The sequence below is a fragment of the Apus apus genome, chromosome 11 (genome assembly GCF_020740795.1).
Source record: "Apus apus isolate bApuApu2 chromosome 11, bApuApu2.pri.cur, whole genome shotgun sequence".
NCBI classification, from domain to species: domain Eukaryota; kingdom Metazoa; phylum Chordata; class Aves; order Apodiformes; family Apodidae; genus Apus; species Apus apus.
The window spans coordinates 6,494,529-6,555,476 of record NC_067292.1 but is presented as its reverse complement, the minus strand read 5'-3'; the positions used below and the strand labels follow the sequence as shown (position 1 = coordinate 6,555,476).

General features: G+C 39.4%; 1 protein-coding gene across 1 annotated transcript; it reads left to right on the top strand.

The window, feature by feature from the left end:
- Window positions 1–335: 335 nt before the first annotated feature.
- On the top strand, window positions 336–51,648 carry VAT1L (vesicle amine transport 1 like). Its single transcript, XM_051629593.1, has 9 exons — window positions 336–669; window positions 7,231–7,360; window positions 11,843–12,058; window positions 20,826–20,968; window positions 22,823–22,926; window positions 24,162–24,217; window positions 25,638–25,832; window positions 47,615–47,698; window positions 48,618–51,648. The coding sequence occupies exons 1-9, from the start codon at window positions 440–442 to the stop codon at window positions 48,714–48,716; spliced, it is 1,257 nt and encodes a 418-aa protein (XP_051485553.1). The 5' UTR covers window positions 336–439; the 3' UTR covers window positions 48,717–51,648.
- Window positions 51,649–60,948: the final 9,300 nt, after the last annotated feature.

Here is a 60,948-nt window from a genome sequence, read left to right as displayed (position 1 = left end):
GCTGGCGGGCCCAGCCCGTGAGGAGCTGGCTCGGGGGGTCGGGCGGGCCGCGCCCCGCCTCGGCAGCCCCTCAGACAGGAGCGAACGCGGGGCCTCCCGAGGCCGCCTCAGGCGAACCCCTGCCCCGCCCGGCCGCGAGGTGCGATTTTCGGCGCGGCGGCCTCGGGCGCGCCCCTCACGACGCCAGCGGCGCCTGCCGCCTCCTCCGACGGCCGGGCGAGCAGGGCAGGCGCGGGGGGCGAGCGCGGGGGGGGGGCGCGGCGGGGCCGCCTCCCGCCGTGGCGGCGGAGGGAGCTGCGCCGCTAGTCGGTGCATTGCGGCGGGCGGGGGGGCCGGGCCGGGCCGTGCCGCTCCTCGCAGCGCCCGCGGCCATTCCAGACGGCGGCACCGCGCCTGGCACAGGAGCAGCCGGCGGGAGCCCCGCCGCCGCAGCCCCGCCATGGCCAAGGAGGGAGCGCAGCGAGCGGAGGAGACCGAGCAGATGATCGAGAAGGACGGCGGCAAGGATGCCGCCGAGGGCAGCGCAGCCGGCAGCCTGCGGGCCGGGGACACGAAGGAGATGAGAGCCGTGGTGCTGTCCGCCTTCGGGGGGCTCAACAAGCTCCGCGTGTCCAAGAAAGCCATGCCGGAGCCGCAGGAGGGGGAGCTGAAGATCCGCGTCAAAGCCTGGTCCAGTATCGCCTTTCGCCCTGTTCTTTCCTCCGGGGCGGCTGAGGGTCCGCAGCCCGCGGGGGGCGGGCGGGATGAGGGCCCCCTCGGGCGGGCAGGGGCTGGGGGCTCAGCGAGACACACCCGCGTCGCGCCCCCCGCCGCTCCCTGGGCGAGCGGCTTTGCCCGGCAGCGGGGTCTGCCTGCTCTCGGAGGGGGCTGGGTCGGCGGGCCGGGGTGCGGGTGTGATCCCGCAGCCTCCCCTCCCGCTGCCCGGGGCGGGTGGCTGTTGCGCCAACTTCCCTCACTTGTGGCTTCCCCCCCTCGGCCGGGAACCCCGCTCCGAGCAGCCTCTGCCCCGCTGCCCAGGCACCGTCTGTTCCCGGGCTGCGCCTGGGAAGCCTCCCCCGGGGCCACAGCTGAGCTCCGAGTCGCTGGGTACACGGCGGGCATGGAGTAACGCCGGGGGTTTGTGTGCTGTCAGCAGCAGCTATGAAGGGGAAAACAAATAGTCGTTGATTTCTCACGGTACCGACAGGGAGAAATGGGGGAAAAAAACTGGCCAACTGTGTTCAGGTTCGTTGTGTTTTCTTTCTGAGAAATGTGGATTCCAGAATGTGTGTGTTGCTCAGCGCCTGTCTCTTTCCCGTCTGGTCCTGGCTGTTATTTTTTTTCCTGGGAATCACTTACTTCAGTCATCACAATTTTTCTTCGGAGCTGGTGTGACAGTGTAGCTGGGGCTGAGGGTAACTCACCTGTGTTTAGTTGCTGTGCCTGGTTGACAAGTAACTAGCAATCTGGCAGCATCCTGAAACAAGCTTTCCTAGAAGGCTAATTTTTTTCCCCCGGAAGATTGGAGCAGACTGTTCTTCCTAGATAGCTCATTCTCAGTGCACATGTTCCTTCAAAAGAACAGGATTATTTTTTTAAGTGACAGAAGCAACATTAGAATTTTATTACACAACTTGAGATGTGTACCAAAGACCAAAATAATTTTGCCTAGGCAGGGATTTATCTGTTGTCCTCCTCTGCTGTGTGAGAACATGCTGCTTCCTGAAGATAATTCCAAGGTGAAAGCCAAGTTGTTTATTTTAGAAGTAACTGCTTTACAATAATACTGGTCTAGGCCAGTGAGCTTGTTTAGAACAATGTATCCAGTGGCTGTGCCTCAGATCTTTGAACATCTTGGCAGGTTCATGTAACTGAATGTCTGGGCCTGTGCACACTCTGGGCTTTCCATCCTGTACTTAGAAGGTTCATGGGTTTGTGACCTGTGAGAGTATTTTCCCCCACCTGAAGGTGTTGCCTGTGCAAAATGCTGATATCCATCGATATGAATGAGGGCTAATAAATGAAGGACTGAGAGATTTTGCATTCTCACTTGCTGCTTTTTTATTTCTTTTTTTCTCCTACTAGTCGCAATGGGAAATACAAGAGATTCCATGGTAGGTGAACAGAAGAAATAATGGTAGCATAGTAGCTGCTGGGTAGCTCATTTAGCCATCAAGCAAGGTTGTAATTCCATTTGAGAATAGGCTGTATTGTTTTCGGAGTGACGCTTTTGTTCTGTCATTTTGTTTTGTTTTGTTTTTCCCCCCAGCAATTGAATTAACAAAAGTTTAACATGCAAACCCTAAAATGTTCTGAGCATGTGGACATCTTTAAACTAAGCCTGGGCAGTTTACAGCGCTCTCCAGTGCCCATATGAATTCCACTTTCATCAAAGCAGTAGATGCGTGTGTATCAGAAATAGCAAGTTACCTGCAAAGGAACACTTAGCTGTCAAATAGGAAAATCAAGCTCTCCTACTCCTACAGTTGCTTTCCAGTCTTACATTATCATTAGTGAGCTGTGCAGGTTCCATGCCTGCTATTTGACATCAGTAGACCCGTTCAGCTGCTTCCGTTCCTGCCAGGTTGCACAATACTATGTGTGTTTTCGAAGCTTCCCTTTCATGCCAGAGGAGCCTGAAGGCTGCACAGCCTCTGCTTGTCATTTCTGGCTGGAAATGGCCATGGGGCTGAAATCAGATCAGGTCACCCAAGTGTGCTTCCAAACACGGCAAAATCAATTTGCTGGTCTTCTTGACTCGACTCAGTAAATACAGAAGATTGATCAGGATGATGATGGACTTGTCGTCTAGTCTGGGAGACTGAGTGAGAAAAATTTGTTGGCTTTGGGCAGTGCAATGTGCACATGTTAATACATGCCAGAGATGGGCTGCTCTGATAAGACACATTGGTAACAAATAATGGTTTTAGTTGAATCAGTTTTTTAGTTGACCATCGTCGAGGATTATTATTTTTCTCCATCAGCTTGTGGAGAAAAAGTCTTTATTTTAAGAAGAATGCATGTATGCATGATAAATAGTACATATCAGTAAAAAGTGCAAGTTCTACCTAGTCTCTGCTTTCACTGTGGGACAAACCATTTGAATCACATATATACACCAGTTAAATCATATGTATACATTTTGTAGTATGGTACTATAAATGGAAGAGATGGAGGATATGTTGCCATTAAAACTAAGCCAGATGAATAATGCTTTTGAAGATCTGGAATATCAATGATCCAATTGAAAATGTGTCAGCTGAGATGAGTCATGTGTTAGCCTCGTTCAGTGACTAAGAAATGGAGCAGCCATCGATGTCCAAGCTGAGTCACAGCTTCTGCACATTTCCTCAAATACTTTTTGATTGATAACAACAGAGTGGTTAAAATTGCTTTATTGTTTGTATTGTAATTTGCAATCTGCAGAATACTAGTATACGTATTGCTTGAAAGATTAGACAAGTAGATAGTAATTGATACAACAAGATTAGGCATTAAACAAACCAAAGCAGTATTTCAGATACAATTTGTGAATCAGGAATGCTGTCCAGTAATTACCTCCTGTTTTTACCCGTTTTCTTTGTTATAATTATTTCTTCCTTGTGACAGTATACGTGTGTCATGAGAAATGAGGGAGAAGTGACCCTTCTGATTGTGAGATAAGTGCCTTAAAAAACTGGTTGCAAATAAAAGAAACCCGGAGTATAGCAGAGTAGCGGACAGTGTATCGATTTTTTGTCCTTAAAAGCAGTCTTGTTCATATGCTGTGGGTCTTTCTGGATAAAAAGCATGAGATCTGACCATCTGAAACCTTTTCACTTTTTTTGGATTTTTTTTTAAGATTGTCAGGCAATTTTCTGGCCAAGCATAGGAGAAGGATTTTAAGAATGTAAAACTCACTGGGCCCCTTATTTGCTCTGTTGTATTTCATTCACTTCAGTAGTTAATTTCAGTGGAGTCTTACAGTGAAATAAGACAGATCAAAATTGGCACCTCTGCAAACTGAAGTGTGATTGGTCCACACGATTTGATATTTTGCAGTGGAAGATGTTGGGCATCCTTGAGTGCATGGGACAGAGCAAGGAGAACCAAGTTGACCATTGCTGGTCTGACAGTGAAAGAAGTCTGGAATACAGCTTACTATCTGCAGGACTTTCCATACTTTAAAAAAAAAAATAAAAATGCAGTAAACCCAAACCACAAATATAGAAAATAATATTCATGATCCTCAAAACTGATGTTAAGGCGGAGCATTGCAGACTTAGAAAGTCAGATTCAAAGACACTTCTATGTTTGATAAACTCTTCTTTCAGAGATGCACAAATAATTGAGTCTATGTAGGTCACACTGATATCCCTGCTCTTTCACAGAAAGGGCCTTGCAGAACCTCTGTGTCAATGTGTTGATCTTGGTAATTCATATCCTTCCCTATCTTCATTTGCATCCAGCTCTTGATTTAGGATTAAAAACACATGACTGAAAGAAATTGTGTACTTTATGTCACTGGATCACTTTGCATTTACATGTCTCCCTCTGCATATGCCCTTACTTAAAGTTTAGGAGTCACTTTCTTTGGCTACACCCCAGTGCAGGCTATGCTGGTTTGCACAGATACAAGAAATAAGTTGTGTTTATTCTCCAAAACCATCATTCTTCAGGAGACATAATTTCTTGTGATGTTCTGGGCAGCCAAACTTTCCTTTTCCTTTGCCTGCAGTAGGTTGAATCTCAATTAAGGACTTGATGAGGTTGGGAGTCTTGAAGGTAGTTACTAATACTACTTTTCAAATTAAAAAAATAATAATATGGTTTTATCATATAATGTAATTGTGCTTTCAGTTCTATTTGTGTTGATAAAGATTGTTTGTATTTGGCAGGTAAAATAAAACAACTTCTTTCTGTTCTTATTTGAAAGTGGAGAAAAAGGGAGACAAATGCATGTATGCAAGTACAGCAATGTGACAAGCAATATGACATATAGGAGATTAAAGATCAAATGAATGAAGAAGAATCTCTGGCAAGTGACTGGAAATTATTAGAAATGCTGATAAACACTCTGTTCCAGCTAGTAATTAAAATGATAAAAACACGTGACTTGAGTATTATGTACCTTGTGTAGTTTGTTCTCCTTATCACACCTGTTCTTGTATCAAGTCTTGTAAGCTCATTGGAATAGAGATGAACTTCCTATTTTATGTAATACTTCTGCCTTTGTTGAGAATAAAGACAGAGGAAAGAGAAATTGAACAAGAACAGAAAGGAATTGTCAGTATTATGTTGTTAGATGCAAAACCGAGTATATGTCCTTTCAAGAATTGTCTGACAAGTTATTTTGTAAGAATGTTTCTAGAAAGAGCTGCAATAATGTATTTGTAGTTGCTGTCACTATCAAATAGCTGTGGTCTTTGCCATGTCCATCTGTCTACTTGTTGCCTGCTTGTGACCTCACAGTGTTTATTCCTACCCAGATTTCTGCCTCATGGTTCTGCTTCTGGCTGCTCCGTCTTGGAGCAACATAGAAAAAGTTGACTTTTTCATGCTCACAGTGTGGAAAGATGTATTCAAGCAATCACTGAAGTTAATGTACATGGACAATGGTTGTCACCAATGTATGTTGTGGGATTTTGGTTTTGTGGTGGTTTGGCTTTTATCCTTCCCCCCCCCCCCAACCAATGACTGCCTTGCAGGCATTTGGTTATTTGGAGTTCCTCTTTCATTATCAATGTTACAGCGGTGATGAAGGATGCAGTCTTACCCACTGCACAATAAATCACCTTTCCAAAATAGTTTCAAAGTTCCCAACTAAAGTGTGCCAACACCTTCCTAACCTCCATATGGTTAATGTTATGAACTTTCTAAATGAGCATGTTAAGGTTTTGTTTGGTTACTTAGGTTTTTATTTTTAATTTTTCTCCTGAGTTTGTCAGGCTAGATTGTCAAAGTCATGTTTTTAAAAAATATTCTGTACTCTTGCTTTGAGAGAGCTATTACTGTGGGTTCAGATTCCTCTTAAATCCTCCACCATAATTACAAATATTTACATTTGGTGGAATTTCACTTCCTCCCCCCCCCCCCCCCCTTCAGTGACCTACATTTCATGAATGCTGTCTTGTGTTCCTGCTTAGGCTGTGTGTCTACTCTGTCTGTTCTGTTTGTTGGGTCTGTTCCATCTGTTTGTGTCTTGATTGGCGTCTGACTAAAGCTCCGTCTTACAAGTATTTGTGCACATCAGTAATTTTGTATCCATGCAGTTGCTGGTATCAAATGCATAAGTGGAGGGGAGTTAGTATGTAGCAATTTCACTTAAAAATAAATACAGGGATGTGTTTTAGAAAAATGGATTAATGATGAAGATTGTTTTAGCTAGTTAGGAGTTTCAGAAGTTTTAACTATGGCAATTTTGCTAGTAATCAGTATATGCAGGTAGTAGATAAGCTGCACCTCTTTTGGTTGGTGTTTTCTGGTTGTTTGGTTTTTTGGGGTTTGTTTTGTTTTGTTTTTTGTGGCTGCCTAGAAAACCACAAAATTTTATTTGATAAAGTTGGATAGCATATAAAAGACAAAGCAAAGATGCTTCAAAATTTCTGCAAAACTAAGACTACTGGAGAAGATTTGTATTTTTTCTGAGCAGCAGCCCTGTGGTCTCCAAAGACCTAAATAACCTCTGCAAAACTATACAAAAGTGATCCAGGAGGAACAGTTTTAACACTACAGCCTATCTGATAGTTAGAAAGCTCATGTCAAAGTCTGAACTCCTGCCTAGGATGTACACAGTTCATTCCTGGAGTCACATCAGAGGTTAGGACAGTTCCAGCAAGTTGCTCTTGATCCAAAACATCTATAATGTGTGAGGTTTGGGGTTTTCTTCTTAAATTGAACTGGGTTTACTTGCCAACTAGTAATGAATTAATAGAAATCATAATGTTTCACTATACTGAATTTTTAAGTGCCCATTGTGGATTTCTAAACAGTCTTGTAAGCTTTGGGACTAACAACAGATGTGGTTGCCCTGCATGTGTACCCTTCTGTGGGAGGCTAGTCCAGCTCAGTGTAAAAGGGGTCGGTTCCACGCATGATGGATGCTGGGTCCCTCTTGTGCTATGGAGCCCAGCTTTTTAATGCTGCCCTGGAGTTCTCTAGCTTTCCCATCACTCAGGTCAAGTTTTCCTACTCTGCTTTTATCTATGGTAATAGTATTCATTTATTTATTTATTTATTTATTTATTTATTTATTTATTTCCTGTTTTACAGTGGCTTGAACTTTATTGATTTGATGGTGCGACAGGGGAACATTGACAACCCTCCCAAGACACCACTTGTTCCTGGGTTTGAATGCTCTGGAATTGTAGAAGCTCTCGGAGATAGTGTGAAAGGATTTGAGGTAATATTTTCTTTATTTTCAGAGCAAGAGTAAATAATCACCAGTTCACCGAGTATGTTGTCCCTAATCGCTTCTAGTCTGCCAGTGACAGCAACATTCACCACCCTGTTGAGATCTGAAAGGGCAATTTTTCTCTGCTGCTTCCCAAGCATGACAATGTCCTCTTGAATTAGTTTCTAAAGCCAGCACTGTCATCTCCTTGAAAGTCTTCCTGAAAAGTCACTTGTGCCATGTGCATATCCTGATGGCTAAATAGGAACTTAAAAGCATGACTGATTTGCTTTGGGAAAGTAAAAGAAATTGATCAGGTTTCTTTTCTAGGCCGTTTTTACTGTCATCATTGCTCTGTTCCTCGAAGCCCAGAAACTGCTAATTCTGGTTTCAGCTTTTGATTCTGAGTTAATGAGACCCACGTCTACAATAAGCATTACTTCTTACAACCATGTGCAGTCATGAGACGCAGATAAAATTGGGACCCTGATTCTGGGACCTTACTTATCCTGATGACTCAGGAAAAGGTTCCACTTCACCTGACAGAATAGTGATAAATGACAAATAGTTAAAGTGTATAATAAAGCTTTCATAACTGATTGGCATTATGTACAATTTGGTCTTGCTTATTACAAATAAACAGCATTCTATCCTGCCTCCTATTCCATTATCTATGTTACACATCTATATTCCCCCCAATCTTTCACTTTATTTCCTTAGTAGCTAGAAAAAAATTGAAATAAAACCTGAGTTAACGCGTGTCAATCTCAGCTATTTGCCAAGTCAGTCAAATCCTCAAGTAATTGTATTTTCTGAATTATTATTGTATCTTGTTCTTAAGAAGGCTATTACTTAGAATATTTTTATTGAAAGGTTAAATTTTTGCTCTTCTAGAAGAGCTGTAAAATTTCTCAGTCAAGTGGAGACAATGACAAATATAGTTTCTAGTAGGGTCTCAGTGATGAGCTCTGCTTAGGACATTTCTCTGTCTTCCCTCTCCTGCCCCATCTCTGCCTTGAAGCAAGTCATAATCTTCCAGTGTCTCTACTGCTTCAGTTGTTCTGGTCTAGCGTCTTTGTTTTATAGTTACACCCCATTCTATGAAAGGGCTGTAGAAAGACTCTGCTCTAGATCAGCATTATCAGTGTAAAAGTTTTTGCTTAAAGAACATCATGAAGCTACAACTTATAGTGCTTTTTGAATAACATTGCACCTGACTGAATATACTGAGTCTCTTTTGAAGTTACATCTTTGTTCTGTCTATAGAATATGTCTGTGCTCTGGTGTACTCCCCGAGACTGAAAGAAGCCATAGCATTTTGGTTTTTTGCATATAACCTGCATAGCCACGGTAGCATTTGAGTGCTCTAGAAGAAGAGCTAACACTCAGAATAACTGCTGTGCACAGGTATGAGGTCATCATGAGGAGGATGTACCATGAGGGAGATGCAAGGAGGTTCTTTCAGTTTCTTTATGGATTTCTTGCAGAGAATAGGAGCACACAGATGCTTGTTGTCTCCCTGACATACACTATTATCCCTAGAATCATAGAATCATAGAATCATAGAATCATAGAATCATAGGGGTTGGAAGGGACCTCGAAAGATCATCTAGTCCAACCCCCCTGCCAGAGCAGGGTCACCTAGAGTACATCACACAGGAATGCGTCCAGGCGGGTCTTGAATGTCTCCAGTGAAGAAGACTCCACAACCTGTCTGGGCAGCCTGTTCCAGTGCTCTGTCACTCTCACAGTAAAAAATTTTTTTCTGATATTCACCTTAAACCTCCTATGCTCCAATTTGTATCCATTACTCCTTGTCCTATCACTGGTCATCACTGAAAAAAGCTTAACTCCATCTTCTTGACACTCACCCTTTACGTATTTGTAAACATTGATGAGGTCACCCCCCAGTCTCCTTTTCTCCAAACTAAAGAGACCCAGCTCTCTCAGCCTTTCCTCATAAGGGAGATGTTCCACTCCCTTAATCATCTTTGTGGCTCTGCGTTGGACTCTTTCCAGCAGTTCCCTGTCCTTCCTGAACTGAGGGGCCCAGAACTGGACACAAGACTCCAGATGCGGCCTCACCAATGCAGAATAGAGTGGGAGGAGAACCCCTGTCCACAGTGAAGGCAGGAATGACAAAGATTGCACCCTACATCTTCTGGCCTTCTTTCCCTTTCTAGATCTCTTCCAGTTCAAGTCACATTGAAGTTGTGGGCATCTCATGCTCTGGAAAAATATCTTATTGGCCCTTAGTCTGGTACTACCTGAGATACTGCCAGCCATTCTTTGTGTTCATTTGCTGTGATTGCATTCTTGTATGACAAATGACAGCACTGAACAGCAGTTCATTTTGACAGCAAAGTGTAAGACCATACTTTACTCAGAAGGAAAGCCTTTTTATGGAATCGTGGTATAATGCCTGTTCCTTCTCCCATTACAAAAAAAAGCTGATTTCTACTGAGCTCAAATGTATCAAGCCTGATTTCTCTTTAGTTGTGGGGAGGATTCTCAGGAGCTAAGGCCTTACCTGACATAACGACTAGGTTCTGTGTGGTGTTTGTGGTAAAATCTGGTATTTATTATTACTAAGTAATCCATTTGGGATCACCAAGAAGTACTTCTCTGCATTGTTTTGGTAATAATTTATTTTGATTTGCAAGGATGTAGTAGGACATCTTAGCATCTTCACCAAGGACTTCTAGAAGACTAGATTTTAGATGCTTCTTTAACAGGATCAGGGATCCACAGAGTGGTTACCAGTGAGGTATTGTTAATTTTAATGTTTTTCAAAAGGAGGAGGAATTTAGGTGAAATTGGAATGACAGTTCTGTTTCAGCATCCTCATTCTAAAAGAGTCAAACCCTTCAGATCTGTCAGCAGCACCTTTAGCGTTTAGCAAACCCACAATATCCCAAAGCCAAAGTGATGACAAGTACTTAGGAGACCAAAATGTTCTTGTGCTATAAATGTTTTCCTGAAAGGAAAAGCATTGTGCTTTACTCCATTGCTATAGAATATAAATGAAATAGTCCAAGAATAACCTGTAGTATTTCTAAAGCATTAGTGGGTATTAGTAGAATGTAAGGTAGAGAATATCAGGCAGATAAGCAGAGGTGTTTGAGAGGGACAGCTGCTCTTAGTTTTAGTTAAAACACGAAGGTCTGAAGTTCAATGCTATTCCTGCCTTAATTAGTTATACTGTAGGTCCGTTGAAGAGCTCCTTCCACGGTTAAGGATGTTGGTTTTGTTGCTGTATTATAGAAAGGCAAAGAGATCCAAAACATGGTGAAAGATGCATATGGGCTGAGTGTGTAAGAGTCATGCATATGAAGCTTTTAAAATACATTGGCCAGATGTTTGCTCATTGTCACTCTCCCTAGTAGCTCCACCAGACCAATTTCTACTTTTATGTGAGCGTTGCTTTCCAAGTCTGGTTGTACCCCTGCAGGAACCCCTCAGCTCCAGTTGTCTTGTTATTATTCTTGTCCATCTGTGGGGAGTCACTATCTCCACTTTAGAAACCTGAAGCTACAATGAAGGGTCGTTATACAAACATGAATTTGATGTGCCTGGCCTTCTGAAATGTTCCTAGGAACAGCCAACTGTATCTGATATTAACATAAAATGTTTAAATCTCTATAGTAAATACTCTTTCACTACTATATATTTTTCAAAGAAATTTTGTACAGAAAATTTGCATTCAAAGATGACAGTTCATTGCTCCTTTAGATCTTCTCAGATTCACTTTGTAGGCTTAATAGTGCCTCAGAATCCAGAGGTGTATTTTTGGTGTTTAAGGTGTCTTATTTGAAGGTGCAGGATCAGCTTTTGCTCCAATGCATGGTTGTAGAGATGACAATCATGGAAATTTATTAGTAGAAACAGTTATTAAGATAACAAAAATAGAGAGTGGATACAGATAGTGTTATCTTCTAAATGAGAGCTTTCCAAACTCTTTAATGGTCTATGTACACCAGAGTACAAGGCCTCCTGTTCTCAGTCCACAGAGAGGAAAAGGAGCTCTAAATTATTGTAAAGACTGAGAAAGCAAAGTGAAAAATATCTTAGGTGTAGTTTTGTTTATTCTGTGCATCTCACTGATACATTTTTCCTGTGAGCAAATTTCCTCGTTACTAGTAAGAATGCTGTTTTCATTGCTTACAGGCCCACTTGTTATTTAGGAGCTCTGCTAGCAAAAGATGGTCTGTATTAGTGGTCATGTAAGACTGCTTCATTGGAGAAGCAGTGTAGCAAAAAAGAAGAGGTGGCTTTTTGTTAAATCCAGCTTTTTAAATAAATACAATTTAAAAATGTCAGAAGCCCAAAGCTGGGCAGTTAAAGCACTATTTTGCCAAAGATGTGGAACACTGTTATCTTCACAGTCCATGACACACAGCTTCAACAGAAGAGCTGCAGGTTTTACAAGTTGCTCTCTAGAATCTCAATTGCAGCCATATCCTCAATGCTGTTTTCTTCCCTTTTTTGTAGATTGGAGACAGAGTCATGGCTTTTGTAAGCTACAATGCGTGGGCTGAAGTAGTGTGTACCCCAGTAGAATTTGTCTACAAGATCCCAGATGACATGAGTTTTTCTGAAGCTGCTGCATTTCCCATGAACTTTGTAACTGCCTACATGATGCTCTTTGAAGTTGCTAACCTAAGAGAAGGCATGTCTGTGCTGGTTCACTCAGCAGGAGGTGGAGTGGTAAGTTGGAACATTTTTTACCTTCCTGTCACCAAGTGACTGAAGCAGTCTGCATCTCGATTTCTGAAATGAACCAGAAACCATTGGACAATCTCTAAGCTTGTGCAAAATATAAGATGCTGACAGGGGAGTTTGTTTACATTTGAAATTATGCCATCATTTTCCATAAGACAGATTTTATGAGCTGAGAACAGCCTTTCATATTAGAGTACCTGTTCTGTTTTCCTGTTATGCCTATTTATGCTAAACTACTATTCTGTTGTCTACTGAGGACTGGTCGGCAGCCCAAAAAACCTTATCCCTAGTTCTGTGCCCTTAGACCTTCTCTCAGGTTTTCATTTAAAAGAAGGCTGTAATCAAAGGAATAAATTCATGAGTTCACTGTACCAAGTATTTTTAGCTAACGATAATCCTACTTGCAGTAAATGGTCCTCTTGGAATACTTCTTTAAATGAATGGAATTTATAATCGTATTATGCTTTGGCACAGTACAACCTCCAGCGTTATGGCTGACTTTATTATTCTTTAATATGAAATCTTTTCATGTGGAATTTAGGACTGCTAAAGCAACATGATGCCACACATCCAGGGAGAGTGTATATTCTACAGGAATCAAAGGCTCAGCTTTAGCTGGAGGGCCATTTGCCCAGCTGACAGCATACATACCCAGGCTGAGCATACAGAATTAGCAAAACACCCACAAGCAATCCCTGCACATATGCATGTATCTAGAGAAAATGAACTTCCAATTAAGATAAGTGTCCTTGTTAAATTTCTTTCTTTCTTTCTCTTTTCCTCTTTCTAACCTCACTGTCTTCTGCTATTTCTTCCGCCTCTTCCTGAAGCACTATTAATGCTCTACCAACTCTCACATAGTCTTCTTCACTAGTGCCCAGCGTCTGTGCTGGACTGTTCCTGTAAGGAGTCCTGGTTGGCTGCCAGGAGAACAAGGAGAAACTAGATCCATCACCTGCTAAGCAATTAGAGTTTCCAAGGGAAAGACCAGAGATACAGGAAGAACAGCCAAGTTGGAGTCTCTCTCTCCAGATAGAGATGCTTGACAGAGACTGGCTCTCAGCTCTCAACCTGGACAGTGAAGTAGGCTAGAGAAATTATAGGGGCCTTCTAGGAGAACATGGTACAGGTTCACAGTTGCATTGCTTGATTCAGTCAGACTTGAAGGAGAACTGATACCTTGCAAAGCATCCTGCTATCATTGCTTGAGCTGCTACTGACCAAGATCTAACCAGAGCAAGGGTTGTCATACACTCTTTTTCAGGCTGCTGCTTGGCAAGACACTTAACACTTCTGCTTAAACTGTTATATTAAGTAGCAGGGCATATAGATAATTAACAAATGATATAAATGTGTAATATAAATGGAATTTAAATGCTTAAAGCTGTGGAAATACTTAGGTGTACTTCTGAACTGGTTGCTAAAATAAGGAGAAAGTCAGCTAACACTGAATTTCAAAAACTTCCCGTTATCCATACATCGAAATTATGCTCAGAAATATGAGTTTGCAAGAACACATGACTTACTGTAGGACATATATTGGCCTGTCTTAACTGTAAAATGCTGTAATTACTGTTTGAAATTACTGTAAGACAATGCTAGAGTAGGTCCCTTCACAAATGTACTCCCATGTTTTTTTTCAAATGAAGAAAAGTGAAGAAAATACACTGAGAAAACTGAGCAGTAGCATGTACCCTGCTGGGACTGATCTGCTGTATGAACAATTACTTCTTTAAAATAAAGACTGGTTAAGTCAGTGCATTCAGTGCAAGTCACAGCAGAGGCTTGTATGAGATTATGAAGTTGCTCCCAAAATTACTAATGTGAACTTGTAAACTGTATCCCACATTGGTTAATTAGTACAGATACAGGACTGTTGTATTTAAAAAAATAATAAAAAACCCCAACAAAACCAAAGCAAAAAACCTTAGGCTTTTCTCTTCTAGCTTCAATAAACCCAGTCTATATCTCTGTGGTATCTACCTGGAAAATGAATGATTTCAGGGATTCTAGATTTGTGAGAGGCAGCCATTATGTCTATTTGCTTATTTGTTTGCTCTTTATGTACTTCCTATTATGAATATCTAGAGCACAGAGCTTTGGTCACTTACCAAGATTGTGTAAACTCTTCAATTTCATCACTTAACCCTTCAGACACAAGACAGAATTATTAGCTAATTCTTTAGCATTTCAGTCTTACAGATGCTAAAATTAAGCTGCCTTCCATGTGGGAGCATCAGTTGCTATCCTGAAGCTATGATCTAACCTTCCCTTTTAGGCTCAGCACCAGAGGAAGTGCAAGCAGAGCAAGTTACAGATGCAGCTCTCATGTTTGAATTTGAAGGGTAAATCTGACTTGGCAACAGATTTAGGTCATCCTGGCAGGATTGGTTACTGCTTGGCAGGAGCCCTCTTTTTTATTGTGCTTCTTCTGCATAAATTGCAAATATTTGAGGATGTGTTCCAAACTGAATCGCTGAAGTGGTGATATTTTATCTGACAAAGAAATGGCACTCCTTAGTAAATCTAGTCACCCACTATTGCAGGCAGCATACAGGAACCCTCTCAAGAGAATTATAAAACTTTTTAAAAAACAAACAACTGTGTGTTTATCATTTCAAATTCTCTCTGCTTTGTCTCTTGGTGAGAAACCTTTCTCAATTTCCAGCTGATGTTGTCCATTAATTAAAATTAGTTGTTCTTTCCTCTCGAGGCATTTCTTTCAGAGCGTTTTGGTAGGATGGATGTGTGTTTATGGCTAGAACAAGCTCCGAATAAAATCTCTCCTTAGCCTGTATTTTTCAGGCTGAAAGCAGGTTTGCTAGTTCACGCCCCTTTTTGGTGAGGTCAGATGTCTGTTTTGTTTGGTCATCCATCCTACAGACACTGATCCAGGTAGATACATACATATTTCCTGGACTCTGAGCTGGCTGGCAGGAAAGCAGCAGTAAGCTGGTATGAAAGCCAGAGCCTTTTAAAGTAGCTTTCACAGTATCCTTGATCCTTTCAAACATTGTATGGGTAGACTGAATTTAGGTCTATCTGTACTTAGCAGGTAGGAGCACATTAAATAGCACTCCTGTGTTTAAGTCAGTCCTTATTGAATGTGAATAATTAGAATTTACTCTGGTCTTCTGATGATCCTGGCCAGCATGCTAGACAATATTTACTACTTCGCTGAAATCTTTACCATTTTCCTATTAGCAGATCGTAGTTGTTCTGCACTTGATGAATACACCCCAAGTGCTTTCCTCGTATTTCATTTCCAGCAGCCAAGGAAGGGAATAAATCAGCTCACACAGAGATCTGTGTAACGAAGTGTAGGCTGTTTGAAGTACCCAAGCTGTCTCAGTTAAATCGGGACAGGGGATCTCGAGGCTGAGCTGCCCTGTGCTGCTGAACATCTCTGAAGCAAGGGATGTGCTCCCTCAGCAGCTTGGGAGAGTCCCCGTGCCTCAGTCTGTTTCCAGACACTGCTTCCGAGCTAATCTGTTAGTCAAACATAAAAGCCTGGGCAGTCATACACAAACAGCACTTTTCCTGACCAAAGCAGGCTGCAGCCTCTGAAGGCCTTTCTTTTTGCCTCTGGAAGCCTGGCACTTCCCAGAGGACTTGTCCTTTCCCTGAAACCCCTGCTGTGTCATGTCACACATGGGCAGTGCTTAACACTTCCTTGGCTGCTCTGCTTTTCCAGATGGAGCTGGTATTCTCCAGGTGAGGATCGTGGCTGGGGTCTGTTGCTGCAGCTCCACTGAAGTGAAGTGGATTTAAACCAAATAGAGATTCAGCCCTCATTTTTGGATGCACCTCAGCTGCATGATTTTGCAAGGGGGTAGGAAAAAACCCACCCTGGTAGCTGTTGCAGAAAATAAGATGTTTTGAGGGTAAAAGAGATAATTATCTCATGGTGTGTTTTTCTTCCTTTCCCTGTACTCCCAAAACTTATTTGTGGTGCACTGAGTGTAGTAGGTGCTGCCTTCTAGTTGCTCAAGAATTGCATTTTAGTTTGTCCACTCTGCAATGTTCACCTTAGTGCTTGGTTTCCAATTTCCCCTGCTACATTTGGAAAAATGACACCTTTAGGAGATGGAGTGTTGTGTATATGACTTCTCACGCCAGAGGAGTTTTCCTTGGTGCCAGGAGATTAGTAGATGTCTTCTCTTTCAGTTTTATTCCTATGTTTGTGTTGTGTACCACCTTCAGATACAGTTATGTGGCATCAAAGCACTTTGGAAATATGGATTCTCCTCACGTTCAGTTCCAGACAGGTTTCTTGTGCAAGATTAAGTCTGATTTTGGTTGTTGTGGTTGTTTTTTTTTTTTTTTAAATGCTGTAGCACCTCTGGGCTGCAAATATATCACAGAAAAGGTAATTTCTTACTGATGCTATTGGTTCTAATAGATGCAGTTTTACAGGGTGGTATCTTTTAGACCATTTGTTCTCTCCTATAAATCTGGGCTCAGCTTACATAATAGCATAAAAAGATGATTTTCTGAAAGTATACTGATCTATAACTGCTGGAATTCAGCATGCACATCACACTCAGGTCTAGCATATGCCAATAGGTCAGGCCCTTTCAGAAATCCACTGACTTGTACCCATTATTCATATTTCATCCAGCAAAACTGATAAGTATTAATAAGCTAATTAGAATAAGTTTTCTTCTCTTGTGCTTTCTATATTGACATTTAAATGTCAATTTTTTTTATTTTTTTTTTTTAACTTGCAAATTGTTTAAATGCAGAGAGCAGGCTGTTCCACTTTTACTTGCTAAAAATCTAACTTTCTGTTTTTATGTGATGATCTTGGTATGAGATGTTTCCAATCCTACAGGTTTAAAGTTGTGTTTTAAAACAAGGGAACGTAAAGAATATAAATCTTTTACTGGATCTAAAACTGCTATAAGCATAACCACTTGTAATAAATTCTGTAATAATCCTATACGTTGATTAGGTTCAACACATTGTTTTTAAAAATTGACAGGATGCCTTGAAAAAGGGACCCATCAAACAGACTTTGGAGCTAAAGACACAGGACTGCTATGTGAAATCCAGTATTAGGAGACATGCTTCATTTCCACAGAATGTTCTAATCCATTTTATTAATTCCTTCCCTCTGGGGAGAGGGCTTCCACAACTTCCCTGGGCAACCTGTTCCAGCACCTTACTATATCCCCATGGTGAAAAATTTCTTCCGGATGTCTAACTTAAATCTCCCCTCATTCAGTTTAAAATCATTACCCCTTGTCCTATCACTACCCCCTATGGTAAAAAGCCCCTCCCTGGCTTTCCTGTAGCCCCTTCAGGCACTGGAAGGTGCTATAAGGTCTCTCCAGAGCCTTTTCTTCTCCAGGCTGAACAGCCACAACTCTCTCAGCCTGTCTTTATAACCGAGGTGCTTCAGCCCATTGATCATCTTCGTGGCCCTTCTTTGGACCTTCTCCAACAGCTCCATGTCTTTCCTGTGCTGAGGACAGCAGAACTGTACACAGTATTCCAGGTGAGGTCTGACCAGAGCAGAGTAGAGGGGCAGAATCCTCTTCCTGGCCTTGCTGGCCACACTTCTTTTGATGCAGCCCAGGATGCAGTTGCTCTCTGGGCTCCAGCGCACACTGGCGGCTCATGTCGAGCTTCTCATCTACTACCACCCCCACATCCTTCTCCTCGGGAGATTGTGATCTGGTTTTGTCCAGGCAGAAGGAGGCAGAATAAAAGGGTGAGAGTGTGCAGTGGGAAAGGAGCCAGCGTGGATACCTCACCTGCCCCTTCACAGAAACCCTTTGTGCTTACTTCATTTGTGAACTATGAACATTCCAAACACCGGGGCCTCACATACTTGCAATTAAAATGTATAGCACTCTAAACACTAGCTACTAATCCAGAGGTAGCCAGATGACTTGGGGGATTAGAAAAGAGACTTAAGAGTGACTTGCATAGCCACAGTGCTGTTTTGCAGCTTAATCAAATTCCACAAAAATTAGTGAAATGTTTGGGTTCATAGGTTGAGTTCAGTTCTCTTGTTTGGGTGTGGAAAGCATGAAAGATCCTATATCAACCTTTATTCCAAGATTTCTGAAATACTAATACTAAGAATACTGTGCACAAAAATAAGTAAGAGATCATGTTAAATTAAGAGAAGGCTCTAGAAGAATGTTTTGTGGAGTTGCCTCAAAGTACTTCAGTGATGTTATTCATCCAATTATAAAAGTACTGGTCATATGAGTCAGTTTTAGCCTTTAAATATCTACAGAAAGCTGGAAAGTATTCTGATCTGGGATTTTAGATAATCTTATCTCTGTGGGGAGAGTGAGGGGTGTACTAACAGGTTTGAGTCAGGAGGAAAATAGGTTATGAACATCTGAGATTTTTGTGCATTTCTCCTATTCATCTGACTGTCAGTTTGTTAAACGTTAAATCATCTTCTGCCGGATAAAAATCAACATGTTTTCTACTCTAATATTTGACCTTCTAAACATCCATTGTTTTTCATTCAGGATATACTCATCCCTCATCTTCCCAAGTTAGACTGAAAATGCAAAAAAACTACTTAGAGAATAGATCAATGATGTCAGAATTTCACTCAGCTAGCATAGATTATAAAATACTGACTTATCTAAATCCCTGTGGGTGATGGTTTTCTGGGACACGCAGAAAGTGAGAAAAGAGGTTCACTAGTGAAAATTACTAAGAAAAGAAGAGATACAAAATCCAGATTATTTTTTCTTTTAATTTTATGTTACAATATTTGTGGAGGCTAAAACCTGTGCTTCAGGATGAGATGGTAATAGAGAAAAGTAGTATGAGAAGAGTGGAACCTTTTCTGCTCCCAGAAGACATTAGATCTTGTGAGATGAGGCCCCTCAGGAAGGATTTTCCTAGGATTTCTAAGAGATTAGGGATTTCAACCCAGGAAAATGGTAGATGATTTTAAAAAGAAAAGGTCATTTATGTTTGGTATTGAATTACCAAGCTATGAATCAGCATTGATACCTGGGTCCAGCTATAAGCTTCTCTGAGCTGTAGGACCTGTCATCCAATTTGCTGTGATATTCCATTTCTCATCTGTAAAGTGAGAATGAGAATGCATCCCTTCTCCTGCTCTGTTCTTTGTCTATTGGTACTTGTCCCAAGGATCACATAAACTGTGCCTTGCTCTGTAGCTGTTTACTGTCTAATAGGAAACCAATCTGAAACTCCTGGGTGCCACCATATATAAATAACAATAATATTGTCCTCTCTGGCAATATTCAGCTCACAGGATTGTCACTAGTAATTACATTCAGCAATATATGTGAGGATGCTGAGACCCCAAGGGTATGCAGGGTTATCTAATTATTCTACTGTAAATAAAACCCAAGCACTGATTACTGGTATTTACATACTAATAATCAGGATTTCTGGTTGGAATGAACAGAAGTGTGTTTATCACTGGATGATTTTACTGGTCATGCGTACAGTTTACAAATTAAAACCTTTGGCTGTAAATATAAGTAAGAATCTGCTTCATTTTTAGACATTGTTTTTTAGAATGACAGTGTCATTTCTTGCTTCTGGGCAAATCCATGTAACCATGATAGCTCCAGTGGAATAGTGTGGTTACAAGAGGCAGGATGTGGCTGCCAAAAGCCTGTCTTCCATCTGTTAGTGTGTTAAGAGTAAGAACCCAGGGTTGTAAAAAGATGACCTGTTAAGATCTTTGTGAAATCTAGATGGCTCAGCATTTATGCAGTGCTTCCCTTCTTCTCTAAGCCTCATGAAATTAGAGGTTAAAACTTAGAAGTTAAAGCCTTCTGAGGTCTGAAGCTGGAAAGTCAAAGACATTTCAATGCACGGTTTCTCTAACACCCCAGGTCCTGCCTAAACACTGACATAGCATCTGATTGACTCTGCTTGATTCCTGCCCAGGCTGGGGAGCAATATACACTAGGAGAATCCTACAAACCATCTAGGGCATTTTATCCCCTTTGATGGTAGTGTTACTCAAGGCTATTCCTACATTTTGAGTAATCAGTGGTAGTTATTGATAAAGAGGTAAACCAGATGTGCTTTCGGATGCAGTATTTTTATGTTGTCTTTTTCTCCCATTGAAAATGGGATTGCTTGAAAATGGTAGTCCACATGTTGTCCTGGGCCTGAGTACACTGCACCTTCTGCATTAGGACTGCAAAAACTTGAAGCATAAAAACTGTATCTGAGTACCAGAGGAGCTACATACATTTTAATTATCTGCCAGAAATTCTGTTTTGGTAACAGGTGCTGCAAGGCCTTCCCTGTGAGCAGAAAGGATTGGAATCACATATGGAAGCAGTCAACACACACTGTTCTGGGGTGTGAAGTGTGAAGGGGACTGCTGAGGTTACTCAAGAGCTCTGGGAGAAATGCACTAGAATGCAAGTAGCAAACGTGACATATTTCCCAGAACTCTTTGAGTAATCAATTTTGGTGGTCCTGGTGATGCTGTTTCCCTTAAATTGCACTGCTTTTGTTAAAAGATCAAGAGCTCTATTCCAACACAATTTTTGAAACATTAAATTACTTCTTTCCTGCAGTTGCTTTGTCTTCAGAATATCCTTTTGATTTTAAATACATTTTTTTTCTGTGGCTGAGCTGCATTGCACTGACAAGAACTTAGTTTGGAAAGTCCTTGCACTTGTTTGGTCTTGGATTTTGCTGTGTCATGAGTGAATTTGCAGTTGGAACATCTGTCAACCAATTTCTGTGTCAGTGAACTAACATAATAATATGTTTGCAGGGTCAAGCTGTTGCTCAGCTCTGTTCAACTATTCCAAATGTTACTGTTTTTGGAACAGCTTCATCTTTCAAACATGAAGCAATCAAAGACTCAGTAACTCACCTGTTTGACAGAAATGCAGACTATGTTCAAGAAGTTAAAAGGTAATCTCTTGTTTTCCTGAATAAGGGTTGTATCATATCTGGTAAAATACTATGACAGACACCAGGCTGATCATATTTGTGGAAAGAGATTACATTTGTGAATTTGAAAACTGTCATTTATTCCAGATATTCCATCTGTCCACTACAGGGGACAATAAAGCAAGTATCTCCCTATTTTGTATACACAACATAAGCTTTGTTAGTCCATGTTCATACTTGGACATCTGTTGTAAGCCAAGTAAATTAAGTGAAAAAGAATAAAGGTCTTAACAGAAGGATGTACTTTCCAATTATCTGCATATGCAGTAGCACACTAATGCACCAAGTAAGATATTGTTAGTGGATCTGTTAGCGTTCCAGGTTTTGGAGTTCTCTGATGTTTCTATCTGCTTGGGTTTTTATCCTCTGCCAGGGATTTCTATTGGTGCACATGACGTATGTTTTAATTTCAGATCCTTAGATTTTGTTTGTTTGCTTTTAGATTAGAATCATCCTGTTGCCTTTTGAAGTCATCATGTGCGTTTCTATTTAAATTATTTCAAATACTTTGTTTTCCAATTTTTCTAACTGTTTTTAGATACTGATGTTGATGCAGGTGAAAAAGCTTCAGAGCTGATAAGAAAATCTTAGTAAAAACATCTTTTTGATTTTACTTGTCAGATGAATAAGAACAGTGTTCTCCCTTCATCTTGAATCTGTCAAAATACTAGATTATGAAGCGGGGTATAAAGCAAGAAACTTCTCAAAGGGACACCTCAAGGTAGTACAGATGACAGACTTCCTGTTAGTGTTCCTCAGGGTGACATGTGAAGTCTTGGAAGTTCTGTTAGTAGCCCTCACAGAAGGCCTTCAGTATATAGCAGAGCTTTTGTCTGAGCTGTTAGCAATCCAGACTGGTCTGGAAGGAGAAAGCAGGGTGTCTTGCTACTGCTTCTGGAGCACTCCCAAGAGTGCTTAAGAGAACAATTGAAATGATCAATCACAAAGGATGTTTGATATCAAAGGAAGATTTTTCCGTATGGGAAGTTTCACCAAAAGATATAGGACTTGTCCAGCAGATGACACCCCTACCATTTTGTTATAGCTCAGAAGAATTGCAGCACATTTCTTCAGCACTTTGATAGCCTTTCTCTCAGGGAAGTAAACGTACCTGATGTTTTGCTGCCTCTCAAAAGACTGAATTCTAGCAATCCCCGCTTTACAAACTTTGATTCAGCAGGAAAGAACATCTGGAAACATTAATCAGATTTCAACACCAACCTTCATCCTAACTCTTGGCAGGGACAGAAGATCTGATCTAGAGGGGTATGTGGTGTGGGAGCAGAAATCAATGCTTAAAAAAAGGAGTAAAGCCTCTTTAACTTCTGGTAACTTTATGATTGCAGATAACGTTGACTGCTTCTGCCCTTCATCAGGACAATTCCCTGAGAAGCACCCCTGACTCTGTGTAACAGACCATAACTATTGAAATCAAAATGAGACCTTTTCATTTTGATTTTCATTTTCATTTCATTTTTCATTTTGCATTTTCATTTTGATTTGAGAAAGTAGAAAAAAAAGTACAGGTGATAATTCTGAGAATGCAAAAAAGACAAATTTAATTTCTAGGGGAACAAGATGGTTTCCCACTCTTCTAAGCCTGAAAGGCTCAACAAACTGATGTTCCAGCACTGAATGACTTTGAATTGTCCTTTGATGAAGAGAAAGTTTTCACATATTCAAAGTTTCAGCCTTACAGTCCTTTCTGAAGTATCTGGAAAATGCTAATATTACGTTAACTATCAGCTTATGTCTTGCTGGCTGACCAGTCTTGTTGATCTTACTGCAAAGTGAGATTTCTGTCTTGCTTTTCAGAATCTCAACAGATGGAGTAGATATTGTTTTGGACTGTCTTTGTGGAGAAAACACTGGGAAGGGCCTCAGTCTTCTCAAACCACTTGGGACTTACATTTTATACGGTGAGTGGGAAAAGCCAGGTACATATTTCAAAACTAAAGCTTTGCAAAGCTTAAAAAGCTCTTAAAATCACCCATGCTGCTCCTTCCAGAACTGGAGACTGCCATGCTATGCTTCCTTAGTTCAACCATTTCCAATCAAGGATTTGGTGAAGCTGAGCACAGACTAAATTGTTGAGAAACAACAGGCAGTACAAAAGAAACTAGTAAAAAAACCCCTGAAAAATAAATAAATGCAAAAGTGAAACTGAACATATATCTCAGATTTTAAATATCTTTGGATGACACAGGAGAAGTGTAGGAGAAAGCTTCGATCTCTCATTCTACACACCATAGGAATCACAGTGTGGCCAAGGAAACTGTAATATGGTTCTTGTGGGAGGGAAGCTTGGAGGAAGATTTCAGGAAGAATGCTATGGTTTTTAATTGACACGTCTCTGAGGAATTCAAACCCAGACTTCTGTTCACAAATTTCTGTTCATTGGAATGGACTGTTCCACCACATACCAAGCAAACGTCTTTCCTGCAATTCTGCCAGGTTGCCATGTGTGTTGATAAAGGAGTCCAAGCTTCTGTAGGACAGCTGGAAGGACTGCTAAACTTCTGAAATGAAGAATATATCTGTATCACAGTGGAAGGTGTAGTGGCATCAGGGATAAGCATGCCTGCTTCTTTGGGCTTTCATCTAGCTGGCAGGGTGGCAATAATGAATGCATTGGCACAGGGATATTGTCTTGAACTGTACAAGCCACCCTGATCATCTGTTTGTAATGAAGTCCCTGCCAGTGAGTTCTCATTGCACTTGTTAAAAGTTTGTAGTATACAATGCATCGATGTTCACACATGTAGGGGTCAGATGAATGTATCTTTGCAGAGGAAATAACACCTGTGTCATGAGCACTACTAAATAATAGTGTGTCAGAGACACATGACATTTTACTGCAGAGGAGAGAGCTATAGAAGACTTTTGGTGTTGAGATGTCCACCAGCACTTAACCTGTTCCTGGTTTAGGGAGATTTGATAGATTGTATTTGTCATCTCAGAATACCTATAAACTTGTAGGACTTGGTCACCTTTGTTAAGTATTTCCAAAGTATAAGGATGTCTACTAATCTTTTAAACCTGGGGAAATTAATTTTTTTCTTAAACATGAATCATGGAAATGCTTTTACATATAATAAATGGCCTGCTTGTCAGCGTGTACTAAGCTGTGTGTGAATGTGCTCATATTTTACAGGCTCATCTAACATGGTTACTGGGGAGACAAAAAGCTTCTTCAGTTTTGCAAAATCAGTAAGTGTCCCAGTGCTGTGAATCTGCTCTTTCCTCTAACTTCTGTCTTTTCTGCAGCATTTTCATCTTTATCATTCTCCTTTATCTTTAATAAGTTGTTACTTCTGATATTGCCAAAGAGAGTGTTTTTCTGACCACAGTGTGATCTGATGTGTTTTCTTCCACTGTGACAGGAGTTGGATCTGTGTGCAATTGCTAGCTGTCAGACATGTATCTCTTATACAGCTAAGCTTGAAGTTAGGCCGCATTATTTATTTACTTATGGGAAAATATCATGTCCATGGATATGCATAACAGGACCCTGTATGTTCCTCATATCTGAAAACACTGTCAGGACAGTGCAGTGAATTAAAGGAGATGTGTTTCTTAAGATGGGGCTTGTGTCCAGTCGTTTCCAGCTTTTCAGAAGTTAGTCCATGCAGAAAGGCATTTTCAGTTCTCTAAGTTCGTTTCAAGTGTCATCAAAGAGATGATGCTGTTGCCTTTGTTCCCTAATTGCTGATGTCAGCAAATCCAAAATGGAAATGTTACCTTTTTTTTTCTTCAGTGTACTACACCAACAAAAACCTGCTCAGAAATCCCAGAGAACAAAGAAGAGACAAATATATCAAATAAGCTGCAAGTGAGAAATAAGCTAACCAGGAGTGCAAGTGATTGCTTCAGAAAAGAAAAAGAGAAGTCTTTAAGATCTGTCATATGATTTTCTGCCAAGAGCTCATTTTCAGCTTCCAGCAGAAACCTCTTCCCAGGAGAAATTACCTTCAAAAGTCTCTATGTAGCTGAAAACAAGATAAATCAAATACTGTAGCAGGAAGCTATTCTTTGCCTCCTACATTGTCTTAATGATTGTAGTGGCACAGTCTTTGTTGTTGTCATGTGTCTGTGAACTAAAGATAATCTTTACTATGCAAATTGACCCATTCAAATAAAGCTTGCTAGGAAGTGGGATCTCAGTCTCAAGGATGTTCTTGGGTTAAATGAGATAGTACAAGGCTTGGTCAAGTATCACAAACATAATAATAGGCAAAAAAAGTAAATGGAAGCTGATAAGCAGTGCAGGAGTTGCTTGTGAATATTAGAGAAGCTTGCATGACTCTCTTGAAATGATTAAAAAAAAAAAAAGAGTTGTAAGAAGGGAGGTCCAAATTCCTTACTTTTCTAGACCCACATCCTAAAACCAGATCTCTTCACCATTCTTTGAACACCCTAATCTCATGCAACACAGGTCTGTTTTATTTCTGTATGTCAGTCAGATGCATACTTTTTTTGCCTCCTCCTTAAATAAAATACTTATTGCTCCTCTTGGCTGTTAATTCAGATCTGCCAGATGAGTTGTGCATGACACCTGCCCAGGCAGTTCTCTTGTGAACATTTCTTGAAAAATGTTTTTCTAACCCTGCTGTTGTTGTTTCCTTTCCAGTGGTGGCAAGTTGAGAAAGTAAATCCTATCAAGCTGTATGAGGAGAACAAAGTCATTGCTGGATTTTCCCTATTGAATCTACTATTCAAACAGAATCGAGGTGGTCTGGTCAAGAGTGTGATGGACAAACTCCTAAATCTGTATAACAATAAGAAGATCAAGCCTGTGGTTGATTCGTTATGGGCTTTGGAAGAGGTAGGAGCAAAATTTCTTTCCCCATTTAGAGGTTTCTGAAATATATGGACTTTTAGGTGCAAAATCAGATTTAAATATGTTTTCATGTTATTAAAATACTCTGCTTTTTCGTATGTTCACTAGTTGTCTCCAAAGCCCATCACACATTTCTCTGATAAATACTTCTGGAGTTTCAAATGCTCTGTGCAAAGTTGTTGAAAAAAATAATACTAAATTTGCTTTTTCAGTCTTAGAAAATTGTTTCTGTTTCCTAAGTGCATGAACCATGGCTAACAAGTGTGGTGTGAAATGCAGACACTGTAATTGAAAACAACTTAAAATCTACTCTGAGGAAAAGATCTAATACAGAAGCTTTAGTCTCAGTCTTATATTAAGACACTGGAACAGGTTGTCCCTGCCCATGCAGGGGGTCGGAACTAGATGATCTTTAAGGTGCTTTCTAACTCTAACCATTCTGTGTTTCTATGACTTGTGCTAGGAAATTGTGGAAGCCTGGAGGTTTTCAGGAAGTAGTAACATTGCATTGCGGACAGCCAAATCACAAGTAACTTTTAATGTAAGCTAAATTTGCAGAGTGTAGATATTTTTTTTTGGTTCTCTTTTCCCCTCTAATTGCTCAGCTCTCCATAAAGACATGTAAAGAAACTAATATGATCATAGCCTGGGCAATTATAAGCCTCATGACCAAAGCACTGTTTCTGAGACCTTCATAAGATGCTGATAAATGAACGTGGAAGTCTGAAGAGAAATGAACATATAAAGAAAGTGTGATTATTGTAGCACTGCCAGATTAGTATTTGTGGTTTATTTGTTTGTGAAGGGCACTGAACCTGCCCCATCACTTAAGATGTGTGAGCTATAAGAGCTCTGCTGAATGTGGCTTGTGGTTCTGTCATTATATGGTTGCTATTCTCAAGGTGCTGCCAGAAAATTCTGTCCGTGTTTGAACACATTAGCTGGTATGACCATGCATCCATGAGGAAACAGTAACCACCAGCCTTAATACATGAATAGTATTGAATTTTATGAAGATACTGAATGCTCTATGGGCAGGATTTTGCACCCAGCACCACCATTGCCATGGACACAGGTAAGGATCTGGAGTTGCGTGGTGGTGCTCCACAGCCTCCAGTTCTTGGAGCAGGACACTGGGACTTGTACGTGCCTGGTCCAGGTTGTATGGCAAGGTGTGTGCTGCCTCAGGTCATGCTAATGTGGGAACTGTATTTCTCTTCATATTATCACTAAATCTGCCCCCGTGTACCCCAACACACCATGTCATGTGGTACAGCAGACAGAAACGGTCCTGGATGATATGGGCTCCATTTGTTCCTTAGCAGCAAAACAGAGAGGAATGACAACGTCCCCAGGAATCTCCTCCTGTTTCTCTAAAACATCTACCTGAGGCCACAGCATCACTGATAGCAACTCAGTAACACATTGGGAGTTTACCAGCCCATGGCATGGGAGTGGCATTCATCTTTTTTGCTGATTTTCACCATCAAACTACTTAAGGGAAGGCAGATGTGATAAAGAGCAGCTGGCTCAGGCAAGACAAAATCCTCTGCTATTGTCTGAAAGGGAGAACCCTTTGAAGAGCATTGTAAAACAGAAATGGGATCAGATTTAGGTTCTTGATTTGGGTTTTAAAAATTTAATTATTAAATAAGCTTATGAACTATTTAAAGGCATCTTGCAAATTCTTTTTAAATATGTACTTTTTAGGTATCGATGAGTAAGAAAAGGATAATTCAAATAGTAACAATAGTTTAAATCTTAAGTGAGGACACAACATGAAAAATTACATGTCAGGCTGATCTTAGTAGTCAACATGAAGAGAATTTGTTGGAAGACTTCTGTTTGATCACATTTCATCTAACATTTGGCAGTTACACATACCATCGCTACCAGTAGATTGTGAAATGTGTAAATACATCTGTTAAAAAGCACAGTCTGGAAGACTACAGCTCATTTATCATGCCTGCTCACTTTCCATGAACTAGCTGTTAATTTATGAAGAAAATGTCTGGCTAGTATCCTCAGGGATGTTGCAGTGCTAGAGGTGTCCTTAGCTAATAGCTGTGTTACTGAAATATTACTCATTTTGAGCATATATTTTTGTGTGTATAAAAATAACATGGAGTGGACCCTCTTGCTACAGGTTCACTTGCTGCATGATAACTCCAAAACTGAGGACTTTATGTTGTAGTGCTTGTGAGAACAGCCAAAAAAACCCCTTCTTCCCCAGCTCCTTCACCCCCTCCCCTCCCAACTAAAACATTTATTTGTTCTAAAAGCCTGGTATGGTTCCTTGAACAGCATCTATGTCTAAATACTTTCTGGAGGAGTACATAGGTTGGATTTAAAAGAGTATTCTGAATATTAGAGAATATTGTAATTGCAACAATTCTTCACATTTTAAAGTTTTTCAAGTGGCACCAATACAGGGTTTAGAGAAGGTTATTGGGTTCCTGTTTGTCTGTTGCATTGTAGCGTAGGTTAAGTGATGTCGAGGTGATTGTTGAATAATATTCAAGGTAGCAGCACTCAGAAATTGCTGAACAGACTTAGCTTGATACTATTCCTGTTGAACAATGAAGGTTTATCTGGCTGTCAGTGAGATCATTCTAATTAGGATACAACCCCTTCCAGTGCTCTGATTTTTCTGTTTTAGGGCCTCATCCAGAGGCTGTGGAAGACAATGGAAGGACTTTGTGTTTCACTGGTCTCTTTTTTTTTCTTTTTTTTTCTTTTTTTTTTTTTTTTTTTTAAAGATGAGGTTTTACCTGCCCCTTCAGTATAGTGTGCTCAAATGAATTTACTGATTGACTGAAAAGAAAGTGGGATAGAATTTTTTTCTGGATGGAAATTTAAAAGTTACTTCATTCTGTTCAGTGCCTCAGATAATTGCTGACACAAGGGAGATTAGGATCTTGACTATTGCTATGGAGCAAAAGTATTTGCTTTGCTGTGTTATCTGTTGGTGTTGGCTTGGGAAGGGTAATTTTTATCTCAAATTTACATCCATAAATTCTAGTGAAGTCAAGTCTGTTCTCAAGTAGGCCATTAGAGCCATTTTATGATGTAAATTCAAGAAAGATTTGACTAAGAGACAGTAACAAAATCCATAGATATTCGAAAATATAAGTCTAACTGGGAATTACTCATGTTGAGCAAAGTCCTACAATAAATTAGCTGCTGTTGAGATGTCTTGCTATGTTGCAGCTACTGGTTTATACACTCAAGTGTTTAAAAGATGAGATAAATTGGAGATGGTACATGATTAAAATACTCTTCTGTAGTAAAAAGCTGATTTTCTGGAAAGATTGCATTTCATTACCAGTAATACAATTTAAAACAGAATTAGTATTCAGTGAGTATTTGAGCTTTGTGGTTGTTTCTTTGTTAGGAACTACTTATCTTATGCTTAATTTGCACTTAGTGACTCTTCTTCTTTCCAATTAACTTATAGTGCGCATTTATGCATTAGCATCCTCCTGAGGGTCTAAGTTTTTTGGCTTTACACAGTAGACAACTCTAGATCATTAAGCAGGATGAAAAGTGGAGATTCTCAAAAAAATCCAGTGTGTTGAATAAAAAGGTACATGTTGCATTTTTTCTATTAAAATTGTGTTTTCGTCTGTTTCTCTATCAGCAACAGAAAATATATCCTCAAGGTAGAATGGATTGTTGACATAGAAGCCAGAAGCACCTCTTGAGGTGATTTGCAGCAGTTAAAAGTAGCACTTACAGCAAGTGAAACAAAACTCAAATTCTTGCACATGAATTGCTAGATCTGGGCTATTTTGGTCCATATCGTTAACCACTAAGATTTTGGAAAAACACACTGACCACATACCTGCTTTGTGTACCAAAGGATTCATTCCTTTCTTGTCCCTCAAATGATTTAAAGGAGTGCACTGTTACGTGGTAATCATGGTATTCAAGACCTGTATTGCCCTAGGGCCAGTAAGAATGATGAAGATACTGAAACTCATGGAATAGAGTTGCTACTTAGTCTTAAAGTGGAAGAGGATAATCTGATAATATTACAAGATCAGGCCAGAACTTTGCAGTAGTCTCTAAATTACTGTTATTAGTGATAATGTAATAATGTCTTTAGCCTTTCCTTACTTAGCAAATAGTAACACAGCTGTAGCCCAGATCAAGGAACGTAGCTTGGCACTCAGCTGTGATTGAAATAGTGGAACCAAGGCACTAAATTTACTTATGGATCAAGGCCTGTGGATCTTGATATGAGTGCCAGAGACATCTAATGACTGCCTTGTGGTCAGTGCATGGAATGTTTTTGAGTGAAAAGAGCCCTGCACTTTAGTTTGTAAGGATCACTGCACTATCAGTCACAGGTTTTTTTGCTGAATAATTGTAAGAGATGGTGCAGGTCTAGCTGTAAATACAATTTTTATATAAGTGAAATTCTCTTGTCTTGAAGCCAGGGCTTTTCTCTAATTGCTAAGGAAGAATCAAGCTTCGTTTAAGAACCTAAACCTGAAAGGAGTGCAGTGCAACTGATCACATTCTAGTATCAATATAGAATACCTACTGAGACAAAAATTTCATTTAAGAGAAACATTTTCTTGCATGCTGCTGTTCTCAATACTTTGTTCTCTGTGTTAGCTTTCAATATTAGTAGCATTAGCAAGGAAAACAGTAGAAACCTATAAAGAACACAGCCCTCTTCAGTGATGAGGACTAGATGAAGGGACATTTCCCATACAGAATTCATAGCACATTTGGGGGAGGGCAAAGCCGTCACAATATGTCTGGTTTTAGCATTGCTCTTTGGCTCCAAAGGATTCAGCTACTGTAAACCTGTTTTTTCCACTGAACTCATCCTCTTATATAAATTACCTCGTCAGTTTATGCTTTTAGGTATCGACAATATCAATGTTATTTACAATGGGGGGACAGGAAATATCAAGCCCATGATAGCAGAATAATAACAGTGAACCCCCTAAAGCAGAGACTTTAATTTAATCAAAAGTTATTAATGCTTTTCACTGATCTTAGCTTTTGGACAAAAAACATTTCACATATCATTATAGTAAGACACAGAGAAAACTGACACATTTGTTACTTTTAAGGTGGCAAGAGGGCCATCTAATAATATCAGATCAGACTGGTACCTTGGTATTCATACTAAATGCCATCTTGTGTCAACTTTTTTAAAGTGATAATAATGACATGTGCAGGTTTTTGTCTTTTCTGCATGATGAAAACATTCTCCAGCTGAGCAAACTACACCTTTTTTGAAGCCAAGTGACTTCTATTGCATTTAGAACCTGTATTTGTTCTTCATGGTATGCAAAATAATCTAGAGTAACACGATGAAAGTGAAAGTTCATTTAAACCAAAGTAATTACCCACCATGAATACAGAAAATAATTGTTTCTTTCATAGCCATATAGTGTTAAATTGTGGAAAGAGGGAAACTTAACTCACTCTGTGTTAACTCCTATGAATGTATCGATGTTTGCATTGCCATGAGTGCTCCTCTAGCATTACAGTGCAGAATCTACTTGTTTTGAGGCTGCAAATATTTCTTTGACAGTCCTTCATTTCAGTTGTTCATGAACTGTTTCCTGATTTACAGGTATTAGCTCTGCATGTATGCTGTCCTGTGATACTGCCACATAGCTCTTTGTTCTTCCTATGTGATAGCTTCTGTTCCCTTTGACTGTATAAAATAAACATCTGTAGTTCAAAGTAAACGGAAACGTTTTATCTGTACATCACCATTGTTTCTTTGTACACAAACAAGTCTAACACAAATTTAATACAAGCTTCGTGCAGATATCAAAGCTTACAAAAATGCAAGGAGCTGTCGTACTGTTGTGCTACTGGTTTCAAAACAGACATGTAGGGCAAGTATACTGAGAAGCAAAACCTGAATAATTCAGTGTAGTTTGCTTCTGTTTTCACAACCAAATTCTGCACAGTTATAGGCCAAAATATCTTTCAAATTTTGGGAGGAGTAAGGGGGAAGCTCTTCAACTTGGATTTCACCTCACTAACATTAAAAGTAATGAACACAAGTTCTAAATGAGTGAAAACTGAGCCATGAGTAAGGTGATTTTTCATAAAGATTTTGCAAATAATTTTTCCCAAAATGCCTACCTTAAGTAAATATTAATTAAAATGCCAAATAAGTTTGGAGCTATATGCTTAGAGGAATAGTGCTGGAGGTAATTGGGTATTGCAGGCTTTTTTTTTCCCCCTCTAAAACCTTATGCATACCTGATTATGGGATCCTTGCTGCTCTTACATTAATTATTAAGCTCCTACCAAATGCCTATATAGTTTAATTTACTTTTCTTCTCCATTTAATGCTATTTAACAGGACTTCATATAACTTCAGAATTAATTCCACTTTTCCTACCTGTGTCAGCAAGTAATGGCATAACACAGTAGGCTTTTTGGCTTCACACTCTGTTGGTAACAATGTAATGTAAGGATGAGAACGAGATAGAAAGCAGCCAGACAAGACTTGGGTATAGAAACTGTGACTCCATAATAAGGCTTTGGATACACGACATTAGGAGCTGTTTTAGGAAACTTGTACTTCACTTGTTATGTATGTAAGAAGAAATAAATTATTTTCAATTGCTACATGTTGTTCATAAACACTGCAGGAAATCTGAGCTACATGTATGGAATTTAATTAAGCAAGTAATGTCTTTCAGCTCTATGCTTTCTTCTCTTTTCTTTACACCTTTTGAAATTTAGTTTGTTTTGTCTAGCCTGCCAGTTGAATACCTGCCCTCAAATAATTTTACCATCTAAAGTCTTCAGAACGTTCCTTTGTGCAGGCTGAGAATATTCATGCTACGTACTCATTTAATTGATAAATAATAAAAGAGATGATGGATATCTGTACTTGCCTGATCCCATGCAGCATGGTAGTGGAAAGATTATGGATCAGCCTGAAAATCTCTTAATTTCCAGTTCTGGCCTCTAACAACCAAGCCCATGGGCTGTCTCAGCATCTCTGTGAGCCTTTGTGGTTCAGTGTGTAGTCCCAAGTCTCAGAATGGCATGTGTTCTATGGAATTTCAGTAAGCCGTTTCATTTCAGGGGAATGGTATCAATATTTTGAAATAAAGTAGCAGACATAGAAAAGTATTTTGGCAATATTTCTGAGGAACATTGATTTCTGTGTTGAAATGTTGCTGTTACAGGGGTTAGAAATTGACTAGTACAAGCCTAAACCTCTCTCAATTAACTTAAATGCAGCCTGCAGCTACAGCCCTTTTCTAATCTATTTAGCAAGCACTCTGCTAATAATTAGTTATGGAGATATACAGGCAGAAATACTTTTCTAGAAGGCATGAGACACTGGAAGTTGAAAGTGCAGTGGTGAGTCATGGTATATGTTTCTGGGTCAGGACAGATTGCCATTTCTACTTGTCCTCGTGTGCTACAGAGATAAAAGCTTCCTGTAATGGCAGGCTGGAGGAAAACAACATGTAGGCTGGTTCATGCTGGATAGCATGAGGGCAAGGGGAAGTAGGCAGGAAAACAGTATAGGAAACGTTGATAGATTCCACTCAAGGAAGTGTGCACTGTTAAAGATAAACTAGTCACATGTTTCCAGATAACTAAATTAGCAACAGGAGATTGTATATGGGAAAAACTGGTTTGTAATTTATTAGAAAAAATAAGAGCAAACTTATTACATGGAGCGAGCTGCTGATTAATTATTGTGAAGAAGAAGTATTTTACAAGAGTGGCCTGCTTACTGAAATGTATCAACTGACTTTTACGTTATAAATTGGCACATGTTCCTTAGGTATTGAACAGGTATGGTGGTACTGTACCCTTGCAAGAAAATGACTAGAGACCTGGATAGTGAGAGCTTTGGAAAAGCAGAAGGGAAATACTTTAGACATCAAGTACACCTTTAAAAGCATTCATGTGTATGCATAACTCCAGGAGACTAGAGTATATTTCTTCTATATTTATCTTGATTGTTTGACTCCAGCATGTTTATCTTACACTTCATTTTTACTGTTTGTGTCCTAGAATTTAAGCTGTTCTCAAGAGTCAGAAAGACAGGGTTTCATGGTATCATTTCCCTATTCAAAAGCAATTTCTAGGCTCTTCATGAAGTATTAGAGAAAAAAAGCTACCTGCTTTTATACGCTTGATCCAAACATGCTCCAAATCTTTTTTTCTACCTGATAATGCAATGAAACATCTGCCTGTCTTCTCCCAGTCTTGCATGCAGGTTGATTAAATGTATGCCAATAGATTACATCCACCAGCAAAAATAATTTTAAATTGATTCAAACAGAAAGTTTATTATTTCTTGTGTTCCACAGAGTTGGGAGTACCACTAACTGACAAGGAATTCTTAAGATTTGGAACAGTGAGTGTTTTCTGTCACTAAGAGAAATAACCATCAGATACTGTAAATGGAAAAGACTAGATAAACAGCATGTAATAAAGGGAAAATACTAGAAACTAAGTTTTCAAAAACATATAGTTGCTATTTCATTCTTGTGCTATTAGTGTGTGTCATTTAAGCTACAGAGCCTATGAATGGAACCTAGAATTTTCCTCTATGTCAAAAAATTCTGCTCATGCTTCTTTGTTAATGAGTTGAGTTGAACTGTCAGGGACTGCGAAATGTGAGAAATTCCAGAGTCTCAAGAGGGAGAATCTGAGGTTTGTGTTAATGTTTCCTAGTGATCGTTTTCATAGTCAGAAACTTGTTTTGGTCTCAGTTCAAATTTAGAAAGACCTGTTTTCTCAGGATTTTAAAAAGATGAGGTAGAAATAATGAAGTCTACTTGGTGATGTTGAGAGAGCTGAGAGATGTCATCCCTATATGTCTGGCACAATACAGAATACAAAGAATTCAGACTCCTTGCCTTTGAAACAGTCTCATTTTCAGACTGGAAAGATCTCTGAATACTTTGGATGACCTTTTGGCCTCTGATCAGCCTAGTTACTTTGGTGGTAGGTTTTTTTGTTTGCTTGTTGGGTTTTTTTTCTGGCTTTAATCTGAATACAATATCCATTAATCAGTGGATGCCTAGAAGGCTATCTAAGGAGTCACTAGAAATAATCAAAAGGAAGTGGGGGAGATAAAAATAAGCAAAATCCCTCTGTTTAAATGTGTTAGGTCCATTTTGTCTAAAAGATGTTACATTGGCAGCATTGGTCCCTGTGGCCATCTTCCATGACTGAGCAGAAAGGTTAATAGAGCAGAAGGGAATCAGATGATTTCAGGGACTCACTGGGGTGAGAAACATCAGTAGATACAATGCCTTCAGCATTTCTGCTGTATATTCTAGCTCACATTTTTCTGCTTTTGGGGATTTTGGGTGCTTGGCCTATAAAGAGATAATGTTGACATAAGCTTTTAGCTATAGTAGAAGGATGTTTAGTTGTCAGCACACACACAGAACTCTGGTAAATTAAATTCACTGGGCTTTTTTTGGTTTTAGAAATGCCTTTCTAAAAATGAACATTTTAGAGCTTCTTCTGGGATCTGCCTTTCAGTGTATCTATGTAAAAATAACCAAAGAAAAAGCAAATTATTGGTACCATCAGCAAAACCAAGTTTGTTTCTCAGCAGCTAATCATGTTGATGACTAGTTTTGGCAGACTGGTAGAATTTGTGGAAGTCTCATGAGTGGTAGTAAAATAATAATTTCCAGAGTAGTTGTTTTCAATTTAGTTTTTTAATCTTAATGCTAGTAGTCCAGTTAGGTTGCTAGATTCCCTTTACTGCAGAGACCACACAAGTTTTGTGTTTTATTTAATAAAACGTTGGCAGTATCATAAAAAAGGAATTATTACTGTTGTATCTATAAGACTTGTAGATAAGATAATTTTGTAGTTCTATGTAGATAACCTACTTATTAACCAAATGATCCATTACTGGTATTGATTGTAATTAGGAAGGACAGTTGAATATTAAACTTCATGAGTCAACATGTTCCACTATTTGAGTCCTACCTTCCCCACCTTGAGATTCATTACTTCATCATAACAACATGGCCCAGTTCCTTACTCTTTAGAGAGCAATAAAATTAATATCTGAGTCAGTGAAAACAAGCATCTTCCAGGTTTTGCTTTAAGCCCACTCTTGGGGTTCACCAAGAGACGTGCAGTTTCCCCAAAGGCTGTGAAAGTTGGTCATGAGCACTTAATCAGTAGTAGTTGCAGCACACACTGTGTACAAGTCTGTTCTGATCTCACCTAATTATTGGGCTGTTCTGATTTGGGTTTTTTTCAATTATCTGAAATATCCAAAATAACACTTGATTTTAGTGCACAACAATCATTAATCAAGATAAATGTTCTCACCTAATGAAAATGGCTCATAGATTCTTTTCAATCATTCTAAACACAGATGAGTTTTCAAAGCAAAATTACTCTTGGGCATAGAGATATCTCTTAGCATAATATAGTCTGAATTTAATGTGATAATTGAGAGTTTTATATGGTATTGCAGTTTAGTAATGATATTATTGCTCATTACATATAATGATATAAATGAACACACAGGCAGCAATACAGATATATTGTCAATACTAAAGGGTTTCTGTCTATATTAGCCTGCTATGAATGACTGAACACAAAGATATTTTGTAGGGCAAATCTGTATGTTATGATCACTGACTCAGGGAAAACAATACTACAAGAAAGGAATGTAGTTAAAGAATTTCAGATGAGCAACTGATCTTGTACTGTTTTCATTTTACTGAATACGGTAGTTTAAATCTCAAAGTTCAGGCTTTGAATGTGGTATGAAAGCACACACATTTTTAAATGTAGGCCATACCTAAATGAAATAAAGCTTTGTACATCACAGGCAGCTCCAAGCTTTGGGTTATAAATGCATTCATTTTAGTAGAATAAAGGTTGTGTAACAGTGAATTCCCTGCCATCAGCAAATGCCAACAAGGTTCAGAAGAACCTGAGTGGGTTTTTTTATTATTTTTGTTGTGGTATTTTTTTCCCCCTCTATTTAAGTGCTATAGTTACGTCCTGGTTAAAATATCTTAGAAATCTTAAACCTTCCTGAGGTAAAAGAGCAAAACCTTGGAATTCTTTAGCAGAAGTAACACAGTGCTTATCTTTTCCTTCAATTTGAAATGTAATTCAGAATGCTCCTACAGTTAAGCCTACATTAGCCTAGAGCTAGCAAAATGTGTCCTTTTAAAGTTCTTGCCTATTTTCCTGAATCACTGTAGCTAGTATAGATGCTGTTTGCTTTTTTGGTGCATCTATGCATGCAAATTTAATTTAATTAGATTAGAAACTGTCTCAGCTGAATCAGTGATATTCTATCACATGAATACTTCTACTTCAAATTTCCTTCCACCAATAACATAGCAATTTGATTTCAGTTGATGCAGTGTGTAATGCTAAGATGAATGAATATTCACACATGAGCTTTAAACCTGTTGTAAACTAAATCAATTTTTATAGCAATCACTTTGGTACAATGCTTACGTGGATTTAAGGTCTTTAATATAGGCTTAGGCTGAGACTTTTTTCACAGCATTAGAAGAAATGTTAAATAATAAAGGAAATAGGACTGCAAAATACATTGTAAAAATGTCAACTAGCAAATAAGATTTATTCAAATACCTTTCATCTTACGTAGATGAGCAATTTAAAACTTACTGCACAATGATATAGCATGAACTGATGATAAGGATGAATCATACTCTCTAACATTACAAATGTATTACAATTTAATATATCCATGGGTTTTAGTTTTGTCTAAGTGTAATTTTAGTTAAGTTATGCAGTGGCACTGAATGGTAGGATCTGACTTACAAAGCTTACTGAATAGTTAAAACACGATTAATAATTAGACTGGCAATCCTCTTGGTACTATTTCCTGAAACAAACAAACAAAATATATATAAGAAATCAAAAGAGAAATATTTTCTCATTTTGATCTTTGGAGATTTTTGACATTTACTTTGAATTTCAAGAATTCACATAATTATTTCACAGATTAAGGATGACTTTTATTGGAGCGAATCCATTGTTATGAAAGAACATGGAAATTGTTCTCAAAGATGCAATATTAATGTGCTCTTGTAATCTGATCCTAGTTGGTGGACTTGTACATCAAGCTTCACAGACTTTGGAAAGGATAGTGCCAAGGCTTTTTAATGATTACATCTTTACTATCTAGAGGACTGAATGTTTGTTGCATTTTGTAACCAGTAACTTTAATTCCCGTGGTTTGGGTTAGTGGTTCTGGAATAGAGTGCAATTTCTTCTCCACAGTGGTAATAAATAAGACTTTAAGTTATTTCACATAAGTAGACTGGTAGTACAGGAGCTTCTAATTTTTTTGTTACTGATTTTCAGATCCCTTATTGGGAAATAAAGCTCAAAAAAGAGCTCAAGGAAGGGTCTGAGGAATATATAATAGAAGGTCTTTGGGAGTAAAAATATTTTATTTTCTTGAATTGTTTAGAAAATATGATGAAAAGTTACAGTGTCAGAATTCATGTTGGTCACAGTTTTGTACGTGACTTCCAAAAAAATCACCTGGCATTTTAGAAGGGTAGAGGAGGAAGCACGTGTTTTCATGAGACAGAAACTTACTACAAGATCCAAGAAGTAGAATAAAGTAAGGCATAGTCAGCAACCCCTATTACTGCAAGACAAAGAAGAGAGGCCATGACAGGGAAGTTTAAGGGGGGGGTTTTAAAAAAACAAACAAACAAACAAACAAACCCAAGAAACTACTGTGATGCAGATTGTAATGCTTTTAAGTTTGGATTTAAAAGAGTTGGTGAGAAATACTAAAATAAATAAATAAATAAAAGCAGTTGTGCTAGTAAGCTGTGGAGGAAAGTCTGTTGTGCCCAAAAACCTCAGGAATTGGGGCCCCACAATCCCAAGGGTTGCTGAAATGAAGCAGAGTCTTGCAGAAAAGAGCCTAGTATTTGGCATTTCATTTATATTGGTGTAACTGCATACATGCACAAAAAAACATTGGTTCTTGATAAATATATATTCAATGATCACCTAATACTTTGCAGGCTGTTTTTTTGGGTTCCCCAGCCCATTCTTCTCACCCCAGTCTCTCCCCCATCTCACTCTACTCCCCCAAGGGACAACGTTTGTGCCCATTTGCCCAGAGGCAGAGTTAATACACAGATTTACTTGGAACATCTTGCAACTAGTTAGCTTAGAGGCAATTCAGAATATGGTGTCAAAGCAAAGATTCTTCTCTCTTTAAATAGTGTCCTGCAAGTGTCTAGACAGTCTAAGTGAAAAGCCATGGTTCTGGAAGTATTTCAGACTTGGAGTTCTCATATGGCTGTGAAACAGCACAGTCCCAGAAAGACTGTCTGATCTTTCACTTGTGTGTGTGGAGGGATCTCTCTGCCAGATTCCCACAGAGGAATAAGCAGGCAGGATTGCTGCTGCATGGCTGTGCAGAGGGGATGAACAACAGTCACCTTCTACAGTCTAGGCATTATAATTAGAAAGACAACAATACAACACTACACAAAGCAGTATGTTTATCATTGCATATTCTGGGGGCGAAGAGGGGGGTGTGGAATTTAATGACACTATTACAGCATTCTTATGTGAAAGGGAACTGAATGAGACATACTTGTGGTTTGGTGTATTTTTTTCTCCAAATGTTTTTTCAAACAGATCACAAAGCAACATTGCTGAGGCAAGAGTTAATAAACTGATGTCATGGAGCCTGATAGTAAATAACATAAAATGTCTTTTTTCTTAATTGCTTAGTGATGAATCATAAAATTTATTTCCTGCCATAAATTGTTATAAAAGATTGTGATGGAATACAGGAATATACCAAACTGAACATTGTATATTAAATCAATTTAGGCAGGAGACTGTTACATCTTAAACAAATACAGAAGGCCTGTTTCTTTTGCCTGCAACTGCCAAAACTCCTTTGCAGCCAAAGGAATTTTCCCCGGTGGACAAGCTGCTGCTGTGGACCAAACCAGACTCGCTGGAGTGGAATCTGAACCACTACACTCTTCAATACCCCAAGGTTCAGGAGTGTCTGAGGCATCTCAGTGTGCACAGTTGGCTCCAACTTACTGTAAGATATGTTATTTCTCAGAATGGAGAAAGGTACCATAAAGTTGACCAGTTCTGAGCTCCTGTACTCCTGGCTTTGATATGCTTAAAGTCACCTTCCCCGTGTAAATCAGGACCATGCTATCATAATTTCTACCAACAATCCTAAAGACTCAGACAGCAGCTGGGAGTCAGTGGCTCAGGGACATAGTGGTAACCAGAAGTGTGGTGTAGGAGGGATCCCCTTTTGGTCAGGGGATTTGAGGAACTTTTAAACTTTATCACAATAGATCTATATCCCTTCCATGCAACACTCTGCACATCTTCAGACTGGTTAATCTTGGAATAGAGTCAATATGATTGTTTTGTGCTATGGACTGGACAGACTGCTGCAGAAGATTTGGGTCCAGGAGTTTCGGCTTCATTGCTACTCTAAAAGAAATTCCAGCACGGATTTTTGAAGCTTCATCCTGATTCACAAGTTATGGCTTTTCTGCTTGAGTGTGTTCCAGGGTTTTCTTCACCAAATATCTACCCTTCAGAAACAACCCTTGATGTTGAAAGTAATAAGGTAATTATTTCCTATATTAATGCAGAAGAAAAATCCCTTTTTCTTTTAGGTTACGTTAGTAACGTGATAATGTGAAAAGCTGTGCTGTGCCAGGTTAAATAAAAAATAGCTTTCCTTCTCACTCTGCAGGTTTTTCTAAGGTAATACACATAATCTTATAGAGGTGTTCTCTCTGTAGCACTTCACTTGCAACCAAAATGCTAGTCTTTAACTTTCAAAGTGCTAAATCCTCCTGAGCTGTTCCATCTTGCTGGAATTCTCTATGTCGATGGATCAGACTTCAAGGTCTTTTCTCTGCTTTTACTATGTGGGAAAGCTCCCACCAAATTGATAATCTAGACACTGCTGTTTAGTACTTCTAAATATTTAATTTGATGTTGGCTCTGCCTTTTTCCTGCTTTATCCCTATTGACTTCATAAGTAAAAGCTGGCAGGATTTGGCTCTGTTATTTTGAAATTACAAGGCTTTAAATCTCTCTTTCTTTGAATTTTACTGAGGCAAAACAAATACTCATTGACGTCAGCAGGGGCTTATAGGAATAAGGAAAGCACAGTGCTGCAGCTGTGGTTCTCTATTTAAAAGACGTATAACTTAATAGATACCTTCAGTAGCTGAGGGAGGATTCGGAGTCAGAATTTGCCTGTAGCACCAGTTTTATTCCTTTGACATTTTTCTCATCTTGGATCTGGTTTTCGTCTTGCTGCCATGGCAACATACAGTGGGGCTGAGAGGACTCTAGAGAAAAGGTCTCTCATGCTGACAGGCTGCAGAAGGGAATAGAGGCCAGAGCTGCTGTTTGCAGCTGTGAATGGCAACGGAATAATGAATAAAAGTACTTTCTATTTGCATGTATGCAGGCAAATCATTGGTGCAAAAGTTCAGCGTAACAGAGCATAAAAAGGTGAGTTGGAGAAAATAATTTTTTATTTCAAATTAATATTAGCAGGATGACATGACATGTTATCTTCACAACAAGGAAATAGGAATAGATTGTATTCGAAATCCTGTAAATATTATGCTTCTTTTTAATCTGTCTTGCAAGATGCTGCATACCCCCAGTTTCCAGGATAACAGAGTTTGAGAGATCTCTGTAGAATTAATAGTGTAAGAGAATTGGCCAGGGAAAGAGAAGGATAATCCAGGCCAGTTGCAGATGGAGGTTTTTCAGCCTCCCATATACCCAGCTCCCATGCAAACAGATAATTGTAGGACTTTGTCTCAGCAGTTAAGTCAGTTAAAAGCTAGAAGCACTTTTCTGCTAGATATTCTGATATACAGTGCAAGGAAAATATTTATATCATAAATGCAGTGTGTTGTGGTCAATAGAGGTTATTCTGTTGCTTTCAAGTTAAAAAACCCCTACTAGCAATAGGATAGTTTTGTCCAAATAACTGCATCTGTGGTAGGGTAATTGTAAGTAATCACACCCAGGCAAAAAAGCTTTGCTACAAGAGTTTGTAAAGAAGGCTTATCCTGAGAAAGGAAAATACTGTCAACTCATTTAAAATAATAAAAAAAAAGCACTAAGAAAAAGTCAGCTTGTTTCCCGTGGAAATATTACTGCACTAAATCATGTTGCATAAACACGAGAAAGACATTTCAAGATTAGTGAGGATCAAATATGCCAGCAAAACAACAGGACTACATTTTGACAGATGTAACTTTTGCGAGCAGAAGGACAAAGTCATAAATGCAAAGAAACCCAGTGACTGCCCTCTGTGTGTGTGTCACAGGTTATCCAAGGAGCCTGTGTTCTGTCCCTTCTCTTAGCCCAAGCCATGCTAACAGGGCTGTGTCAATTGTAGCCTAAAAGGGAGATTTACTTCCCATGCCCTAATGCCCCTGCAAAATCTGCATGGATTAGTACACCAGAACTCATTCCTCAGAGCTGCCAGCAGGCTAACAAATTGTCATCCTTAGTTTTTTGAGTGTCCTCCCTTCCACAGATCACAGCTACACAGACATAATCCAGAAGACAGAGACTACATTTTTTTTCTTCATAGGGAGAGCTATGTTCGGTTTTAAAAGCCATATATGCCAATGACATGAAGGAAAACTGTTCTGGTCTGAGAATTAGAATGCAGATCACAATTCATCTTATAGACAGCTTAGATTTGTAATAGACCACAGCAGTGATTCTGATTATAAAAATCATGTTGCCTCATGGCACTAATGAAAGCTGTAGTATTAAAGCTTTGTTTATGCAGTATCTCAGCTAGAATAGACTGCAGTATGAATCTTTTTCTTCATTACCATATACAAATGATGCTTAAATAAATGTTATTGATATTAGTGTTTGTAATTCTAATGGACTCATTTAAATAGTGGTTGTTATGAACAGCAACAGAACAGAACAAGCCCTAGAATGAAAAATGGGCAAGTTTTTAATTCAGATTATTCTTTCATAAGCCTGAACAAGATTTGGATCATTACCTGTGACACTTGGGTTGCCAAAGTAACCTTGACTAGCCAGCTGATGTTTGCATACCGCCTGACACGATCACCATGGAGATCCTGTCCATGTGATTTTGCAGACATGATGCAGTTGCAGGCTTCTCAGACACATGACAGTGAGCAAGAGAGGAATTAATTATTGGTAAGGAACACTCTTGCAGAATGCTCTTTGTCACGGAAGCAGTGCAGAAGCAAAACTTCTGCTTATTGTTGTAGCTGCATATAGAGGAGTAGGGCAAGGTTAAGAGGAGGAAGCAGTCTTGGCTTTCAGAAGGAAAATACTGAGTCCTCTTAACAGAAAGCTCATGTTTGACTGAGATGGGAGGAGTGTTCAGAAAGTGCTGGCCTGTGTGAAAACCCTGTTTGAAGGATATTTATTTACGAAATGTATGCTTGAGTAACTGACAATACTACTGGTATTCCTTTATCAAGTGAGACTTTTATTCTTTCTCAGTACCCCCCCTCTCATTCACATGCAACCTAGTGATGTCTGGAAAGTTACACCAGTGGAACAGGGAGTGGAATTTGGAACAGGGATTGAAATTAGTTTGTATACACAGACTATTGCAAATTCTTCTCAAAAAGTAGCCGTTGTGCTGTGCATTTCTCTTTCAAATTCATTTTTTTCCTGAAGTAAATGTATAACTTTACTAAGTAAATAAATAAATTGATAAAATTAATTGTATTACTGAGCTGAACAGTTTCATAGGGTGATGAAAGCATTATGTTTTGGCTTTTCCACTAGGAAGTTTTTCCATGCCATATTGCCTTCATTGTTTCTCTGCTAAACATCCATAGTATTAACCTGGGTATAAAGCCCCCAATGTGTTATATTGGCATAGCAAGCAGTTCAGTGTTCCAACTTTGCAGTCTCTTATTTTGCTCCTGAGATTGGTTCCTTACAAGAGTCGAATACAGAAATGGATCATTAAGTTTAAAATAATATCCAAAAGCTTGAAAATAGCATCTGTTTCTTAGGCAGGCTGCATTTATCTTTCACGCTTTGAAATGGTGCAACAGATAATTAATAATATATTTTCCATTTACCTTTTCCTATATTTATAAAGCAGTAGATCAGTTAACATTGTTGGTTAACATAAGTGCCTCAGCTTGATTTTGAAAAGATTTGAGGCTGGAGAAGGTGAGCCTAACTGAAGCAGAATAAGAAATTTTAAAGATGACACAAGATCTGAAGTTCTTGATACTTTTGAGGAGTAAGCCAAGAGAGACCCTACAGTGGTGTTGTAGAGGATTCAGTACAGCAGTCAAACTTTATACTTCCAGAGCACACAGCTACCATGAAGTTTCTTATAGAACATTCTCTGACTTGTAACATGAAGGCATTTCTGCTTTTACTCTACTACCAAGGTTTATTGACAATAATTGTTGCTCTTCTCGGTATGATACACAATACAGATGGACAGAAATGGCTCTGATCCAAGAGAAGCTCTGAGATCCCAACCATAACGTCCCCTCAGGCAAATATACTTAAATAGGCTTTTTTACAACAGGCTTTTCCCAGCTTTGTGGTTTATTTATTTATTTAATCCTGTGTATGTATCAAGACTTCTTTGAAGAATTATTTTGGTAGCATTGGTAGCAGAACGCCTTTTAATGCTAATACAGTGCAATGCTTCTGTACTTTACCACTTAAGCTCTTTTTATTTTCTATTTCTTGCCACTCTGCTTGGGTCCAGCAGAGTAATATGAGGAAGGAGCTTGTAAAACACTAAAATTCTCATTTGCCATCATAACTACCTAAGTGCTGCAGATTTTCTGAGTATTTCTCATAGGGTATAGTAAGCATGACTTGTAAAGGACCTTGAGGTGCATTGATCTTGTCTTTCTAGACCATGTTTTTTGTTTTACAGATGACTTCCTTATTGCATAGTTTGTCTTAATTTCCAGATTCACTGTCACAGCTGAAAAACATTTGAATGAGGATGTGTGGTGACATGTCCACGACTGTACCATTTGTGGAGCTGAAAGGGATGGGAGAAATATACTTGTTCAATATTGTTTCTCCAATTATAAATGCATGTTCCCTAAAGTAAATGCAAGTTGTCTCAAACTGAGTTAAAAAGTTTATTTTCCTGCATTTGTTATCATTTTCCACTAGACTGAACAGACAGGGGAAGATGATTCTAGTCTATGCTTAAAAACTGTCAAACCAAAATACAAACCCCTTTTGATCCTTGCTACTGGAAGAGATTTATTTTGAATCAACCTTCCACCACTTCAGAGAACCTCCAGTAAATTCCAGGATATCCACATGCCTGACTGTTAAGCCTACCAGTTAAGCCTGGGGGCTGATTTTAACCAAGTGCACAGTGGTTCTCTGTCTTCATTGATAACGTGCAACAACTCAGACTTCCAAGAGCTCCATGCTGCCCTCTGCACAAAGCAGGCTGCACGCAGCACTTCACCGTTCGTGTGAAGAACTAACTGCTTTTATTTAGTCTGCATAGAACAACTTCAGCCTTAACCTTATTTGCATAGCAAAGAAGGTTTTTAATGCTCTCTGTAGTATAAGAGGGAATGGTTTTAATATTCAGCCACCTTGGGAAAAAAGTAGTTGCAGTCTTGGTTGAATAAGTGGACTGTTAGCAGCCATAAACAGAAAAAGTTCTCATAAAATAGATCATTGTCTCTTAACTCAGACATAGTGTACTGAAATACATTGCACTAGTACAGAATTTGACTAACTGGATAGATAAGTTGCAAATAATGCTAAAATACAGCTGTTGTATCAGCTATTCAGGCTTTTTATATACCTTTTTAATGCATTGCAATAGTTCCATCTGGATTCTGTAGCCACTATTATTATTACAAGTTTTATTGTTCCCTTTGCCTCTGCCTGCTGTTTGCATTTGTAAGTTACTTACAAGTGTCCTGGAAGCAACTCCTGAACCTTTCTCCAGGGCCTTAAATTTGATACTGTGTATGAGAAAAATGCAGAGAAGGCACATTTTCTCAAATTTGCCTTGCTAAATATGATATGGTACAAATTAAAGCAAATGTTGCACAGCCTGCTTTCCGCATGATGGTTCTGGTAGTAAATTTCAATGGACGGGCAAGTGTGTTTGCTGGTTTCTTAAATTCTGTCACATCTATGTCAGTTGTTTATACTGTGCTGTAGACTCCTGAAAGCTTGATTTGACTAATAAGAGTCGTAAGAAATAATACAGCTCCTGCTTCTTCAGTCTTTGTTGAATATTCTAAAATAATAATGTCCATAGTGCAGAACAAGTCTTAGAAGATAGTTAGGTTTGTCTGTGCTGTAAGGTAACTTCAGAAGAGCTATTGTGATTTTGTGGACTATGCTTAGAGGTCAGCCTTCTGTGCAGAGAGATTCGTAAGATTGTGGTTTTGAAGGTTAATTTACAATTACGCCCTAAGTTAGAAAGTCATTGTTCTACAGTGCAATTTTTCTTCTGGTCTAATTTTTTCTTTTTTTTTTTTTTAGTCTGGTATTTACTAATTGAGGGAACAACTTGCCAAAATTAAGGTTGTAATGTTGAGTTCACTGCAGTTGGCTTTCAAAACAAGGCCAACAGATGGTTAAGACTTTTTGTATCCAGCAGCCATTGAAATGAATTGGAAGTTGAAAGCTGTATTCACTTAGTATCTTTAAAAATCTCTTACCTTCTTCTGTAGTAGACATTCAGTAATTATCTCAGGTGCCTGGACCCCAGTTCAGATGTTTAAATATACTGTGGGACCCACGGGCTCCCAAGTCAGCATATTGTTTCAATATTCTATGCCATTATTCTAAATATTCAACAAAACTCTATGTCACAGATGGTAGATCCTATTAACATAAAACATAAACTCTTTCTTGTCTCAACATATCCTCTTATGCTGGCAAAATGTGATGGGGGTATGAACATTTTTTATGTGTGCATTTTCAGTTCCTGAAGTTTCTCACCATTAAAGTGAGGAAACTCTTGACATCTTCCAATTTCCAGTGATTTAATAGTGCAATGGTGCACATTGAACATCAGAGCAACACACACAAAATTTCAGTGCATCAACACTGACCTCTCATGAGTTCTGAAACTGCATACATCAAAATAAGCTCCTTTCAGGTGTATTAATAGGAAGAGGTTTTGTTCCTTTCTCACCTGGGCTAATTGCAGCCAGCTATTAAATGTCTAGCCTTGGTATCTGTAGGACACTACTTATTAAAAAAAAAAAAAAAAAAAGGTGGCACTAATCACAGCCACTGCTTGGATCCAACATTCCCTCTATAGGAACGCAAAAGGAATCAATAGAAAAAAATTATCGGTCAATCAAAAAACATTTGATACTCTCAGTGAGAGTTGAGCTTCTTGATAAATACTCTGCAAAGAGAAAATCTAATGAACAACCAGTAATGATTAACTCCCTGAGCCTTTATTCCTCTCTGTATCTCAGCTAACCATTACTTTTCTAGTGCATTAACTTTATATATGTGTTACACTATTCAGAAACTGTCCTCAAGACTCATATCCCATTTTGTCAAACAATGCAAAAATCATACCTTACAAATGCACTGAAAAATGTTTAACTATTAATTTTGTTTCAAGCAGCTGTTTGAATGGCTTTGCACATAGCATGCCTTAAATGCATTGCTGGTTTTGGAAGGAAGTTCAGGCTTCCCTTAGTGTGTGCCTATAAAATATCATTAGATTATCTTTCTTTCAGGTGAAGGAGGCCATGCAGAGAATCCATGATCGAGGAAATATTGGAAAACTAATTCTGGATGTGGAGAAAGCACCCACTCCCCTGGTGAGGGCAAAGTGCTACATGCATCATGTGCAGTTACACAAATTAAAGCATGGTAGTGACTTCTAGAGGCATATCCCTTACCGTTTTTTCAATATTGTTTTCTTCTAAATCCATAGCACCTAAATAGAACTGATAATCATGATTTATAAATTTAACCTAAAGTGAACTATAATTCTAATTCCTAGAGTCCCAGCAGTTACTTTTCTATGCTAAATGGTTATCTGCCTCTCCAAAAATGTGTCTGCAAGTCTCAGGGTAAAAGTGCCACATCTATTTCTGTCCCTGTAATGGAAAACAAATAGAGATTTCACATAATAGAAAATTCCTGCATTAATATGAATAAATGGATTGAACAGAAGACACAGACAATATTACTTCAGTGTACAAATGCTGAAGTCCTTTCTGATTCCCATACAAAAGTCAGATATGCCTCTGGTAGGAATTTCCTTTACTTTTTTTATAGTATATGAAGTATAATATCTAAATACTTCCTTCTAGAAATGTTCTGAAGGAAGATAGTTGTGATAGAACTCTGGTCCACTGGATCTGGAACACATAACATGGTACTGAAACATTACAGTAAGTGAAGCAAGCAGTAAGTGAAAGCCAGGCTCATGCCTGAACATTCACTGATGATGTAGAAAAGAGCAGTAAAGAAGATAAGGAAAACTTCTGCAACTGTCCCACAAAGCAGCTTTCTGTTACATAATTCAGCTGTAAGCCATGAGGGAAGAGCTTAAAATTGTAGCTGGAAGTGGTGTAATGCCAACAAGCTCTGCAGAGACAGATGCTTATTTTCATGTTGCAACCATGTCTTCTTTCATTTTTAAAGTCACTTTGCCAAATGAATCAAACTGAAAAAAGAATGAATAAAACAATGTGAAAGGCACTCTGATGTTCTCCATCTCTCATCCTACAGATGGCCAATGACAGCACAGAGACAAGCGAGGCTGGAGAAGAGGAAGAAGACCATGAAGGGGACAATGAAAATAAAGAGCGCATGCCGTTCATCCAGTAACTGCCAGAGGTGGTGGAAGCAGAAAGATTGATGAAGTAGAAGGGAACAAGATGAGGAGATCTATTCTGTGCATCAGTGAACAAATGCTGTAGTACAGTGTGTGTTGTTTTTGTCTGCAGTCAGCTGAGCTATGAGCTGTTGATCATTGTTGTTTTGAACTCAAGTGCCATTCTCATCCAGTGCAGTATTATGACATTCCTGTGTAATACCCAATTTCCCTGTAGAAGTCCCATGTATTTTTCTGTTCCAGTTTAAAAGCCTTATTAATTTACTGTGTAATTTTAGATGGGCATCTTTCTCATGCAAATTCCAACATTTTGCCTAAAGTTGTTTGGGCTTTTTTTTTCAAGTGGGAAACAATAAAAAAAAAATGCCCTACTTGCTGTCTGGAAGATTCGAGTAACTGGAGAGAAGATTTTAAGTTTGTGGATTTTCAGTGTTAAAATAGTTTTTCTTTTATGAGGCACAGATGCAAGTTGCAAAAAAGATGAGTTTTCAGTTTCCTCAGTCATGCTTTATCATTTTATGAGCAATCCTATCTTCATTTTCAAAAATACCTCACTTAGAATTGTGGCATCTGAAATTGTGCAAGAAATCATTGATTGAGTGAATTTGATTAGTATTATATAATCACATTAGTCATCAGCATTAGTAATTACACACTTTATTCAGAGTGCCAACTATCATGCTTTCACCGGTACGTTGCAGGCAAAGAAAAAGGTCAGTGAGCCACTCTTTTTAGACTCAGAACTTTAGTGGCCTGTAGCAATTAGCATTGTTATTGACAGATCAACTTCTTCTGCTAAGGTCACAGTGACTCATCTCTGTCCAAAATCCAAACCAATTTTATATTTTATTTTTGAATCATATAGGTAAGGCTCACTCATCAGTATGTGGAAAGAAATTTATTTATGGCGTTTACTGGTCTGAAATTGCTTATGTGTTGATCAACTGAAAGCCAGAGCTGAACTCCTACAGAAGTTAAACTTGTTAAAAATTAGTTTTAGGCCTTAATCCCATCAGAAATTATGCACAGGGATAACTTCATTGAGGTGCGTAGTTCTCAAAAGCTCTGCTCCATATGTACATTTACGTTCGTAATGATTTGCAGGATCAAGTATTCAATGACCAGCTAGTCTTATCTACCTCCCACTAGTGGAAACTATATCTAAACATGACAAAAGTAAATATTTTTCCATGTTTCACCCCTCCAAGCAGCAGCTACTCAGGTGCTCAATTGTCTTGTTAAAACAACTATTTTGAAATTACTGCAATCACCTACAGGAGAAATGCTAAAGGAATGTCAGAGACCTTGCATAATGCCATATATCTTTGAACCAATATATTTTTTTCAAAAGAAAATCTGTCCCCCAGCATGGCTGTTGTTCACCTAAATCTACAAGGGTCCTGTAGCGATAGAAGTTAAAAACTGATACAGAAAAGTGGAGATGGAGGGCTTCTCAGGCTTTTATCAATGTGAAAGGACTTGTGGGTTTGAATGACTTCTATGTGTGGTATTAGAAGATTGTCTTATTTTTTCTGTTCATTTCATTTTGCTGCCTGAATATTAATGTCCATCTCTTTACACTACACTCATGAAGTTGCTGTTCTAATACCAGATAATTGTGCAGAATGTTCATTTTTAGAGTTTCCCTTTGGTTAAATACATTCAAAAATAATGAGAAGAAATAACTGTGGAGAAAAAAGCCAAAAAAAGCTTTTGAAAAATATTAATTGAACCATAACTTAAGTTTTCTCTAGATGTTGATGCAGAACTTCACTGTAGTTGAGTTTCTTTTCAAGCTGGACTTGCCTGCAATTCCAGTGTCACATCAGACCCAATCTGCAACTTGATCCACAGAAAAAACATACATTCAGTGAGAGTTTTCCAAGTATTAGGCTTGCCAACTGGGCTTTTAAGAAAGGCCATTAAGTTTTCATGACTCATAAGGTGAAAGTGGCAGGAAACATGCCCAATTTTGTTTTTGCAGTTAGTGTAATGATGTTGTCCTGCAACAAACCTTAACATAACTAGGAATTTTGATTTGATGCCAAAGTGAGCAATATTGCTGGTGATCTTTGAGCTGGCAGTAAAGTGGCATTCTCAAGGCCTTAAATTAGTAGGGCAAGCAGAATAGCAACTCCGTTCTTCAGTTATAAACCGCAGTATCGTTGGCTCTACGGTTGAATTACCCTTCGGGACAAATAAAGATGGGTGATCTTGGTCATGGCCAACAGACACCGTAAGGACAACAATCAAATAATTTTGGCTAGATCTTTCTGGTTTTGTTAGCGAGGCAAAAATACTCTTCATGCTAATTCATACCAATTTGGGGCCATTTTCTGATCAGCAGAGTGTCAGGTAATTGCAGAGTACAAAGGAATACTTCTGGATCTGTCTAAGTGCAACACAGATAAGTATTACCAGCAGCAAGCTAACTCCACTCTGTGTTTTAGTATGGCATTAGTATGGCATATATGAAGGTTACTACTGAAATGAATTGAAATTTTTAGGTATCTGTTCTGGAAGTAGGATTTGTGCTAGCAGAATTTGGCCCACAAGCCCTCAGTAGCTTTTAGAGTACCACAAACAGTAGTATCAAGTCTGAAGTGGTAGAGGGCATGCTTTACAAAATTATGATGCTGAGACTTGTTACTGACCGAGTCTTCATGTAGAAATGAAGGTTTGTGCTTACTACTGACAGTGTTGCTTAAACAACTAAGACAATTGGATAGTTTCTTCAAGTGAAACAAATTATTTCTCAATTTGCCTTAAAGGAACTGTGAAAGCTTCTCTTTAACTTAAGCCTGATTGAAGTGAACTGAAACACTGTTTAATTGTATTTGTTGCTTTAGAGCTTTTGTTATATTGTGCCTACAAAGCAAATTATGTTTACATAAAAATATAAATAAAATATTGAGCATAGCATTATCCTTGGCTTATATGTTTTATTCTAGTATTATTGTCATATTAGGGAACTGACTTGAATTTTTTAAGAGGAAATTCTGAGGTCTTATTTTCTGTTTTGGTCACTAAGGGATACACAAATAATTGGGTTTTTTTATTACATCGAGGTTATTAAAATGGCTGAGTATGCTACTTTACAGAAAATTAACAAATTAGATATAAAATGCTGAATGTTACAGTCTAAGAAATTCAAAACATTATATAAGTGCCATTCATGAAGCATTCAGGGAAATATATTTTGACACTCACAGAAACCAGTTTCCAGAATTTTAGCACTCAGTTTGCACTGGGAGATGGATTGACACAGAAGTTATCCTCAGAGGCTCAGTTCTTTTTAGAAATGAAGATGCTCTAAGGGGATAATCTTAAAATAGGATACAAAACAGCTACTACCAAATTAGTTAATAGAAGGCAGGAGGACATGATTGAATCCAAAATCCCACTCTTGCTGGGTCTTGGTCTTCACCCAGGGATGCAAGGATGCATCCACCTTTTCTTTCAAAGAACTAATGATGGTTACCAAACTTTATAGGTCATCTCATGCACTTGAGCACATGGCTTTAAAGGTCTCCCTGCATGAAAGGAAGAAACAGTTAAATGAACTTGGGTTTAGTATCTAAACAATGGCTAAATGTTAGCTTTGGTTCATTCCAGTCATGCAAGACACTTTCTAAAGCCTGTAATGTCCCTGAAAAATCTCACTTCAGTAGTTACTGCATCTGCTGTATAATCTAAAAGCTCATATGAACACTTGCTGATTGTGAAGAGAGTAAATTTCTGCCCTCTGTTTTCAAGACTTAATAAGCAAATAATGATCAGTGCATCCCTAATCACTAGGTCAGGATAAAGTGGAAAGCAAACAGCCATAGCCTTTTGCAAACTCTCTGTGATTACTAATAAAGCTCTCCCATTTACTGGCTTTCCCACTGGGCCATCCATACTCAACTGTCATACAGTGGAACACACAAAAGCTGCTACCAGACAAACAGGGCAAGCTGCCTCTGTGTGGCATCTGGCCAGACAAAATGCAAAAATCATCCTAGGATACTAAGTATCCTTGGGTCTCAATTCTTCATTTTTGCTTCCCCGCTCATTCTCTGTGAGTTTAGTGATTAATCCTGGATTATTTTTGTCAGAAAAGATTATTCTAGTATGGCTATGATTGCCAGCATACAACAACATGCTTAAAACCTCCAGCTCCTAGAGAACGATGCAGGAATTTCTCCCCCTGACAGCACTGAAATCCCTTGGTGTGAGCTAGTGTTTTGTTTCACTACAGAAAGAGCCAAAGCAATCAACACACAGCAATTGTTATCTGCATCAAGGCATTCTTTTTTCCAAGTAATTTGTAACACCTAGACAAACATTCTGATGTTCTCCTTTGAGACACCAGGTTAGAGTATAAATGCAAATGTAGCTTAATCTCCTCAGTGTGAGCTGTCAAGCTGATTGATTACACTGGGTTGATCCTAAACCGTTCCTTTCATGTTTACCTGGCATATCTCTGTCAATTACTTCTGCAGAAAATGGTGTGTTTTTCTGAACACTGCCTTGATCTTTTCTAATTGTAACAATGTTGTGTTGGGCACCTCACTACCAGTCTGCTGTGCAGAAACTGGTGCAGAGGATGAATTTGTGAATGAAATGTATGTCTTTGCCCAAGAGCAATGATTAGAATTTGCAGCATGTTATCTGCTGATTTATTTGTATGCTTGAAAGGGAAGTTGTGGGGGTGTTGTTACAGGTGTGAAGTTTAGTCACTGCCCAGACTTGCTCTCCTGTGTGACAGCCTCTAAGGGCTTTCTGATCTTGCTGGTTTTTACCACATCACTGGAAACCTGACTCACTTGAAGGAAAGTGTTCAGTACTCAGTGTTCAGTTTAGCTCCTGTCTCTGTATGAAGCCATTGGTGTTTACCAGGCTGCAGAAAAGCTCATCAACACAGACCTAGGAGGTAAATGGGACAGCTGCACTATTGCTTCCTACCCCAGCCAGCCAGGCTGGCACAAAGCTAAAAAAGGGAAGGTTCAAAAGATGCTGCTGTTCACTGTGTAAGGGGTGCTCAACACTGACCCTGCTGCTGTTGATGTCAGTATCCTCCTTGGACCTACTTTAACAGCCCCCCACCCCTCACCAGGTTTGACATGGGGGTCCCAGCCTTTCTCTGTGGAGTTCTTAGAGTCCCTGCAATACTCAATAATCATCATTGTCCTCTGGTAGCACTTCAGAAAAAATATTTTTTTACCTCCTGAAGAATACAGGGTCATGTCTACTTATGTCCCCCACAGAGAGTGGCAAACTCCTAGTGGATTTAACACAGGTAGATTAACCCTTCACATATGGGAACCTTTCTTCTGTTCTGCAGGTATTTTGTGCAAGATGGAAAAAAAGGCCAGGGACAAGCATTGACAGCCTTCATAGTGATTGTTCTAGCTCTTAAAAAATCAAACACCAGCAATCATATAAGACAAGCTTTCATTTAGAAAGCAACAGTCTTCACAATTGTTGGTAGAAGCTTTAAAATGGAACTAAAACATAATCTAAAACAACAAAGGAAGACTCTTTAATCTTGGAGCTTATGAACCCTCATGATCTTTAATGCTTGGACTGGGCAACCAGGAGTTAAATGGGTGGTCTATGAGTTGCCACTAGCACTTGTTAGTTTAGGAATAGCAGCTGCCACCTATAAAAAGGAGAAGAGGGTTGTGGGTTTGGGTGGATGGGAGTCTGGGACTGAGGGAGGCCTACAGATGTTGAGGGGCAGGGCGGGGCGGGGGGGGCTGCTTGTTTTCTCTCTAAGATTAAGAGGGCTTTGATCTGTCCAGAAGAGTGGGGGCTTTTTTGTTGCCTAGGGACCATGCTGAGATGATACAATTAGCCCAAAAGAGCTGGGAAAACTAGTGAAGGAAAAACTCTTCCACTGTGAGGGCTGAAAGGTTGGGGAACAGGGGATGCGTCCTTCTCTAGGGGCAGGTTTGCTCTTAGAGCTACAGCTGTGAAGTCCTTGGACCTCCCATGCCCACGGCTCCTGCAAGCTGCCGTGCCTGCCAGGCACAGGGGCTCTCTGCTGGTCCCTGCTCCAAGGTCTGGCTGCCATCAATCCCCTGCTGCCTGCAGCCCTGCTGGAACTGCCAGAACTGGAAATGTGCTACGTTCTGCCAGATGATGGCTGTGTCTCTGCCAGATACCATTTTCCTGATAAGTTGCAGCTTCCAGTACAAATCATTCTGTGCTCTTCTCCTAGGTTATTTTTGTATATACATTTCCCACATGGAGAGATGTGCTTCACTATACAGTGCAGCAGTAAATGATGCAGCACCTTACTGCCCTAGAACAGTGAAATGGCAGATATGCTAGATGTTTATTTATGATAAGGATTTCTGTACTTCCCTGAAACGGCTAGCCCTTGGGCTGGCCAGGTGATGAGCTAATGACCAAATAATACGTGTAAAGGCTGGTGGATGAAGTTAGCTGAATGGTGACTGGGTTGTCTTCTGGTGATACAGGCATCATATGGCACTCAAGCCGTTTCAGATCACCAGTGTTTCCCAGAGGTTTCTAGGAGAAAACATTTCTTTTGTTTCTAACACAGAAGAGAGATTGTAAGTGAAGTGTTTTTCTTTCCTAAGTCAGTATGCTTTGGCTGATTATTTTTCTGTTTCTCTGCTGCTGTTTTTTCCTTACAGTGTTTGCATTTTATATTAGGAATATATTCCCACTGTAAAAAAAAATAATTATATATATATATATATATATATATATATATAAATAAAATAAATTCTCCTGTGACTTGCCCAGTATCTCATTGGTCCTATAAAAGCATCCCTTTAAGTTCCTGGACCATTTGTATTGTAGACAGGAAGAATGAAATGAAGTGACTTTTCCAATGCCATATTATTGCCATTTGGTTTAAGGACTTACAGTTCTTTGGCGTTTAATGTTCCACTTACTGAAGGAATCCTGGTTAAACTTAGGAGCTAGGGTGGAAGCTTTGTTCCATGGCTGAAAGCTGTGTCTCAAATGATACCTGCTCCAAAACAAAGGAGATCCACAGAACCTTATGGCTGAATACCCTCAACTGAGAACCTGTCAGCAAAGCCCCATAGAAATATATGCAGCTGAAATATAATAGTCCATTTTTTCCTTGCTTTCTCATCAAATACAACGGCTCAGAGCCTTGAACCAACACTGAATGTGGCCATTGCAAGCATTTTCCACTATTTTCTTGGTCATCCTCTCCATGTATATCTGAATAATTAGCTCTGGTAGGAAAGGAGCAACCCAGATTCCCAAACCCAGCCTTTTCTGACAAGCAGTGCCTGAGTTCACACAAGACTGCTGATCCTGCTATTCTGGCTCATCTGCACCTCATGGGTGGAAATGGTTTGCTCTGTCTGAAGATCAGATGGGAAATGGTGCTGCATATTGGCCTATAAAAATTAATTCCATAATAAAGTCCAATGGCCAAGTGATGTTGGACCCCTAACACCAGTTGTGTGTGTATGCAGCCTGTCATGAGAGAGAGGCAGTGCTCAGACTCAGCACAAGCAAGTGACAGATTTGCAGAAGGAATTGTCTTTAAAGTCTCACCTGAATGACCAGTCTGCAACCGTTCAACTAAACGTACTAGGTGCCATTGGCTGTGCTGCATGACACTGGTTCTAACCAATTCTCACAGTTCACTTATTAAATGTCAGTGTCATTTCAATATTGTCTTTCTTGCAGTACATTCCCTGGCATTGAAAGTTAATTTAATAAAGCATACGTAATATGATTCAAATGAGATTTTTGATCTGCATTTTGTTCAACATATCAGTGATATATACAGTTATTACAGGGTTCTGTTTGCTAATCATTAAGCAAAACAGAGTAATACAAGGATAATTGTTGCAAGCTTCCTTCCTTATTCCTATTAAGATAGTAAAGTCAACTCAAACTAGAATCTCACAGGAGTTTTACCACTGGCTTTCATAGGAACAGCATCAAGCTGATTGGTCCTCTAAATAAACCTAGTCATAGCTGCAGTATTAAAAATTCAGGAAGTGATCTTTATTTCCATATAATAACTTTTTTGGCTGGGGGAAAAAAAACACACAAGATTATATTTTTAAATTCTTTCTCAGTTCTCCATATTACATTATATTATATGCATTATCAAACCTAGTTTTCTTTCTTTTTTTATGTGGGGTTTATGGAGCCACTGGAGCAACAAAGTGAAGTACAAAATGGAAAATCCTTGCACAGAGAATACAGCTGCTCCTCTGCATTTGCAGCTGTGCTGCTTCTGACACTTCAGGGGACTTGCAGCCCTCTGCTCTGCTAGAGGCAAAGGCCAGCTTCTGCACCAAGTGCCAGGTTGTCTAAGAAGCTTGGATATGTAAAGCAAGCACTTGTCTAACAGATCCTGCACTGAGAGATGAATTTGCTAGCCTTTCTTGAGAACAGCTGTCTTGCTTCCTAGTCACTTTAGATCACTTGGGTAGAGAGACTGCCTTGATAGAGACCGTTCATTGCTTGCAACCAGGGGAGCATCTACATCAAACAACAGTGTGCAGTGCCAAGTTCCTCTTACTAATGGACACCAAGCTGTTAAGTCTATGTAGTAGCACATAACTCTGTATAAAACTGCCAGCTCGTGTCTGGAAGCAGCCTTGCCACTGCTGGACTAGCTCAAATCTAGAGCTGCAGAATTTTTACTGGCTCACTTGTACATACCCAGCTTTGGTGACCTGGAACCACTTTTCCTCTGCATGGGGAGATGGTCCCTGACTGTTTTGCCATTCATTATCAGATAAAGAGCAAATGCCGTTGGCCTTATGCAGGCAAAGCTGTTGCCTTCAGTGAGAATTTAACTCACAGGAACTTCCCCTTCCTCATTTCTGTGGGCTCAGACCCTTCCAGTGACATGCAAGTCTGCTGAGCAAGGGAGAGCACAGGGCTTGATAAAAACAAAACAGAAGCTCTCTCCACTAGTTGATTGCTCAGTGCATGTGAGAGAGGAGGAACTATGGCTGCAACCTGAGCCCATGCTTGCCAGCACTGCTCTGCAGCTGTGTGCACTGCCAGTGCTGCAAGAGGAGAAGCACCAGGCAAGGAGCAATTTAAATCACAAGACTTGGCAAGTCCGGGCCAGCTGCAGGCCTCCATGTCAACTGGGAAGGTGGCTCTTCAAGGAGGCAGTATGAGAACTGCAAAGATTTGTTCTGTGGCTGGAGAAGCACTGAGAATGAACATGGGCAGTGAGTGTCAAATCCAGGCAAACCTAACCTGTTTGTTCTTCCACTCCAATGAAGAGCTGTCAAACACATTTGATCCTGAGATTCAAAGATCTTTAGAAGATTAAACAGCCAATTTGATCAGTCAGATGTCCACATAACTTGTGAAATCCTGTCACCTTTTTATATGAATCTGATTTAATTTGGGCAGAGCCCATAGCATGATTTTAGGAAACAATATTAACAAAGCCAGTACAAACAATCTCACATTCCTTCTGAAGCCCCAACTGTACAAACATGTCTGACCTGATGGGGGTCTGTCTGCAGCTGCTCTTCCTACAGTAAAATGAAGCATCTAGAAACTGTTTAATCAGGCTGAGCCTGATCTTCTACTAACACTGGTGTAAGGCCATAAAACAAAGTGAATTTATCCTGAGTGTTAAGCAGACAGAGGAGAGCCTGGTCTTTTCTCTTTTACTTTGAGGGATAAGCAATATAAAATCAGAGCTCTCCTAATTATTCCTAGGGCACATAAGACATCTGGTGGAAATCAGAATAAACTGCAGTAAGAATGTACATGACAGAATGAATAATGAAAAATTATGTGGAGCTTACACTTATACAGTGTCTAAATTACTTGGCAAATGCCAGAATATTTTCCATTTGAAAGTACTATTTGAAAATATTTGAATAAATTGCCTGTTTATTCCTGATGGTCTAGTTGCCACCGAGGAATCAAATTTCAGTCTCAAAAAACTGGAGGCCTGAATACAGCCTTTGAACTCCTTTCTTCCCTGATGTGTGAGGTCACACAACAGACACACATTCACAATTCGTAGCATTATGTACTGGGAAGAAGATCTGACACTAAAGTACAGGCCAGGTTTCAGGCTTTGGATGGATGTGAGCATCAACTGCCTTAGAAGTTGGACACAGGGGATCACACAGTTCTCTCCCTCTTTACTTACAAATGTTGCTTAAAAACATCCAGTCTGCAAACAACAATGTGACTTCAAGTCTTTAATGAGCTCCCCAGAATATTGTCTATTTTGTCAGGGTGTGTTGCCCTGCCATTTGCATACCTTCAGGTGCTTAGTCCCACACTATAAAGCCACAGCTCAGGTTCTGTGGTGACACTTGGCTCATGGGGTCATGGCACAAGGAGAGGATGCAGCATGAGGCTGGAAATACATGGAAGATGAACAGTGTTCCAGGAGTGTGACATGAGGTTCACACATTCCCCAAGCAGTGCACAGAGATACACGTCTTAGTAGCATTTCCCAACTCTACCAGAGGAATCTCATATTACAGGAAGAAAATATTAGGAGAAGTGGGGATTAGTATCCCCCTTTCCATTACCAACAGCCACTTTTAACTAGTTATAATGTTATAATGCAAATTCCTTCAGTTCTGAATCCCAAGAAATTCCATGTTCAGACCTATAACTCCCTAAACTGCAGATGAATGCCCTCTTCTAGGTATAACTGCAGCTACTTTCTTGCTGATCCCTTTAGCTTTTCATTAAAACTCTGAGGTTCTCCCAAACATGTACCATAGAAGCTGAAAGTCCCACTCTTTCTGAACTATACTAACTCTCCTCAGTAAATACTGCCAGTACCTCAACCAGGGCCTGTCTGCATAGACAGTGTAGCCAGCGCAGTGTGTTTTCTATGGATATTAGCAAGCTGGCTTTTGACTAGATAATTTGAGTGCTGTCAGCAAAAAAGCTACAGAACATATCAGAAAAGACAGGTAAATATGTGTTTTGCTAGTTTGCACTAGAGGCTATGCTAACCTCTCTACAATTCCCACCCAAGACATGCACTTAGATTTCAAATCCTTAAAGACAGCAACTAACAGGAAAGGCAGATACTGTGTTACTGCATCATGGTTCTTTCTGCCCAAGTTAGAATTCAGCAGGGAAAAGTATCCAAGACTTTGAAAAACCTTCACAGATTTTTGTGTTGTAATAAAAAAAAATAATTTAGGGACAGTGTTTGAAATTACATCTAATGCAGTAACAGCATAGAACTCACCTGTGTATTGTCAAAACACAGCCTTGAGGGTAGGAATGCTGATGATGGGAGGGAATGTCATAATGCTGACCTTTCACAAGAGAGCAGCATTCCCAGAAATGTGTGTTATTTCTTAATATACATATCGGGCTGTTAAAGAAAACTGCACTGATACAGGTTGTTTTTGTTTCCACCCTCAGCATCCAGTCAGTGATGTGTGATCTGCACTTTTATCCTCTCATGGGATCAGGAGTGTGCATGATGGCTGTGTGGTTCTAGGACTAGCTAGGAGCTAGGCTGCTCCTTTCCCAGCCTCCAGCACAGCAGGGTCACTTTCTACTTCTCACTGCTTGAGTTTGCATTCAGAGACAGACAGACATCTTCCTAGCATTTAAATTTAGGTGGTACTTTTCCTTCCTGACCAGGCAACTAAAAACTTCTTTTAAATTTTAAACAATAGTGTTTTACTTGTACCACATCACAAGTTTTCCAGCCCTGGGGCCTAGTGCATGAGCTGATTATGCCTGGGCATGGGGGTAGTGCTGCTTCTAAGACACGGCAAAGCAGATCAGCTGCTTGCAGGTCCTGTGACAGCCTTGAACTGCAGAGCTGTGGTTTGGCTTCTTGCCGTGAGCCAGGCTGGCAGCTCCCAGCTTAAGCATCTCTTTGTCAGTGGGCAGCCTCACTGGCTGGGTGGGAGCAGCAGCACTGGAAGAGTCTCTGAGAGCACCTTTGTAGAAGGGCCACGGCACCAGGGACCTCAAAGGTCATGCATGAGATGAATACTTGAGTTTCTGGGCTGGCAAAGCAGAAGGACCCAGCTCTTGAGCAGAAACTGCAAGTCCTCAGCAAAGTGCAGCTGCCAAAGGAAGACATGATCACACTCCTGAGAAGGTCTGATTTTCCATCTGGTATAGGAAAATCCTACAAACAACTACAGAAGCCAAAACATAATCCTCATTCTGGCTAGCCCTACTGGCAGGATGCAAAGCTGCACTGTTGGTAACCTGCTATGAACTTGTGAATGTGCAATT

Bases quoted from the DNA above. Each gene is read 5' to 3' on its own strand.
- VAT1L (XM_051629593.1), top strand. From the start codon at position 440: ATGGCCAAGGAGGGAGCGCAGCGAGCGGAGGAGACCGAGCAGATGATC. The intron at 12,059-20,825 runs GTAAGTTGGAAC...ATATGTTTGCAG, and splicing joins ACTCAGCAGGAGGTGGAGTG to GGTCAAGCTGTTGCTCAGCT. The intron at 24,218-25,637 runs GTAAGTGTCCCA...TTTCCTTTCCAG, and splicing joins TCTTCAGTTTTGCAAAATCA to TGGTGGCAAGTTGAGAAAGT.